General features: G+C 43.4%; 1 protein-coding gene across 2 annotated transcripts; it reads right to left on the reverse strand.

Annotated features, from left to right (window-relative positions):
* Window positions 1-5,633: 5,633 nt before the first annotated feature.
* Window positions 5,634-48,354, reverse strand: EMCN (endomucin). Of its 2 annotated transcripts, none has more exons than XM_035113351.2 (13): window positions 48,049-48,354; window positions 32,774-32,815; window positions 32,084-32,113; window positions 30,614-30,661; window positions 25,944-26,042; window positions 21,490-21,555; window positions 20,521-20,613; window positions 16,501-16,551; window positions 15,519-15,614; window positions 13,929-13,953; window positions 10,943-11,004; window positions 7,520-7,596; window positions 5,634-6,340 (listed from the first exon to the last, which is right to left on the reverse strand). In XM_035113351.2, the coding sequence occupies exons 1-13, from the start codon at window positions 48,140-48,142 to the stop codon at window positions 6,335-6,337; spliced, it is 789 nt and encodes a 262-aa protein (XP_034969242.2). In that variant the 5' UTR covers window positions 48,143-48,354; the 3' UTR covers window positions 5,634-6,334. The 2 variants fall into 2 exon arrangements, with proteins under 2 accessions (XP_034969242.2, XP_034969243.2); XM_035113352.2 differs by having other exon boundaries at window positions 48,055-48,352.
* Window positions 48,355-72,089: the final 23,735 nt, after the last annotated feature.

A 72,089-nucleotide genomic window follows, 5' to 3' on the forward strand; every position in this document is an offset into this window, starting at 1 on the left:
ATTGGAACATTAACTGACATGAACATAAGGCTGTCACCAGTATTCACTTGGAAACAGAAGATTTCCCTGTGTCTTTCTGAATGTTATCAATGCAGAAGGCAAGAGAGGAAACGGCACACCAGAAAATACGTTCAAGGCCATTATAAGCCGTTTCACTTCACAATGAAATGAACACACACACACACACACACACACACACAGACTCCTTAACCCATCTGTTAATGAGACTGTCAATAAGCTTTTAGTATTGTTATATGGCAGGGTTGAGGAGGAGGTACTAATGAGATTGATGGCTATGCTTTGGCCTGTTAAGAAAGAGAATGAAGGAGGGAGCATGAACAATACACATTCTGTAATCCATTTTGGGTCCTGCATCAAAAGATTGCAACGGCTGCTACTTTTACCTGCTAGGAAAAAAGTATGTGCAGGACCAAGTAAAGGCTTGGCAAGCTCTGGAGCTGTCGACTGCTTCCCAGGAATGACTCTGCTTCAGCCCTGTGCACGGTAAGGTTACCTCCTCCTGCCTGGCTAATCCCACCAGCAACGCCTCCCCGAGCTGGATTGGACAGGTAACTGTGTGGGTGGAGTCCACCAGTATCCAGCCCGGGAAGGCAGCGCCGGCCTCCGAACTTCCAGGGCTGCCTCAGGGATCCCAGGGGGCTGCGCGCGACCGTGCAAAATGCGCCTCTCCTTTTATGTGGGGAACAGTCATTCTGTAATCCATTTTGGGTCCTGCATCAAAAGATTGCAATGGCTGCTACTTTTACCTGCTAGGAAAAAAGTATGTGCAGGACCTTGGCAAGCAATTGCACAGAGAGCAATGAATTTCACTGTCATGGTTGCTCTTTAAAAAAAATACTGCCCTGTCTTTTTTATATATCTGGCATGACACAAACATTTAGCATGCAGGTTTTGCATATCTGCGAAATGCCTGGCACCTTGGGATGAAAATGGTATGCAAATGTGCAGCAAAGTGAGTTTGTCTGAGCAAACTTTTAATAAGACTTCATAATTTCCCATTTCCATTTTCCTACCCCAACAGCAATAATGTGGATTTTATTGACTTAATTTAGATGTCTGTATCTTGGCTCAACAGCTAAGGATTTGCAAACCTTATAGGATGTCTGGTGTAGGGAAGGCTGCTGTGGAGGAGATATTCATATTGGGGTGGTTCACCTTTGTGAACTGAAGGACATGTATGCAGAATTGGAAAGTAAAGCCTTTACTTTTTCCTTCTAGAATTACTCTAGGACATGGGTAGGCAAACTAAGGCCCGGGGGCCGGATCCGGCCGGATCGCCCTCTAAATCTGGTCCACAGACAGTCTGGGAATCAGGGAGTTTTTACATGAGTAGAATGTGTCCTTTTATTTAAAATGCATCTCTGGGTTATTTGTGGGGCATAGGAATTCGTTCATTTCCCCCCAAAAATATAGTCCAGCCCCCCACAAGGTCTGAGGCAGGGCCGGTGCGTCCATTTAGGTGAACTAGGCAGCTGCCTAGAGCACGTAAATGGAGTGGGCGCTGGGCAGCCTGCCCCGCAAAACCCCTGCGCCACCGCTTCAGCTACAGGCGCTGCCACCGCTTGCTCGCTGCAGCTGCTGAGGAGCTCACAGCGTCCCCTCCATAGGCGGGAGGGTGCTGAGCTCTTCTTTTGGCTTGCGCTCCTCCCGCCTATGGAGGGGACGAGGGGCGTCAGCAATGCGTCATGACGCATGTGCCGGGGACGCCAAAAGGTGTTTTGCCTAGGGCGCAAAAAGCCCTAGCACCGGCCCTGGTCTGAGGGACGGTGGACTGGCCCCCTGCTGAAAAAGTTTGCCGACCTCTGCTCTAAGAATTATGATCACCTTAGGTCATTGTCATACACAGATACAGCCAGGGATTAATTTGAACTGAGGGCCTTATCCCGGTGCCTCTTTATATGACACTCAGCCCTGGAAAAATGAATTAACAACATAAACTTTGCCTCTGCACATGTACAGAAACATTTTCTGGGATGTTTGGGGTTGTTTTTTTTTGGGGGGGGTGACTGGGTAGAAAAAGTGAGCATGGGGTGTTTGTGCAAATTCTCCAAATGGCAGAAATTCCTTTGAAGGAATAGGAGTCCCTTATCAATGTTCAGTTCCCTTAACAAACTACAGTTCCCATAATTCTTTGGGGGAAGCCATGCCTGTTTAATACAGTATAATGATGCTTTAAATGTGTAGTGCAAATGGGCCCAAAATCTTCTTCTGATCCTTTAAAGTGCTGGTTTTGCCTAGTGTACTGAATTGCCGTAACCCAATAATATTATTTGTTATAGTACCTTCCTGGATTTGTGATGTGATGTCTTCATAACTGCATGTGTAATGCTAAGGTAAAAATAACATTGCAGGGTTCGGCATAATGGGAGACGATAGGCTGGTTTGAAAGGATTCCAGTACAGAGTAAAAAAAAGATACCATAATAGCAGAGAATGGTATTGCTACAACATGAACCTATTGAAAAACTTTGAGATGCTTTCAAGGAAAGTGCTGTGGATTGGATTAAGTATACCAGAATTTTTGTAGCAATATTTAGATACAACAGAAAACTCCAATATCCTACCTGAACACAATGGTTGCTGGCTTTCTGGAGCAGCTCTATTAAAAAACATCTAATATTTATTTATCCTTCTTCAAGTGTAATCCCTTAAATAAGGTTTGGCTTCTGTTGAGATAATCTGTTCAGTTCTGAGTGAGAAATCTTTCCGATTTTGTATCCTTGTTTGCATAATGCTTGCAGTAGACAACAAAGTTAGCTGAAAGTGTAGATAAAACTATAGGGATTACCTTCAAGCATTTGCAAATTGCCACATCCGTGCCCTTTATGTGAGATTTGTAAGAAGCTCAGTGACAACTAAGCTGAAAAGCAACAGAGGATAAGGAATTTCCAGCACAATAAATCATCCTCACTTCTCAATTTCGAAAGCACTGAGGCAGGTTTGGGCGATTATAAAACCAGGAGGCTTAACCTTTCCCATAATGACAAGAGAGTTGAAGTCTTAACCAGTTCTGCCTCCCATACAGCACTCATTATCAAATATTTACCTGCATTGCAGAAGTTGGATACAGGTCTAAAATTCCACAAGTGGAAAGGTCTGAAGAAGATTATCAGGGTGGTGCTGTGGAAAGCTGCCCTCAAAAATTGCCGTTGTTATTATTTAAATTTGTATACCACCCTATACCCTCATGTCTCAGGGTGGTTTTCAACAATATAAAACAATATAAAACTAAAAATAATTCCTCCGCAAATAAGCTTTTCCTGTTTCTCAGGGCACTGACAAAAACCTCCTCACCCACCACAAATGTAAAATAAGCACAACAAAAGCTATGTACCTCGCCCATGAGATTTGCTTCAGGATTTTCTCTCCCCCCTGCTAATGTTCAAATGCAATTTCTTTTTTCCTCATGAATTGATAGAGAATGGTAAGGGGGGAGATGCAGAAGAAACTTTCCACACACACCAGTCGTCCAAAGTGCCCCGTCTTTTGTTTAAGTAGATGGACACATGAAGAACTCAGCCTTCATCTAATGCTAGCCACCTCTTGTACCTGCAAACAGAACAAACCTGGGCTGAGCTCGGGCTCCCAGCTGCTGTATTTGGGGTTGCAGCCCATTTGTTTTGGTGTTTTTGAGTGAGTTGATCAGTTGCTTTCCTTCTGCTCCCCTTTCCATGCCCTCTACTACATATGCCCGGTCCATATTTAATTGGCATAACAGAACCAACAAAATCAGCAACCAAAGTTGCTCCTCGTGAACAAATTCAAATATGAACTACTCTGGTCTAATTCATATGGGGAAAATGTGGTATAAACAGCTAAATAATGCTCTTAATTTAGCATAGCTGCCAAGTACCCCCGTTTTCCCCGGGAAACCCCCGTTTTTACTTACCTTTTCCCGGTGGTCCCCCGTATCACTTTGTCTCCCGTTTTTCTCCTTTATTTTCTCCTGCCGGCGGCCATTTTTTTCTTTCCGATTTGCCCTTCTATGGGCACCAAAAATGGCCACCGCCGGCTTCAAAAGTCGCATCTACGCATGTCCGGAAGTGCATAGACGCGACTTCCGGTGTCGGCGGCGGACATTTTTGGTGCCCATAGATGGGCGGAGCGACACCGGAAGTTGTGTTGACACACTTTCTGACATGCGTACAAGCGACTTTCGAAGCCGCCGGCGGCCATTTTTGGTGCCCATAGAAGGGCAAAGCGACACCGGATGTTATGTCGATGCAACTTCCGGTGTCACACAGCTGCCGGTCCCGGATTCTGCAGTCCGGGACTTGGAAGGTAAGAATTTATGAAAGCTCCAAGTGGAACCCAAGCTAAGGAGCATCCTCACCACCACTCACCACTTTCTCCAATACTCTATTTTTAATGCATTTCTATCCCATCTCATGGCTTTCTCGCAGAATTTGCACGTGTGATTTATTTCATTCAGTTGCTCACATGGATCTCTGTACACCTTTTTTTGTTCCTGCCCTATATAAGTAAATAAAACTAATGTATTACCCTCAGGCTTGCAGAAATTTTGTAATTTTAAAGAATGACAAGTGTGGTAACACCAGGAACTGTGCACCTCCTCTGGGTGGACCAGACACAGCAGACGACAGCTTTAGAATCCAGCGTGCCTTGGTCTATTAGTTCAAAAGGTCATGTTCCCACCTTTGCCCTTGGAAAACGAAGCACAGCATCGCTGAGATCCAAAGACTGTCCTGTGGCATTTCCAGTCGATCAAATAGCAAGGCTGGTGTCAATCTCTCATCAGCCACTAGGGACAGATAGGTTTTAATGATCTCGAGCTTTGAAAAGCTTTATCGAAGGAACTGGAACCGTTTGTGATATTGGCCCAGCTGACAAATCATGTAATACTTGGACTGAGGTATCTGTAACCCTCAAGTTGTTGTTGGGCTCCAACTGCCATCAACCTCAGCCACTGCAGCCACCATGGCCAACAGTGAAGGATGATGGGAGTTGTGGTCCAGCAACATATTGATGGCCACATCCTGTATTGTGCCAGTTTAAAATACTGTAAACAATGGTTTCATGTGACAGGGCAGCATGCTCTTTCCCTGTGGAAGTTCTTCCCTACTCCTGCTGCTGCCACGATAAACCAAGCCATAGTCTGGCTTGTCGTGTTATCAAAACTCGAGCTCCAAACAAACTATGAGTGGTAAGCCATGAATGAACCTTGGTTACCACTCATGGTTTGTTTGAGGGGAAACTAACCATGAGTACAGGTATGGATGACATGATAAGGCAGAATTTGGCCTGTTTCATCCACAGCATAGCAGCAGTGGGAGAGGAGTGCTGTGGAAACTTTTGAGTAGCGTGCACCCGGCATGTTGCTAGTTCACAATAAACCATGGCTTGTTTTTAAACTCCGGTTTATGTGATATGTGAAGCAGATCATTATCTGAAGAATTAGATATGTGCTTGAAGAACAGTTCTAGTAAAGACACAATTTTCGATGTCGCTTTGCCCATCTATGGGCACCAAAAATGGCCGCCGCCAACACCGGAAGTCCCGTCTGCGCATGTCCGGACATGAGTAGACGCGACTTTCGACGCTGGCGGTGGCCATTTTGGGTGCCCATAGATGGGCAAAGCAGGGGGGGGGGAAATGGCCAATGGCAGGAGAATTTTAGGGAGAAAAACGGGAGACAGAGAGATATGGGGGACCGCCGGGAAACGGTACGTAAAAACGGGGGTTTCCCGGGGAAAACGGGATACTTGGCAGCTATGTACTCTGCCCCAGATCACACATCTTTCTCAAGAGTCCCCCAACCACTGGGAGCAGAGCATTTTGGGGACATGGGGGAGTGGTTGGAAAGCTCCATTCCACAAGCTCCTTCCTTTTATGAATGGAAAGGTAGGACACCAGTGTGCAGTTCTGCCTACACAAAACCCTCCATGTGGTCCAGTGTTTGTGGTATGACTATTTTTTAAAAAACGAAGTACAAGAAAATATATTAACTCCCCCCCCCCCTTTACAGGCAGAATATGTTTTATATATACAGAATTTCTCACCAACAGTCAAATATCGATTTGACATTAGTATTATAACATGTGAACATTTCAGTGCTTTTACACATGGGGAAATCAATAAATATGTACTATACACCAGTTAACAGAGCAACTATAAAAATATAAAAACAGCAGGCATATAAGGGGGGAAAGTGGCAATGTGTAAATAAAACTATTATGAAGTAAGTGTGCACATTCTGTCTGTCAATGTGGAGACGCCATGAATCCACACTGTTCCATTGGAATGTCTGCTCTGGAGTAGCTTCTTCCAGGAGGAATTCATGGAACAGGATGTCTTCACACCTGAAACACGGCAATGTTACACAGGTTTATTTATTCCAGAAAGATTATTCTGGGTCCATAAAAGGAAAGTCAGCTAGGCTGCTTTTAGGGTGCTAAAACAAAACGAGCCCTGTTTTATCAAGTTGCAGTTATAAAGCTCAAATTCTTAGATGGAGTTGGTTCATTTGCAGACATGGGCAGTACTTTGGAGAGATGTAAATTCCCACCACTCTATCTTATCTTAACATCTAGGAGAAGTGAATGTCGAAGCCAAGTCCTTCCTAACCACAACCTAAGAACCAGTTGAGACATTACCTACACCAGGCACGTCCAACTCCCAAGAGACTGCGATCTACTCCCAGTTTAAAAATACTGGAAGTGATCTACCCATGGAGGGGGGGAGAGGCCAAAGTTGTTGACCTTTTTTTTTAGGGGGGGGGAGCCAAAGTTAAACCACAACGCAGCAGCAGTAACGACTACTTCTGTATGCAAACTCGTCGGCAACAGACGATTGAAGACTGCCCATTTGACGCAACGGAGGAACAGAGCGCAGGGGGCAGGACTTTCAATCCATTGTTGTTCTCTTCCACCAATTGATAGGGATCCTGTGATCGACCAAGATCGACCGTGATCATCCGGGGATCGAACTGTCGATCGTGGTCGACCAGTTGGACACCCTTGACCTACACCATGACAAACTGTATTCTGGTGGCAAGTTTTCTATCTCCTAGTTGTACAGTACTGCAAAAAAAAAATTCATTGCATAAGTTGGGTGGGTCATCACACTTTGAATTCCTCCACCTGTGATTCACACCCATGCCATTGCCAGTGGGAGTGAAGGAACTCATTGTTTGATGGTCTCAGCTGATGAAGTATTCTGCTTCATGATACAGCTGGGAGGTGCCATGTTACCTTTACGCAGTGTCTTATGAGGCCCAAGTTCAATTCTGCCCAGCTTCTACCTAAAACTTCCACAAACAACCTTCCATTTTCTCTCTCCAGGGCTTGTAAACCCCATTGCTCCAAAGCTCCAAACAGCACCATATCCACTTTGCCATTTTAGTTCAGAATTTGCTCCAAACCCTTTGAAGATTTATCTAATAAAGGGATCTCTGCCCTTCCCAGTGAAAAACATTTGATTAGCACTGAAAATAAGAAATATCAAAGCCATGTTTAGCAAATGGAAGGTCTTGAACATACCTGTTTGTTGCCAAGGCGTGAAGAAGACAAATCATTCTGCTGCCGAGTTCTATTCTTCCCTTGAGAAGCCTGATCGCCTAAGAAATAGGAAGTGCATGTCAATTAATTGGGCAAAAAAGGCGTAATCACACCAGAGTTTGCTGTATTAGCCGCAGTCAGTGGAGGAGAGCCACAGAAATGAGAGCTATCCAGAGAAATGTGGCCCACATATTAATCTAGTATATCTGCATTGCATATAGATGCATAATTAGAAATGAGTTCAGCTACTCATTTGTAGTTCTAAAAAAGGGACAAAGTTTAATCTTTCCCCAAGTATAGGTATATTCCACCATAGCTCACAGGTATGTTTTGGACTACAACTCCCATCATCCTTTATAGTTTGTGATGCTAGCTGGGGCTGATGGGAGTTGTAGTCCACTGCATCTGGACGTCTCACCACCTTGGGTTCCCCAGATGTAGCTCTACACACATATATTCCACCACCACGATAAGTGTCTTCTGGAAGTAACTTAAGCCCAACCTTCATGGCATCAGTTTAGACCAAATATCTAAGCACACAGTCAAATGCATGTACCTTGCCTGAAATCTTGTAACCAATGGGAGTACTCACATTGGTTTGAAGGGCTCCAAAGGTAATGACATGCCATTGCCTAAAGGCAAGGCATATGAGGAAAGAATCAAGAAACTGGACATTCCTGGCCCAGAAGGAAAATAAATGTTAATGGGGAGTAGATATATATCGGAGATGTAAAGCATAATATGAAATCTTACTAAACTATATTAGGTGAAAACCAAATCTGCTTAGCACCATCAGATCACGAGCAGGAAAGTGTTATTGTGCTAACATTCTGCTTGTAGACCCATCTGGTTGGCCATAGTGAAAACAGAATGCTGGCCTAGATAGGCCTTTGGCCTGATCCAGTGGGGTGCTTATTATGCTTACAAAGGCATTGTGCTGTCTCTTGAATCACAGTTAAGGAATTCAGGCCCCCAACAGATATTGGTAACATATCTGGTGTATTAATAAGGTTTTATGGAGCTTTCTGGCAGGGCTCTTAACGCAGACCCGCAAGAGTTCTCCCCATCCCCCAGATCAAGGAAAAAAGAGAGAGGATGGGTTGTGCTTTGGTTCAGGGGACGGTGCAGAGTTAATTTCACTGTCTTGAATATAAAACAGGTACTAGATGTGCCACCACTCAAAGATGACTGACGGGGCCAACAGCCTATGTTATCTTATGCTAAGAACAGGGATGGCTGAATCTGTAATTTTTCTCTTCATTTCTAATACTTCTAATCTGATGTTCAGTTCTCCACATTTCTATGTCAGTTACTGTTTTTTTTTAAGTCGTCACGAAAATTCACCATTTTAACGCTAATTTCTCCTAATATGCAATTTTGCCTAATATATTTTGCAAAGCAATAACACATTTGTGTGTTCTATTTTCACAAATACATGCATGTTGTTGTGCTTATTTACCCTAGTATATTACTTGGTGGGAGAATAGCACTGCCAGACTCAGAGAAGTGCGAATTTAAAAGCATGGTTGTGTTTTGGTTCATGCTTTGCTTTGGAAAAGGTGGATGTAAAGATCACCTTTGCATGAGAACTGAATCGAATTCCATTCGCATCCCGAGTCAAGCAGCAACTATGCGAAACAGAGCAGAGATTACTCATAACCATGGTTAAGTTTTCTTAAACCGTGGTTATGTGTTATATCTACACTTCGACACAGAACTGAGCTGTACCTTTTGGGTGGTTGCCCATCTTTCTGTGCATGTCCTGCTATTATTGAACTGCTTTGACCTGGGTTGTGTACAGTTCTCAAGAAATTAGCCTCACTCCTTCAGAAGACACAGATAAAGGTGAATGTGATTACACATATGAAAAAGGAACATCCAAGGAAGATTTAGAGGGAGAAGAACCTTTACTTTCAAGCCCTTTCCCTAAAAACAACAACCCCTGAACCTTCCACAGGACCTGAAAGGCAAGAGTGGATTTTATACTTATGGAAATGTGTGTGAGCTGAAAAGGTATTAAACTTCTGAAAATTCAGCTGCAAAGTGTATTAAATATGAATCAAATTAGCTGGAGTGTGAGAGGGAAGCGGGGAAAAATAATGTTTCTCAAGTGGTTATGACTCAGTTCTCTTCCAAATATAGTATGCATACAACATTGTTCAGTAACGAGTTTATCAAGATTTTGCTCTGCAAAAAGAGGACTCAAAGCCAAGGTGGAAGATTCAGAAGCTCCCAGAGGCATTAGAAGCTCATTCCCAATTTCCTATAAAAAATAAAGAATCTGTCAGTGTGATTCTCCTGGTGCTGGAAGTTAGACATCACCAAGGCTAAGAGGAATACTTTGATAACTCTATAGTAGTTTTTTAAAAACTGAATTCCACTGAGCCCTAGAATTTTGGGGAGGCTTTATTAGGGATTTTTCAGTGGGATAATCAATTTTAGGGACTGGTCTGAAGAAACCATCTTGCTGAAGCTCAGGTGTGGGTCTGGTCAGTGCAGGGATGAGTGAGTCCCTGGGAACCACAGGTATACTGTCTTGGACTGGTTGGACACAGAGGAATGGTAGGAGGAACCAGCTGGGGAACCCCCCAGCAGGGCCGGCTCTACATAGACCCCCGGTGGCACAGTGCACCACGATGGGGGGCTGGCAAGCTGGGCGCCGCGCAGAAACCAATTGCGCCCTGCGAGGGCGGGACGGGCGGCGGAGCAATCTCCGCCCCTCAGCACCAGGGCACGCGATCTGCTCAAGACGGCCCTGCCCCCCAGGGAAGAAGGCTCAGAGCCTGGGGGAGTGCTGGTGGGACAACAAAGAGGTGAGAAGACTCGGAGCAGGTGTTGAAAGCTGAGGAGACAACAGGCCTTAGTGAGCTGGGAAAGTCTGTGGCAGAAAGAAATCTAGAATCAGAGGCAGACGCTGAATCAGGAGCAGGGCCGTCTTAAGCATGCCTGGCGCCCTGGCGCAGTTGTGCGATGGATCCCTCCGGCGCCCCCCGCCCCGTATGACTGCTCTTCCCCTGTAATGGGGAGCCTTAGAGGTGTACTGGGCATGTTGAGGATGTGCTGTGGGCATTGTTAGAGGGGCTGAGCTTCAGGGTTTTTGAGATGGGCTCTAAACCTCTTGCCCCATTCTGTAGCTTTTGAGAAACTTACTGGGTGAGACTCTATTCACCCAGTGGAGGCACCAAACACATAATTTAGAATATGCAAATTTAATGCAAACTTGTGTCACATGGGTCTCTGCGCCAAGTCACAGGGGTACACTCTTTTCATGCCCAGGCCAACTATGAAGTCTAATAGGAATGGTAAAAGAAAAAAAAATGTTTCCTTTAAACTTAACCAATTTTAAAGAAACCCACCCTTCTTGCTAGTTCCCAATACAGGCAGCGATGAGCAATCATGACTTACCATTTTCTGGAGAAGTTGCCTTCACAGAAATAAGTTTCACATTCTCTTTATCCGATGGGGCTCTGTTGGGAGATGTTGAAGATGTTTGGAGACATTTAAATCATGAGGGGAAAAAGAGTACATTTCTAGAAGAGGATTGAATTTAGCCAATCCAAGCAGCACATAAATAATGTATTTAAATAAATAAGTCAGTGGATGGCTGTGGTCAAGTTATTCCAATGCAGGAATGGCCAGGACTGTCTTACCAACTTAAACTGGTAAAAGAAACTCCTGGCCACCGAGGACGCCTGCACCTTCTGGGAGAGAGCTGGATGTTGCATCGAACAATAGTTACACCACACTTTTCAGTGTATTTTTCCTTATCAGAAAAAAAAATCCATTTTGGAGGGGGAGGGATAGATTTGTTGCTCAAGAGCACAGAATCAACTTTAATTGTGCAACCTTATTCTGCCAATCTATGGTTGAATCCTGCCTTCAAATAGCAAGAGTCTGGAAGCACCCCTTGTGAAGGAAACAGGTTCTGAATCAATGCATTTTCAAGGTGAATACTCTCTACGTTACTGTAAGCAGCAACTGCATTCTCTGAACCAGATAGGGAAAGTGGAGTTTTGGAAAAATCAACTCTGTCTGAAAGAATAGCCAGACAGACTAAATTCATAATACTATGTGGAAAATACTGTTTGAAAGAAATGTCCTTTGGGACTGCTACTGCACTGAAGTTCTTCCAGAGGTAACAGTGAGCTGGAAAAAGATGTCAAGAATTTTATTGTTGTCAGAGAGTATAGTTTGGTATTTGGGTCAGCAGCAGAGGAATATGGCAAACCTCTCCAGGAAGTCCACCCGAATCAGCAAATAAAGGACTTAATAAAGGAAAAGGTAACTTCTTCCTGCACATAATTGATTTTTTTAAAAAAAGAATATAAACAAGGATGGACACGGTATGGGCCATTTGAGAACTGGGAACAGCCACTGCTGTTACAGAATTTAGGTGCGTATTGATGATAGTAAGCTACCTGGGACTCTGTTTGTCAAACACATTAACAACACGAGAGCCATTCCAATTATAAGAAAGGGGATTTTGTATTAACGCGAGGAAGGGATTCCTGGCAGAATGAACAGCAAAGGCATGTCTGTTGGGGCAAATGGGACACTGTCCCAATAACTTCAATATGCCCTTCTGCCTGCCCTCTTTCTTACTCCCATTCCAAGGAGTGGTCCTGAGGCTGCTGTTGCAGACTGTGAGAGTGGCGCTCACATGACCTCCTGGCAGCAGGGAGTAAGGGAGGGTGGGAAGTGTGAGGTGGTGGGGAGGTCCGGGCTGTCAACTTCCTCCTCCTTAGCCTTCTAGAACTCAGTAGGGAGGACAGATCAACAGGGGTCAGTGTGAGAATTAGCTGGCACTATCTGTTGTTGGAAGTGAGAGCTGGACCATAAAGAAGGCTGATCACCAAAGAATGGATGCTTTTGAATTATGGTTCTGGAGGAGACTCTTGAGAGTCCCATGGACTGCAAGAAGACCAAACCTATCCACTGTGAAGGAAATCAGCCCTGAGTGCTCACTGGAAGGACAGATCCTGGAGCTGAGGCTCCAATACTTTGGCCACCTCATGAGAAGAGAAGACTCCCTGGAAAAGACCCTGATGTTGGGAAAGATTGAGGGTGCAAGGAGAAGGGGACGACAGGATGAGATGGTTGGACAGTGTTCTCGAAGCTACAAACATGAGTTTGACCAAACTGCAGGAGGAAGTGGAAGACAGGAGTGCCTGGTGTGCTCTGGTCCACGGGGACACGAAGAGTCAGACATGACTAAACAACTAAACAACAACAACAAATCAAGATCTCTTTCAACTCCATGATTCCATGAAGCAGTTATGGAAGGAAGATGTTGCCTTGCTCTGTGTTGCCATGGGAGTGATAGAAATCAATCTTCTCAGCTGCCCTCATTCTGAAGTTTTATCTCCCAAACAAGCCCACACTGGTTATTACTGAGGCCAATAGCTACTGAGTATAGGAGACATGCTGATAGAGCTGGAAGAATCAGGTGTGTTTCTTTCTCACACAGTGACAAATATGAAGAGGCAATGCACACAGATCAAGAAGGACCACGTCAGAGTGTCTATTTTTGTGAACGGACTTCTGCAAATCTCTCATCTCTCTCTCATTTATGGGAATGACCCTGACCATGTACTGTAGAGATGTCAAGATCTTCTTGATAAGACCAAATTTGTATCTCAAAAGAAACTGTCAGAAAGCCAGTGCCACAGTGGGGTTCTTCTGAATCTGAAGAACATGTGCGGCTGGGTTGCAGGGACAGGAATTGCAAGATAGCTGAACTGCTTCTAGTGGCAGAATGGCCTGGTTATTTTTAAAACCTGGACCATTATAGCAGAGGTAGCCAACGTGAGGCTACAACTCTCATCATACTGGCTGGGACTGACGGGTGTGGGGACCCCTACAGCAGTACGTTTCCAAGCACAATTCAAAGTGTTGGTGCTGACCTTTAAAGCCCTAAATGGCCTCAGTCCAGTATACCTGAAGGAGCGTCTCCACCCCCATCCTTCTGCCCAGACACTGAGGTCCAGTGCCGAGGGTTCCCTTACTGCGAGAAGCAAATCTACAAGGAACCAGGCAGAGGACCTTCTTGGTAGTGGCACCCGCCCTGTGGAACACCCTCCCATCAGAGGTCAGAGAGATGAACAACGTCTACCTGACTTTTAGAAAATACCTAAAGGCAGCCCTGTTTAGGGAAGTTTTTAATCTGTGTATTTGATGTATTTCAATGTTTGCTGGAAGCCACCCAGAGTGGCAGGGGAAGCCCAGCCAGATGGGCGGGGTATAAATAAATAAATTATTATTATTATTATTATTATTATTATTATTATTATTATCTGGAGGGTACAATCCTGGCCCTCACTGCCTACAAGGGACTGCTTCCATAAGGCACTTTTATATTAGCATAGGATGGGAGGAAAGGAAAACAACTTACTGTTCAGTTCCGTTTTCTTGTCTCTCTGAAAGCAGAAGGAAATTCACATGATACAGATATCCCAGTGCTAATTGTCAGGGAGTAAGATTCCTACCTAGTCTTCTCCATCACCTACAACTCTTTCACATGCCAGGATTTTCTCCTTCTTGCATATCAGAATAATCGTGCAATGTGAGCATTCATTGAATTCGGCAATAAGGAATGATTTACTTGCCAGGGTTATATAGTTGTAAGCGATTTCTAGAGCAATAAGAATGGGAGCCTAACGACCGCCTCTTTTCTTAGTAGGGATGGGCAAATATGGGAATTACAGTTTTTCACAATCCCTCAGGTTTCAAATCTTCAGTTCTCTACCTTTCCATATTAGTTTACAATTGTGATTTGTAAAAGCCCTCATGAAAACATATAAACATTTTTGTGAAAATTTCTTCTTCTTCTTCTTCTTCTTCTTCTTCTTCTTCTTCTTCTTCTTCTTCTTCTTCTTCTTCTTCTTCTTCTTCTTCTTGAATTATTACCTGCCTTCAGCAGCAAGCCCCAGAGTGGATTAAAACAAATCAAAATTCAGAATAAAAGTAGTCACACCCTTATTTTTTGGTATGTACTTTTGCCTAATATACATATTTGATGCAAAGTTTATTTCCCCTAATATAATTTCTCTAATACAGTGGTACCTCAGTTTATGAACACAATTGGTTCCGGAAGTCTGTTCATAAACTGAAGCGTTCATAAACTGAAGCGAACTTTCCCATTGAAAGTAATGGAAAATGAATTAATCCGTTCCAGATGGGCCCGCGGTGTTCATAAACTGAAAATTCATAAACCGAGGTGTTCATAAACCGAGGTTCCACTGTATAGTGCATTTTTGTATGTTATTTTCACTAATCTATGCATGTTGTCACACGCTTTACCCTAACATATGTATTGTTGTACACATTACTTGGCAGGAGAACTGCATTGCAAAATTCTGAGAAGTGTAAATTTTGAAGGCTGGCTGTGTTTTGGTTTGCATATTGTTTCAGAAAGTGTGAATTAGGCAGATACGCTTTTAAATGTGAACTGAATTGAATCCCCCCCTTCCATAGCTGCCAAGTTTTCCCTTTTCTCGCGAGGAAGCCTATTCAGCATAAGGGAAAATCCCTTATGCTATGCCCCCTTCCCCCTTGCAACTTAATTTTGCAGTGAATAGAGCCGATGTTTGGGATTCTAGCTACTCTCTGCAGTACAGCTACCCTCTGCAAACAGTCATTACTCCGCAAAGACTGAGCATACTCAGTCTTCATTGGACTGGTTTCCTGTTCTTCTGCAAACTGTGGGGTGTCCAAAAGCCTGCTGACAGCTCCCTCTTGTGGCAAGGAGGCTGGTTGATGATGCTTAGGCTGGATAAGCAACAACTCAATGCAACATATTGAACATCACGATTGCAAATAAAGCAAGGCATCGCACAAATCCCAGTCAGTTCAAAAACATTCTAACAAATATGCTCCAGCTGAAATTACAACGGGGGATCTAATTCAAATCCATTTTAAATATTTTGTTAATTTCTTTTGGGGGGGGTGGGGGGTGGGGGTGGGTTAAAAGTTGAATAGATACCTGGAGTTGTCTTCAAGCACATTCTGTACAAAATCACCAGAAGGAATACGGAAAGTGATATTACTATCAAGGCAATGATGACCGGCAAAATAATGGCTGCAAGCAATGGAGAAAACTGTTTTAATTCAAACGTGTCAACATCTTAGATTCGTTTTTAAAAGACCCCCCCCCCCCGCAAAACAAGTTCCGCACTGACCACTTTCTAATCTACACAGTGCCTGCAGTGGAAATTCTTACTTAATTTCCCAGCTTTCCTATTTTCCAGTGCAATCACTAGGTGGCAGGCTTACAGCCATTATGAAAGACTATAACCTGACTTCCTCCCAAGTTCAATCCTTCCAAAGGCCTCTGCAGTAAACAGCAGTATCCTTGCTGCGCGGCCTGCGTCCATATATACTCTTGCTTGACAGGCCTAAAGGTGTATAACACTTTTCCTAGGGGGAATTAAGGATGAGATTACAAAAAAGTGTTAGCAGCGACTGCAGTAAAATTCCAATTTGCATTGTGTGTGCATATTATGTTATGTTGTTATGCTATGTTATGTTGTTACGTTGTGTTTGTGTGTGTGCGGGTTTCTTTGTCCAGGACTGAACTGCTGCCTTTGATAGGAGGCAAATGCCACACATTGTTTTAGTGATGATTTGTTAATTATTCTTTATGATTTATGTTTTTTTTGTGATGTTATTGGGTAGACATATCCCTCCTGTTCATGCTCTCTGTAAGAATGACCTGATCCAGGGTTATCACTTTGCATGATATTGCGGCTTTCACCTGCATCCTCAAGAATAATTTCAGGGCTCAAAGGGTGAAAGGCAATGTCAGTTCTGCTCTCATTAGATCTTGCCTCTCTTGCAGATAGCTCTTATGCAGGCAGGTAGACAGCTTTCCGTAATTAGGTTCACTGTCCACCAAGGACTGACGTTAAGTTGCTGACAAATTTATTTTGGCAGCTGCCGTAAAACCACCACGCTCGTGTACTTACTGGTATAAGAGGGGTGGTCCTGTTTTTCAGAGTGTGCATTTACAGTGTTGCCTACGAGAAAGAAAAACAGTGATTAAAGTAAAACATTCACTTGCATGGTTTCTGCTTTTTTTTTTTTTTAAAAAAAAATTCAGCTAGCAGTTGAACACAACGGCAGCTTTCTTATCTCCCCACATCCCACTGCTGTCCTGTTCCAAGTCATCAGTAGACTGAAGAGCAATTATTATGATACTAAATTAAAAAATTCCTTCCAGTAGTACCTGAGAGACCAACTAAGTTTGTAATTGGTATGAGCTTTTGTGTGCATGCACACTTCTTCAGATGCATGCACACAGAAGCTCATACCAATGACAAACTTGTCCACTTGAGATGTGCCGGAACTGCGTTCCAGTGAGTTCTGGCTGGGGGAAAAAGCCCTGTTTTTGCCTCCTAATGTACACATTTTTGCAAATCTGTTTTCCCATTTTTGCATGTTATTTTCACTAATATATGGGTCTGCATATAAAAGTATACAGTACATATACTGCTTGAGCAATGAACTTCCTTGCAAAATTTGGAGGATGACTGTGCTTCAGTTCATGTGTTGTTTTAAAAAGAGCAAATCAGGTAGATATGGCTTTAAATATGAACTGAATCAAACTTCTTTTCCATCCCCAGCTAGGAACGATCCATAACTCAAATATTAGCCCAGTCCACTTGGATATAACCCAGTTTCACTCCCCTGATTCCATTTTGATTGCTTAGAATTTAAGCCAACTAAGTATAATTTGCTTTCAAGAGATTTAGACTGAATTAAATCCAAGTACCTCAGCTTCACAGATCTCTTCCCCCATACACACCCCCCCACACCCAACAATAGCATATGGTTTATTTAATGCTTTTCAGGGATTTTGTTATAGCCCTTTTTTTGACATTGCTGGTCTCATTAAAACTAGATTACATTTTTTGCTGATCCAGGTTCAACCTTATTGAATTAACCATAATCTTATGCTGGTCAGCAGTTTTCTGCCTGTCTACAATGTGATACTATTTATTTGAAAAATAATCTGGCATCCATTATTATGTTTTCTTGAATTTTCATATACACTTAAGAAACCTACATTCTAGGTGATGTTATTGTCTTAAAAATGCATCTGTTTTACTTTCTTTCTTGAGTGATAGCATTTCTCAGCCCACACTAACCTTATTATCTGAATCCCAGGGGATTTTTTTTAAAAATAAAAAGCCTCCTCAAGTTTTTGAGATGCTTTAAATCCTATATTTTTGTCAGTATTTACCAAAAATAGGGCATATCAAAGGATTGCAACCTTACTATGGCCTCGGTCCAGTATACCTGAAGGAGCGTCTCCACCCCCATCGTTCTGCCTGGACACTGAGGTCCAGTACTGAGGGCCTTCTGGCGGTTCCCTCGTTGCGAGAAGCCAAGTTGCAGGGAACCAGGCAGAGGGCCTTCTCGGTGGTGGCGCCTGTCCTGTGGAACGCCCTCCCATCAGATGTCAAAGAGAAAAACAGCTACCAGATTTTTAGAAGACATCTGAAGGCAGCCCTGTTTAGGGAGGCTTTTAATGTTTAATTGTTTTATTTCATTTTTCTGTTGTAAGCCGCCCAGAGTGGCTGGGGAAACCCAGCCAGATGGGCGGGGTATAAATAATATATTATTATTATTATTATTATTATTATTATTATTATTATTATTATTATACTATAAATTCTGTTGTGAATCGGGATCATTATATTTATTCCCAGGGTTTCCTCCCCCCCCCCATTTGTGAAAAGCAAGTTTGCCATAAGGCAGAGAATTGAATGCCCTATAGCATGGTAGCAGAACATAAACTTTGTCTGCAAAGGCCTGTAAACCAAGGGTATGGAATCACTAACCTTCAGGGCTTACACAGCTCCTGCTGCCACCCTTCCCCCCACAGCCAACAGAGTCTCATCTGCCCCTCCCTGATGCAACAAGGCTTGAAAACAACCTTCTGTTGTAACCAATGGAAGGCTTTTCCCATGCCTAACTGCAGTGTGATGGAGGCATTTTCAGGGTACTCACAGCTTCAGAGGAAAGGGGGGTCTTCCTGGAAAAAGCAGCAGAGGGAATGGGTAACCATCCTGCAGCAACAAGGCTTGGAAAAAGCTAAAATGCTCACATTGGCCACATAGACTGTTGTCTTGGCCACTGCCATGTTCCCTTGTTTCCTGCTTGGCAGGGGGTCGGACTGGATGGCCCTTGTGGTCTCTTCCAACTCTATGATTCTATGATTCTAAGGGGGAGTCCAATCCTTGGGCTGCAAAAACTCTCCCCACCCTTGCTATAAAGCCCTTGCTGGTATCTCCCGAGGTCACATAGAGCAGGTGAAGGGGACATTTGGCCCTCCAGATGTTGCTGAATTACAACTCCCATCATCCCCCGTCATTGGCCATGCTTGCTGGGGCTGAGGTTGGTTGTAGTTGAGCAACATCTGGAAGTCCAAAGGTTCCCTAAAGGATCTCCTGTAGCCACCGGACTGTTGCCATCAGTCAGAATAAGCACTACTGTGCTTATCTAGATGGACAAGGAATCTCAAGCTGCTGTTTATATCCTTGTGCTGTTAGGCATATCTGGTCAACAGTATCATGGTTTTCAGTTACCCTTTAACGAGCAATTTGCGCCGCATCAGCCGTCGCTATAGAAAGCCCAAGAAATTGACAGTGACTGGCAGACTTATTTAACTTGTTCTATGCCTCTTCCATGTCAACCTCACACTCCTTTGGGGGCTGTGAGTTTAGAGGGGCAGCTGCCCTATAAAAAGAATCTGGGAAGACTTCCAGACTCACTACTGAAAAATGAGGAGGGCAATATTGTCCGGAATAAGTTGTTGTTGGGCAATGAGCGGGGAGGGAGAAAGCCTTCTATTTGGCCCCTTATTTTTTGCATTGCTGCCTTGCCTCATTCTAGTAGGTGGTTAACAGACCAGCAGATGGCATGGGAGATGGAGACCCCAAACCTCCCTCCCTCCACTGTGTTCTCAGATGGCCCTTTGACTAAACAACTGCAGTCTCCTTCCGTTTGTTTCTCCCCCCTCTTCCTTTTTGGAAGGCAACCAAATGAAGCTAAGCTCAAGTACACTCCTGACTGATTGCTCAAAGGGGATGCTAAAATACACAAAGTCTGTTTTTGTAATTTGGAGGTGGAGGAGGTCAAACAAGATCTACACCTTTTCATTTTTAAAAAATGACACATACGTATGTTGTTCTAAACTTCCCAATTCTCCAAATTATAGAAATAAAACCTGCCAAAAGTGGTTACAAATGAACCCACTCTGGGGAGGGTCCTTTATCCTGGACACTCTAGAGACCTGGAGATTTCAGAAGGCATTTGAAAACATTCTTGTTTAACCCAGCATTTGGTGGCAACCCTAAGACTGTTGGATGGAAGAATATTTTTTAACTGTAACTACTTTTAGATGTTTTAAACTGTAACAGCTTTTAAATTGTTTTTACAGTGTTAAAATGTTTTTGCTTTGCTTTTGTTTTTGTGTGTATCTGTTGTTTTCTGCCCTGGGCTCCTGGGGGAGGAAGGGTGGGATAGAAATTCAATAATTAAAAAAAAAAGCACAAAAGTAGAAGATCTCAAGAACTTAAAAAGCACAAACTGGCTGCTCCGTATGTAACTCATTTATGAGTCCTGATTATCAACTCAGATTTGTAGGGCAAATTGAAACCACAGTTTGCTGCTTTGTATATATAACATCAAACTATGGTTTTCCACAAAGCAAGAAGGGAAGGGGTGGTGGAATCACAGTGAGAATGGGAGAATGGTGTTCCTGTTAATCATTTATTAATTCCACACATTTTAATGCATTAACCCCACAACTTTCCCAACATGCAAAACTGTGGGTTTTTTAAATTGAATTTGATGCACCAGGGGGATAAAGCACTTTAACCAATGTCAATTGCTAAATTTTACATATTCACTGGAATCCCTCCCACAAAATGCTGGCAGTCTGGAGGTAAAATAGGAGACAAGTATTTGTCTTTGCTTACTTTCAGTTGGAACTTCAGTTACTTTTTGAAGCGTGTCTTGTACGCTTCTCTGAGTGGCATTCTTGTTGGGAGATGTTGTCTTGTTACGTTGAGCTGTAAGGAAGGAAATCTCATGTTAAACACAAACACCATCCTAAGGTTTAGACTCTTGTGCAGGTAGGAAGCACTGCTTGCAGTCAGAAACAAAGGAAGTTTCTCTCCCTCTCCCTTTCCGAGACCTTTTATAAAACATTTATAAAACGTTGAGCGGTCTGGTGAGATAGTGTGGAAGTGAATCTGGAGAGGGTAGAAGTGAATCTCCTCCACCTTCCTAAAACAACTTCCCCACCAGCTCCCATCTGCAGAACATTTTCCTCTCCTTTATTATCTGGCTGGTGGGAGTAGCCATGGCACATTGGGAGAGAGAAGAAGATCAGAAAATGCATTGCCCATAAAAAAGCACAGGCTTTCAGAAATTGTGCATATGCTGCTTTATATGTATGGATGCAAAGTTAGAAATAGTCCCCTTTTTAATGCAATACATCTCATCACAGCAGGGAGGATAGTGACCTGGGTGCCTATTTAGTCCCCTGTCCTGATGACAACTGCTGATGAGCAATTTAAACCAGGCTTGGGACTGGATAGCTTTTCAAGCAGAGCACTCATCTCTGCAAAAGAAGCCACATGGATGCCCTAAAACCAACCAGAGGGACATCATCCCCTGAAAGCTTATTCTGTTTGTTCCCTGGAGCACGCTGGGAGATGCTTTTCCTTGGACCCATCCCCTGCAAGCCTTTCATCAAGTTTACCCGACAACCAGAAGTTACAGGGCAAAATCAACTGCGAAAAACCTCTGCCTGCATCTACTGCAAGGAAACTGAACATCGCAGCACCGAAGCAAAACCGCTGCTATAATACAGTCATATAATTGTTTAATGGGCCAGTTGTCAACAGTTGATTATGAATTAGATTATAAAGGGGATGTCTTACCAGGAGTTGTTAGAGCCGAGTGAGATGAAGTCACAGTGCTCAGTGCTGGTGATTCAGCTGTCCCTGCTGATATTTTGATAAGATAAATGACAGTGTGTTAACTGCTGTTCTCAAAACATATTTGTCAAAGGAATAATCAGTATGCACGTGTGGGGAAAACCAGAGTAATTCTGCAGAGCTGTTGTCTCAACATCCTCAGGTCCCTGCATCTTTTTCTTTAAAACGGTGCCTATTAATAATAGTTATTTATTTCATTTATGAATCACTTCCCAAGAGGCTTCTTGAGGCGATTTACAATACAATAAAAACATTCATGAAACAATTACACATATAAAAGCAATTTAGAAAAAAATCAATTTAAACAACAATTTGAAAGTCAATTAAATAAACAATGAATGATTTGGGAAAAAATCATGTTAAAAGAGGAAGATTTTCAACAAGTTCCCAAACAGACAATAGGGATGGAGGTTATCTGATGGTGTGAGTGTCAGAGAGTAGGCGTCGTCACAATAAAGGCCTGATTCTGGCACTTGAGAATGGACCTCCCAATGAAATGCTAGTTGCATGAGGCCCTGTTCTGCAGAATACAGAGATCAGCTGGGTGTGCAGAGGGTGGGATTATCTTTGGGGTGTTTTGTTCTAAGCACTGCAATGTCTGAATAATGTCATTCCAAACGGGAGACTTGGCAGCTATGTTTAAAGGTCAGCACCAACACTTTGCATTGTGGTCGGAAACGTACTGGGAGTAGTCAGCAGTTGCCCAACACTTGCACAATGCTGACTGAGGCTGCATATACACCGTACATGTAAAACACCTGGCTTCCCCCAGAGAATCCTGAGAGCTGTCTTTTTTTATGGTTGCTGGAAAGTGTAGTTCTGTGAGCAAGAGCTTTTAATGCCTCTCCTAATCCAAATGCTAGGACGCGGGTGGCACTGTGGTCTAAACCACTGAGCGTAGGGCTTGCAGATCAGAAGGTCGGCAGTTCGAATGCCTGCAATGGGGTGAGCTCCCGTTGCTCGGTACCAGCTCCTGCCAACCTAGCAGTTCGAAAGCAAGTGCAAGTAGATAAATAGGTACCGCTCCGGTGGGAAGGTAAACAGCATTTCCGTGCGCTGCTCTGGTTTCACCAGAAGCAGCTTAGTCATGCTGGCCACATAACCTGGAAAAACTGACTGCAGACAAATGTCGGCTCCCTCGGCCAGTAAAGTGAGATGAGCGTCGCAACCCCAGAGTCGTTCGCGACTGGACTTAACTGTCAGGGGTCCTTTACCTTTTTTAATCCAAATGCTGCAGCACTCCCCGGTCTTTTCTACAGCTGTTTTCCGCAATGTTAGGGCAAAATAAATGTGAAGAACCCTGGAAAAGGTCTGCTGGATTAGACCAAATTCCTATCTAGCATCCTTTTTCTACAGTGGCCAACCAGATGCTAATGCCATTGTCCTCTTCTCGGAACCCCTTGAGGAAGTCACTTGGAATGGGTGGAGAAGCTCCGCTTTGAAGCTGATCGTAAAAACCATCATCAATGGTATTGTTCTAGGTTGGTCTACTATGGACAAGGAAGTAGTCAACTTCCAGTATTAATTCAGGGCACTACCATGAACTAAGCTGTAGAGACAGGCCTGCCTTTGCTTATTAGCTTTTCCCTACTTGCCACAAGCTTTAGCTTTCAGTACAGGTTAATTATAGGTGGTTGTGTTCTATGGATACCCTCAAGTGAGGAACTTCTCCATGACCTAAAAGAAAAGGAGTCACATTTGTGGGCTTTTTGTTTTGTTCTGTTTCTATCCATTAGGACTTCTGCTATAAAGTGGAACGACAAAAGCAAAACAAAAGCAAACGCTTCTTCATAGCCTACAGCACCAGTTCTACATCAGCAAATCTTCATTTGGTGCAGTAACAGCAGAGACAGACAGTTCAGTGTTTTAGTGCTGTAGGTAAGTATAAAATAAAAGATGTGCATCCAAAGACTATGGTAAATTGAGATGCCTTTGTGTGCAATTATGTATGGGTATGTAATTTTTTTTTTAAAAAAAATGTCTGCAGCATTCCATAATAATGGACACATTCACATACTAAAGGAAGGATGGGGGACCTGTGGTCTTCCAGATTTGGTTGGGCTACATCTCCCACCAAGACATTTTGGCACCTGAGACAATCCTTAAAATGGCACCCCCTCCCCACCAGGGTAGAAGGGGTGAGGGAATATCTACATCAGGAACAAGAGGGGAAGAAAAATCAACGTCAGGACTTGCTGTACTGGTGGATGCTGCCGCCTGAGGCAGTCGCCTCACCTTACCTCATGAGTGGGCCAGCCTTGCTCTCTGTCAGGAGTATGGGCAGGAGTGAGGCTCTGGGGCTTGTAGTGCTTTGCAGGACTGGGGCCTGCCTCAGCTTGTGCTGGAGAAGCAAGGAGTGGTCACTCAGGTGAGGCCACTTGATACCTCACTGCACCTGGTGGCAGGAGCTGGGAGGGATAAAAGCTCAGCATTTCCCTTCAGCTCTTCGCCACAGCAACACTATGCCTGCCTGGTTGCATCTGGCCTCTCACTCCTTGGACCCTTGCCTTGCCGACGCCTTGATCCTCAACCCTTGGACCCTTGCCTTGCCGACGCCTTGATCCTCGACCCTTGGACCTTTGCCTTGCTGATGCCTTGCTCATTGACTCCCAGACCTTTGCCTCTGCCTTGCTCCTTGACCCTGCAACTGCCTGCTGCTGGACCCTCAGCCCTGTACCTGTTCCTGCTTCTACATCACCATCTTGCCTCTGGTCCTGACTTCCTCAGTCAGGGCTTCAACCACCCGCTGACCGGACCGTGACACTCTCTTCAGCCCTGAACATGGGCTATATTGACTGGGGCTGATGGAAGTTGGAGTCCAGCAAAATCTGGAGAGTCACAGTTTCCCCCTAAGACACCCTTATGCAGAAGGCTGACGGTAGCCATGCTTGAGTTAAGTGAGAGTCAACTGGAATGACCTTCTGCAAAGAACCAAAGGGTTAGACTTTCCCCTTCATTGGGGGCCTTTCATATTCAGAGAGGCTTAGGTGTTGAAAGTTGAGCTGTGGACCCAGTGCCGGATTTAGGTATAAGCTAAACAAGCTATAGCTTAGGGCCCCACTCTCTTGAGCCCCCCCCCCAAAAAAAATTAAAGGGGAAAAAACCCCTGGATGTAAATTTCCAGTTGTATTTCAGTTCAACAATTACTTTGATAAAATACATATTTTGTTATGTGCAAATGGCTCTAGATACCTATTAGGTCCATAAATTACCATATATTCAACACAAAAAACAGCGACAATTTGTTGTTGACAAAGGACAGCTGGACATATAAAGGGCCCCATAACCTTCAGTAGCTTAGGGCCTCATCAAACCTAAATCCGGCTCTGTGTGGACCCAAAAGAATTGCTGCTCAGAAGCCAAATAAAATGTCTTCATCTAGCCTAATGCACCCTGTGCAAGAAAATTGGGTTTTTATTATCACTTGATCCCAAAGACGGAGGGCCAAACCAAAAGAGACAGTGGAGATCCCTTGCCATTTTACATTTCTCCAAAATCTATGGGGCAGAGGGGTTCCCCAACCTTGCTTCATATGAATTATGCCACTAACTGCTCTACTAAAGTAATATCCAGTCCAGTATGAGTTCTCTATTTATTTTGAAAGGCACAAAGAACTTAACATTGTAGATTTTGGATATACTGTATATATATTTTAACTAGGGAAGCATCAATAGATTGTAAAATTACATATGCAGGTCTATGACCTTATTCCTCAAAATGCGTTCAGTGGAGACATTGCAGAGAGCAGTTTGTGAGCAGATATAACACTGGCTCTCTGTCATCATCATTTTTCTGCCTACCATGAAAAAGAGTCTTGCAGTGTGTTAAGGATCTAACAGATTTATTGCTAATGTGCCACAGACCTCTTTGTTGTTCCTGCTGCAGCAGATTACCATAGCTACCCCTCTGGAAATATTGTAGAATGATAGCATCATCAATTAATATGCTGGTTTACTACAGGGATGGGCAGACTTTAAGCTGGTGTGGATCTACAGATTCCAGACCCTGCATGTACATCGCCTTTATTTCAGCTGTGGCTGCATGAAGACTAGCCAATAGTCTTATGCCAGTAGTACTCTTCACTCCCATGTTCACCAACACAGGGGTAAGAAGTGGGGTCACACATCGAAAACTGCCTTGTACCAAGTTAGATCATTGGTTAATCTAGCTCAGTATGGTCTATTGGTAGCAGATTCCCAAGGTTTCACATAGGAGTCTCTTGCAGATTCTGGGGATCGAACATGGGAGTTTTTAACGTGCAATGTATGTGCTCCATCAGTGAGTCAAGACCTTCGCCACCAACCAATGCCCTGCTTCACAGCCATGGTGGCCCTTTCTCACCCTCAGGTATGGCTTACAATGAATTCACCAGTGAGCCAGCGAAACACAATACCTACTGCTTGCTGTGTTGTTCGATGTTGATAGTGCAGAGGTCTGTGTTGGTTGGGCTGTTGCTGAAGAATTCGCTGAAGAATTCGCAATAGTAGTTGTATTATCTGAAACAAGGAACACACAATTGTTTTCTGTTACTCTTCCTCTGCCAAATAAACATAGGCGATCTGTGAAACCCTTATGGTTCATTGCTAAAATTGCTTATGAAAAGACAACAGAATTCCCAGCATTCCATGCTTTTTTAATGTTGGTGTTCCTGGTGCAGCTCCAAGACATTGTCTGCATGTGTAAATGACACTCCTGTTGATGCAGAGGTGTGATTATTCACTTCCTGTGGCTATACCTGAGACTATATATAAATCCTTGTCACAGACAGAAATATTGTCCAAAGAGAAAGAACAAGAAATCCAGGTCTAATTTTTAGAAGGCCAAGGGCTTGGTTTCGGATGGCATCATTACCTAATGAGGGAAAAAATTGAAAGAAAGAATGTTTTTATGTTAAATATAATTAGAAGATCTCTATATTCAATATGGATAAAGTACAGAAATTTTTTTGAACCCAAGACACCTTGGTGGATTTCACCTCTTGAAATTGTAGCAGTGCGTAGGACGAACATGGGAAATAATTGGCCGACATACAAATTACTATTAGAAGAAAAAGATGGAAATTTAAAATTAAAAGAATATAATGAAATAAAATCCCATTTAAATACTTGGTTACAACATTTCCAAATTAACCAAAGATTGCAAATAGATAAAAAAATTGGCTTTGAAAGAGAAGTATCTAAATTGGAGGAAATATTATTGGAAAGAAAGGATAAGTATATGAAAAATCTTTACCAAATAATATTAAAATGGAACACAGAAGAAGAATTAACTAAAGACTCCATGATCAAATGGAGTCAAGATCTAGGAAAAGCAATTACAATGCAAAAGTGGGAAAAGCTATGGAAGACTGATGCAAATTACACACCAAATTATGATTTAAAAGAAAATTTATTAAAAATGCAAAATAGATGGCATTTAACACCTGCCAGATTGGCTAAAATATATCCGGGCACTAGTAATATATGCTGGAAATGTAATATGGAAATCGGTACCCACATACATATGTGGTGGACTTGTAACAAAATCAAGGTGTTTTGGGAAATGATCTATAGAGAACTAAAGAAAGTTTTGAAATATTCATTCAAGAAATCGCAGGAATTGTTTTTGTTGGGAATGATGCCAGATGACATCAGGGTACAAGACAGATGCTGTATAAGCTATGCCACAGCAGCCGCAAGAATATTAATCGCGAAAAATTGGAAGTCAGCAATGGTCCCAGAAATAGAGGAATGGCAACAAAAGTTATATAATTATTATAAGATGGCATCAAAGTATGAACAAATTAAAGGGATTAAACCAGAAGATTCAAATAACAATTGGAAACTCTTTTTAAATTATATAAAAGGTAAAATCGAAAAACCAACTCTCATTTCAGATATTTAATAGCTCTACAATCAATTAAAGATCTGGACAAATTATAGTTTTATTATATGCAATGGATGAAAACAATAGAAAGTTATGGTATACATAATTGTTAATGTTGGTAATTTGGAAAAACGGTATGTATAGAAAATGTAGGGAACAACATAGGAAAAAACTCATTCACGGCTGAGAAGTCGTTGGGGAAGGGAGGGAGGGTTTAGGGTGGGGACGGGGAGGAGGGGGGGAAGGGTTGTATATATAAAATTAAAAATCACAAAAAAAAGAAAAGAAATCCAGGTCTAATTTTTGTTGCCCTGTAGGGATGTCAGAAAATTCACATGAAAATGAAACTGGGAGTGAAAATTGACGATGTCCACAAATTCATGTTCATTCATTTCAATAGGTCTTCTCTGAGTAAAACTTAGCTGAATGCCACCCAATGTAAATCACATAAGTTATGTAATTTTGCCACAGTGGACTGACTTCACCCACTCCTTGTTGATGTCGTGCTTTATTTCTGTTTCAGGGTGCTTCTTGGGGACTTCTTCCCATAAGTTGACATGAATAGCATAGTTTTGGGCCAGAAGATGGAATTGCTGCAGAATGGGAGCAGCGTAATTACAGAATGGAATGGAAAACGCTGCTTTCCTAAATCTCCATTTCTATTAAAGCTTTGCAGTCAGGTGCTCTAGAATTTCAACTCCACGTGATGAAATCACTGCTTACATGTTCTAGAAAGCAATAGGGGATTTTAATTTGAGGGGGGAAACATGGAAGTGTAGTAAACGGTGCCTATGTTATATGGGTGTTCATTGATTCATAGCGTCCCCCCCCCCCCATGTTAAAAAAATGTTGTTTTAAATACTCACATAAACAGTAGAGCAGCTTTGAAGTCAGAGCTATTGAGAAGCTACCTCCATCTACAGCTTCCATTTTTGCCCTCCTTTTCTGTCCCTGACTCTTGCAATAGCTCTGGGCTTCTCTATAAAGCAGGAATGATGATATTATTACCCACTTACGTTGCAGGGGAGTTGCAAAAAATGAATTAGCAAATGCCGCTAAAGCGTTTTTGAAAATGAAAAAAAGTGTTCACCTTCATCAGAGTGCAGCTCTTCAAGGGGGAAAATACAGCCTCGCTCGTAGACAGTGGCACAGAATTAATCACTTCAAGAAGAGTAAATGGCACTCTGAGGAAATCATTCCAAACATGATTTGCTTTTTTTACTGCCACACTGTTCTGGATGCCAGTGCATGCTTTCCCTTTAAACTGGGGTCTCTCTCTGTGTGTGTATAAGCAGCTCCATTCCCTTCTTATGCTAGCAACGTTAAGTGTCTAAGACTCAGAACGGAAGAAGATACAGGAAAAGTCAACTAAAATGATAGGGTTGAGCCAAATATTCTCATCAAAGGTATGAAGATCATCTAAAAAGAAGAGTTACAGGATGCCCTCCCCCAAGGGCTTCACCTGGTACCAACCCCACTGTCATTTAGATATTAAACTAAAACATTTTAATAGATTTTACTGATTTACAGTGCATGGGATTTCAGCCTTAACTGTGCAAGTTTTAGCTGGTTTGCTGTTGTTTCGTTTAAATACACATCTCATTTATATCCTACCTTTCAACCATAATGCATTGGGTTTTCTCAGGTAGGTTTCCCAGATGGCCCCAGATCTGCTTAGCTCAGGAAGCAAGCTTATTCCAAGTCAGACCACAGGCCTCTCAAGCAGAGACCATGCTGAGGAGTACAGCTCTGATGAGGAATGGTGGGAGCCTCCCCCCCTGTCAGCTCCTGACCAAGATCCTGAAGCTGCCCAGGAGCAGCGGAGCAGTACAGATTTGGAACAGTGGTTTGCAGAGGGGCATAGTTCTGAAGACAAAAGTTGGGACGAACTGGGGGGGGGGGTGAACAGCTAAGTGAAGAAGAACTGGAAGAGAGAGAGAGAGCTAACAGACTCTCTCTCACTGGAAAGTGTCCAGCCTATCAGTCCAAGGTCAAGGAGAGCAGATAAGGTGGCTACACAAAAAGCACAGTGGTTGTGAGATCAGGTTGCAAGAAGCGGACGTGACAATGGGGGAAGTGAAACATCTTCATTCCAAGAATGGCTGTGTTGTTCTTTTGCTGTGATCGTTAAAGACTCTTTAAATGGTAAAAGACTCTTTTTGCTTTGTCCTGCTTATCTACAGCTGGGGGGGGGGGAGCCGAGTCCCCAAAGCCTGACAACTGTCCAAGCTTGGGTCCCTCCCCAGATGCTGTTGAACTACAACCCAGATCAGCCCTGACCATTGTAACCTACTTTTGAAGCAGTATTATACTACTTTCAACAGTCACGATTTTCCCCAAAGGATCCTGGGAGCTGCTGTTTGCTAAAGATGATGAGAATTGTTAGGAAATCCTATTCTCTTCATAGATGTACAGCTTCCAGAGTGGTTTAACAATCAATCCCGCTTCCCAGGCAACTTACCTTCCAAGTCCCGGACTGCAGAATCCAGGACCGGCAGCCGTGTGACACCGGAAGTTGCGTCGACGTAACTTCCGGTGTCGCTTTGCCCTTCTATGGGCACAAAAATGGCCACCGCCGGCTTCAATAGTAGCTTCTACGCATGACTGGAAGTGCATCGACACAACTTCCGGTGTCAGCCGCCCATCTATGGGCACAAAAATGGCCGCCACCGACACTGGAAGTCACATCTACGCACTTCCAGTCATGCGTAGATGCGACTTTTGAAGCCGGTGGCGGCCATTTTTTGTGCCCATAGAAGGGCAAATCAGAAAAAAATGGCCACTGGCAGGAGAAAATAACAGAGAAAAACGGGAGACGAAGTGATACGGGGGACCACCGGGAAAAGGTAAGTAAAAACGGGGGTTTCCCGGGGAAAACGGGGTACTTGGCAGCTATGCCAGGCAACTGGAAATGGTACCTCCAGTAGGGCAGGTAGGGGGTCTTAGCACCCTTAACGAACTACAGCTCCCATAATTATTTTGGAATTGGAACAGTTAAAGTGGTATAGCAGTGCTTTACAGATGTGGCCAAGATATAGAATGTGTTCTTCAAACTTTACTGTAACTCACTTTCACAGTCAAACAGGGTTTTATGTGCAGCAACCCATGCGGAAAGCAACTGATGTGGATTAATCAAAGAGCAGAAGCTAGAAGAAAAATAAAACTCACATGCAAAAAATAATTCAAATGTTGAAGAAATTACCTGCAGTTGCAGCTTTGCTTGTGTTCCTTGAAGAGGTTTCTTGGCTTGCTATGAGAAGGGCAAGGTAAAGCAAAATGAGTTTTATTATTAAAAACAACCTAGTCTGCTTGAGGGAAAGGAGAAGGTTGAGATATGTTGACCGATGGTCTTTTGGAACATAGTAATATCTCATGGCAATATATGCCGCATTTCAAATAAAAGTTACCTGAAAGCATATTTCAAATATACCATTCTGAATGTTCCGTCTCGCAGCATTACCTGTCCCTTTTGTGCTTGTATTAGGAGATGAAGAGAGCGGCTTTGGTATATGAAACCGCTGTGTCTTTACTGTTTTAATATACCTTTTAAAAAATAAAATAAAATCTATTCTCTTCCTGAGCTCAGCCAGGCATTTGACGATTTTTATTGGCCTCTGAAGTTACAATACCCTTCCGTTTCACTGTACTATATTTGAGAAGTAAAGGTCTTCATACCATGATACTTGAGGGACAAGCTACTCCTGCACACAAAGCACGATTTAAGTAGAGGATCTGGTTTGTTTGTTTTTTAATTTGGAAAAGTAGCCCCAGGAAGAAGACTGGGCAGATCTATTTGAGAGATGGTGTCCCCTAAGATATCCCAGTTAACTGCAAATTGGTATCAGCTTTAATATGAAAATATGAATGGTGGGTGTGAGTACATGCTTCAAAAGTCACTTCTGGGTTCTTGATCATTATCTAAAGCAGGGTTGGGTGAACTGCCAACCTATAAGATCAGCTTCCCACCCCCAAACCCAAATACCAGCTGTATCAAAATGTAAGAAGGGCATATATATACTTCGAATGAAAGAACAAAGCATCTCTCGGCCCAGGACTTTGTCTTCAGTACCAGAAATGAGGTCATAGTCCTTTCACACAAAAACCCTAGTCCCCCCAACCCACAAATTAGAAGCCTAATTTGGGAAGAAAGGCTGGTGCTTTTTTTTGAACCACTGGGAGTCAGATGTTACTGGTGATTTAACTACAAATAACCCAGAGATCTACAAATAGTACCTTCTGCCTGGACCTTATCTGGAGGTAAGGACTGGTTGCAAGTCAGAAGGCAGACAAGTGGGCTTTGTGGAATCAAGGTTAGTAGGGCAGGGCCCATTTGCCCTAATGGAGCAGATTCCATTGCCCTATCGTGCTTCACTTTGGAATATTATATCTCCTCTTTCATTGGATCCCTCTCACCACCACAATAAGGAGCCTCCCTTTTACATGTACTATAACACTAATCTCCATATATCAATCTGAAATGGAAACCTTGAACCAAAGTCGTTGCAAATGAATGCAATGGAAACTAAATGCAAAGGCGTTTAACCCAATCGGTTGGACCCTTCAATGGACACTGAAGTAAGCTAAAAACGATTGTTTACATGAATTAGTATAAATGATATGCACTTATGCAGTGACTTTAAAATCCCAGACAATTATATACCTGTGAGCTTACCTTTAGTTGTTGAGATAGTTGTGGTTGATCCTGTACAAATAACATTAAGCATTCATTGTGGTGGTTTATCTTGCAGTTGAGATTAATGTTACACTAAACAGCCATCTTAATAATTGTTGAGAAGGGATATGCTAAAGGAAGGTTGTGGGAGTGTAAAAAAAGAATACCTGGAGAAATAAAACAAACTAACGGACAGGATCAGTGATGGTAAGAGCACCCCAGATTGCAAGAACAAGGGGTTCTGAAAGTTAGAGACCCCCTGGAGTTCTGACAATCCTTGAGAATGACAGAGGAGGCAAGGCCTTACATATTTGCTATTACTATTACTCCTACTATTTACATTACATCCTGCTTCAGGTGATGTATATATGGTTCTCTCCTAACTCTTTTATCCTCACAACAATCCTGTGAAGTAGGTTGGGAAGAGATAGTGAATACTCACCCTGGGCATGAGAAGGGATTTAAACCAGATCTTCCTGGTCCTAGCCTGACACTGTAACCACTAAGTTGACTGCACTGGCTCTCATGCACCATCATAGCTAAGCCCAGAATCAGCACGGACCCATCATGGGCTTTGCTGATAAACAGCAACAGGGAAGAAGTTGCTTTTTCTCGAACAAAGCCACTCTAATGTATGGGCTTGTTCTCAAGAGATGGTTAAAAGTAAGGCAATAAAGGGTTGTTGCTTACCAGGACTTGTTGGGCCCTTGCTGGGTGTTGTATTTATGTCTTCTGAAGATTAAAAACAAACAAAAGTATGAGTGTTAATCATTGTTCTCAACAATCTCTGTCAAATGAAGAATTAGCACTCAGAGGCGATGCCATGGAAGCAGAAGTCATTCTGCCGAGCAGCTGTTTGAACAGTTGGTAATGCTTTCCTTTGATGGTTTATTGATTAACCTTTTCTGTTATAGCTCATCACTTATTTAATGGTATAAGGCAATACCATTCCAATCACCATTTGGGTGCATTTCCTTACCAGTACAGTACTGGAATATGTTCACGGCGGCTTCTTCATTTTGGGGGGGAATTTTTACAACTTTGATCTTTTCCATCCTCCTTTCGTTAAAATGTGGGCAGTTTCTAGTTGTGTTTTGCTGATATTCCTTACCAAAACTATGATCATTTCACAGCTACAGTAGGAGATACCAGGTTTGTAATTTTAGGAAAAGACCAGTTTTCAGAAAGAGCAATAGTTTGCTTCCTCTTTATGAAAATTGTACTCTCCCTCTTTTTCTTCTCCAAAGCAGGAACAGGATTGGGCAGTGCCTTTAAGTGGAGGCTTTTTCCTGGACTATAAGAAGAAGTAGTTGGCATGGCTGCATAGCCCAAAGAAGCTAGGCTAAATATATAGAGAGCTGGGCTTCGTATAATTTCTTTCCAGTAGATAGACTTAAGTGCCCCTGTTCTCAACACATTGACTTTGCTGTGCAAGGGGTCAATCCACTATGAAAAGCTTAATTATATGGCAGTTATTACAGTGTGAAAAGCAAATTAGAGTAGCAAACCCAGACACAGAAAAAAGCCATTGCCAGTGATGACAGGTCTGAATTTTTCGGTGCAAATGTGCAATGTAAATTGCAATCCTTATTGCAGAAAATATATAGCAGCACAGGAGGAGATGTTTGGGGAAATCACATAGGCAGAGAAAATTATGTGACATTCGAACCATCTTATTACTTCATGAATGGATGAAAAGGCTGGTTTGCATCTATAGAAGAAGCTGAAGTTTATAGGATTTTAAGCAACTTTAGTTGTGAGCCTCTCCCTTCAAGAGCGTGTCATTTCAGAGATTTTGTTTATTGTCAAGGCCCCTGATTTGTTGGGGGGGGGCAATTTTTAAGTTCACATTTTAACAGCTTATTCACTCTTAAATGATGTGTAGAGCAATTCTATGTATGTTTACTCTGAATAAAGTCACACTCAGTAAGATGGGGGTTGCTCCCTGGTAAATGTAGACAGGATTGCAGCCCAGAGGCAGAGACGTAAGAAGGCAGCAATTTCTGTTCCAACCTGTATTCATCACAACCAGTGCTGTTTCTGGTCTGCTGCAGTTCAGTTTCTTCCAATATTGCATTATTCATCTCACTGTCCACTATGTAACGTAAATTACATAAATTATTTATGTAACTTCTATAACTTACATTAATTTCAATGTAAAGGGAACATAAATGTAGAAAAAACCCCATAGTTAATTATGTATGGACTTAAAACAATTATGTCAATGAATATCAATCATAGCCACTTGACTGAGTTCCATTTCTAACTACAAATGTAAACTGCAGATGTGAACACACAGACTACAGCAATGTCTTATTCTTTTTCATAATTGTCTGTTATCTCTACCTGAAGCTTTCTGCCCTGTTTCCCTATCTTATCATTCTTACTATTTATGTCAGTAGCACTTTCCTATAGGTAGTAAAGAAATGGGCAGGTCTTTCAAAAACATGGTCCCCACTTCAGCCAGGACACATCCTGTGCCCCGAGATCTGCAGATGAAGGACGGTATAATAATAGTAGTAAGAAAGTGAAAGATAGCCATTTACTCTCCCAGTGGTACCAGTTGGACTAGGTGCCTCAGAGTGGACCAGATGGAGAACTTTACTCCTCTGGTCCACTCAAGAGCTCCAAATAAAGCTCTTCGTCCATGATGAAGAGCAAGGGTGATGAGGAGCAAGCTGATGACAAAGAGCAAGGATGAGGGAAGGGGGCTTCCAATGGGGGCTTCATATCGTAAATGGGTGGTTGGCAACACACACACATGTTTTCCCTGGAAAGGGTAGATCTGGAATGGTCTGGGGAGGAATTTTGATGTCAGCAGTATTGTGTGGATGCTGCAAAAAACCCCAACAACAATTGCACACATGAGCAGCAGAGTCAAGAATGAATGTCTGTCTAGGAGTATCCACAGAGTGGTTACCAACAAGTCAGCTATTTTGCTTAGGGATGGGACTAATCCTTTAATCCAGGTGAGAGGAACCTGTGGCCTTCCAGATGTTGCTGAGCTGCAACTCCCATCAGCCACAGCAAGCATGGCCAATGACCAGGGATGACCAGGGCTCCTCAAGCCTGCTTTAAGTCAAGGGTGGTTCCCCCAGATGTTGCTGGGCTGTATGTATGTATGTATGTATGTATGTATGTATGTATGTATGTATATCTAGAAGGCTCATGTTGGGGAAGGCTGTCGTAGGAATATAGGAAGTTGTCTTATACTGAGTCAGACCATTGGTCCTCTAGCTCAGTATTGTCTGCACAGACTGGATGCAGCTATTCAGGGTTTTAGATAGGGGTCTCCCCAGCCCTACCTGGAGATGCCGGGGATTGAACTTGGGACCTTCCACTTGCAAGGCAGATGCTCTATCCACTGAGCTATGGCCCTTCCCCTCATTTGTTCCCGGTATTTGTCACAGTGATAGAAAGATTGTCCGTCCTCTCATGGCCTCCTCTATTTAGCAGTCACCTGCTTATTCCTCCCCCAGCCTGTGCTTTTCTGATATCCCTTTAGAGTCCCTTTGGCTGCAACAGCTTCATCTTTTCAAGCATGGAGAGGAAAGCGCTGGATTCGGCAGGGATTTGCCATCCCTGGTAGAAGTGACTAGCAACATTCCCACGGAAAGCTACGTGTGGGAGTCCGGCTCTGTTCCCTGATCCCAATGCAGTCACTTCCAGGAATGTGTCAGGGGGAGAAGTGGGGTGAGGGTGTGGCTTCAGGGAGTGCGCGAAAGATAACAGGATATGCTAAAAATATGACCATTACAGTCGCAGCTGCAAGGTCAAGCCAGCAACACACCGAGATACGACGGAATAATGCAAAAAGAACACCGCCCATCATTTGCTACACAACAGAAGAGCTGTTCCCCCACCCCATCCGTTTTCTTCTCTTACATGTGCAGGAGGCCAAATCTGTCCATTTTGGTTCTTCTTAGTTTCTCCCACCACCCGAGCCTTTAGCTAGGTTCTGCACATTTGTACATCAGTTTGTGGCATTTACCACCATCCCCTCCAAAAAAAGATCCTCATGAAATTCCATCCGCATTTTAGTGCAAACACCTCCTATTTTACATGTTTTTAATGCACTTTTGCCTCATGTTATTTAGCAAAGTAAATATAATGTATTTTTGCATGTTGTTTGCACTAATAGATGCATTTCTGTGCACACGTTGCCCTATTGCATGCATTTTTTGCACAAAATTTGGAGAAGTGAGAATTTCAAAGGATGGCTATGTTTTGATTGGCAAATGGTTTCAGAACGTGTCAATTAGGTAAAGGCAACCCTATCATTTCTACTAACAGCTCCTCTGCTGAATTCCTCCACACCATCACACAGACATGTTCGTGGATACAGCAACCTTTCTCTATATGAGGCACAGTTAGAGTGAGCTGAGGTAGCATGTCAGGAGCTATTAATGTGGTTGCAACTGCATTTCCCCCACTCCTCCCCGAGATGGCTGCTGTGACAAATTGAAGCACTTTTAAAATGTTTATTTCTGCCCGGCTGGCAAAGAGTTAACCCACCTCCAGCCTGACTGGCATAGAACTCTGATGGGGGCGGGACTGTGCCCGGTTTGAAAGGAGGGAGTGTCGGTTTTGGTCAGTGAGGAGGGAGAGGGAGGAAGGTGTGGTGTGATGTTATGTGGTGGCTTATATGAAGACAGTTAAGAGGCTAGGAAAACTTAAAGTTAAATGTTTGACTGAGTTTATTTTGTACAACTGGAACAAAGCTAATTAATTAATGACACGTTAAAGAATCACTTATGTTTTTAACACAATAAAACTTCATCTCTGTTTTTGCCAACAAGAGGTCCGTTTGTATTTTTCCAGCGAGGTACCAGGACTCACAGCCGTGGTGACTCAAGAGAGGGCCAAACTCACCTCAGGCAGGGAGGTGGTGGTTTGTGTCCTGAAGTTACACGGAGGAGGCTTAGAAGGGTAACCTGAGGTGCCAAGAAGTTGCCAGAGTGCCTAGGGCAAACTTCTACAGTGGGGGAATCCAACTGAGGGAGACCCTTTACAGGAGGCAAGAGGTTATTCCTGGGGGACAGCCTAGAGTTTCTTAAGGTACCAGGCCACGTAGGCTGGAAGGCTCTCCTTACTTAGAAACCCATTAGGAAAAGGGGTTTATTTTTGAGGCGGCAGGAGAAGAGGGTGGGTGTTTTCCCCTCGGGATTCCTGTGTTGCAGTGATAGTAAGGCAGAGTGGGACACGGGTCGTCACATTTTTGGTGGCAGCGTCGTGATCGAAATTAAAAGCTCACGCGCCTAGTTTGGTTTGAGTCTGTCAGGATTTTCCTGTGAGGAAAATGACTCACGTAAGAAAACCCAGAGAGGCAAAAGGAGATGAAAGAACGGAAGGGGCTGAGGGAAGCCCAGATTCTCAGGTAGAACTTATGAAACTACGAATTGAGATGGCCAGAATTGAAAGTGAAAGGGAGAGGGAAAAAGCTAGAATTGAGAGTGAGAGAGAAAAAGCTAGGATTGAAGCTGAAAATGAGAGGGAAAAAGCCAGAATTGAAGCTGAGAGGGAAAAGTTAGCATCTGAAAGTGAGAGGGAAAAAGCTAGAATTGAAGCTGAGGAGAGAATGCAGTCAGAGAGGATAAGGGCACAATTAGAACAGGACAGAATGAAGCTTGAAGAGATACGTTTGCGATCAGAATTAACTCGGAGTCCAGTTAATAATGATAGTACCGCAATTAATTTAAAAAGATTCCCCAAATTTGGAAAAGACGATAATGTCGAATCGTTTCTATTTACCTTCGAACGCGTTTGTGTGGAATTTCAAATACCTGAGGAGAACTGGATGCTTTATTTAAGACCTCAAATTTGTGGGATACTAAGTGAAATTTATGCTGACCTGAGGGAAGAAGAGCTGTCAAGTTACCAAGTATTTAAGCAAAGGGTCAGGGTTCGATGTGGACTCACGGCTGAACAAAGCAGAAAGGCTTTTCGTGAGGCAAAAAAGGAGCATAAAGAGACTTATGCCCAACTAGCTAGCCGCTTAGATAAATTACTTGACAGATGGATTCAAGGGAGTGGAGTGAAGGACTTTGATGAGTTAAAACAATTAATTTGTTTAGAACAATTTTTTAAGCAAATCCCTAGCAATTTACGTTGGTTCTTGAGGGATAAAAAACTGAAAACTGTGGCACGGGTTGCCGAGGTCTTAGACGAACTACAAGGTGATTTCAATGAAATAGCATTCCCAAAACACTCACAGAAGGGTAATCCATGGAGAAACAGAGAAAATAAAGACAGGCAAGAAAATTTTCCTGTCAGGGAATCAGTTTCTGACAAGACAGGGTCTAAGAAAATCACTTGTTTTTTCTGTAATCGTGAGGGCCATGTACGTGCCAGGTGCCCCCTGCTGGTTAAGTCGCAAACTACACCTTCTGCAGCTAAACAAGTAAAACTGGTAATGCAGTCTCAGGAAAATAGCTCGCCTCAGACAGAAGGCTCAGAGAAAGCGGACAGTCCAGTTGAGACTACTTCTAAGGTATTACAGGTCTGGAGGGCTGAGCAGGAATGCAACCAAGATTACATGGAGCCAATTGAATTAAATGGTCAGTCTTGTTTAGGTTTGAGGGACACTGGAGCAGAAGTCTCACTGGTCAAATCACAATTTGTTCCAAAGGAGCAGTACCTCAAGGGTCAGTCCTATAGTTTAAAAGGCATATGGGGCCCACATTTTGAAGTACCATTAGCTGAAGTTGTTATTACCTACAAAGGATTTTGTGGCAAGTGGAGAGTAGGAATCCTAAATGAATTGGAGGTACCCTTTTTAATAGGGAATGACCTAGCTAGTCAGAAGCACCGTATTCAAGTGATAACTAGGTCACAGTCTCAAGTCACTGAGAGTAATCCTCCTGCAGTTATAGAGACACCCATAGAGCCTGGTGAGGGTGAAGGGCTGATTAGCGTGCCAGTGGTCCAGGAGCACGGTGCCCAATTCTTGAGTGATCAAAAAGAGGATGAAACTATAAAAGAGCTGTGGGGTAAAGCACAAAGTCCTAATGCCGAAGTAACTGTGGAGAACCCCTGCTTATTTACCACCATTGAGGGAAGACTGTATAGAATTTCTAGGAGGAGGAAAACTGCTGCGGTTTGGGAAAGGAAGAAACAGTTAGTGTTGCCAAGAGCTTACCGGTTGCAAGTGCTACAAATGGCACACGACGCACCCTCAGCAGCGCATCTAGGCATTAGAAAGACTAGTGATAGAATCCAAGCAAGATTTTACTGGCCTGGGATGGGCAAGGACATCAAAGAGTATTGCAAGTCCTGTGTGATCTGCCAAAAAGCAGGCAAAAGAGCGGACAAAACGCGAGGCTTGTTACAGTCTATTCCTGTAATTACTGAGCCCTTTTCCAGAGTAGGAGTGGACATCCTCGGGCCTATCTCCAGAGTTACAAAAAGGGGGAATAAGTTTATTTTATGCCTAGTGGATTATGCTACGCGCTATCCAGAAGCAATACCTCTAAAGGACATTGACTCAAAGACTGTAGCAAAAGCCCTCATGTCGGTGTTCTTAAGGCTGGGATTCCCCAAAGAAATTATAACAGATTTAGGGACATCCTTCACGTCCAAGACCATGGAAGAGCTTTTAACTCTTTGTGGAATTAAGCATGTTAAAACTACGGCTTATCATCCACAGTCGAATGGCTTGACGGAGAAATTTAATTCGACCCTGAGCCGGATGCTGAAAACCTATTCCATCAATCATCCTAACGACTGGGATGAGAGGCTGCAATACTTCCTATTCGGTTATCGCGAAGTGCCGCAGGAGAGCACAGGGTTCAGTCCTTTTGAACTCCTATTTGGACGACAGCCACGAGGACCCCTAGACTTGATGAAAGCAGCGTGGTCAGGGGAGGAGCAGATCGACAGCCCTGATGTTGTGACGTATCTACAGGAGCTGCAGAGCGACCTTCAAGAGCTACGGGAGCAAGCTGCTCACAACTTGCAGCAGGCACAGCGTCGACAGAAGCAGTGGTATGATGCACACGCAAGAGACAGAACTTTCCAGCCTGGTGACAGTGTGCTCGTGTTAAGAACAAGACGTCGAAAGAAGTTGGAGATGTCGTGGGACGGTCCCTTCAAAGTGGTCGAGAGGATATCGGCGGTGAACTATTTGGTAGAGTTAGATGGGGAAGGGAACCGATGTAAAAACTTTCATGTAAATTTACTTAAGCCTTATTTTGACAGAAATAAGTTGGTGTTACAAGTAAAGGGGAAGATGACACAAGGAATTCATTTAACTGGGTGGGGAGAGCTGAGTAAGGGCACAACTCTAGCAGAGGTGTCATTCGATGAAAGTCTGACCCCAGAGCAAAAGGAGCAGTTAAAAATAGTCCTTGCTCAGTTTGCTCAAATCTTCTCAAACATCCCAGGGAGGACCAACCTAGCAACTCATGTAATAGACACAGGGTAAGCACATAAGTGGGAAGGAAAACATCATAGCGGACGCCTTATCCAGGTATTTTTGAGAGGTATAGGATGGTGCAAATTATTATATGAAACGGTGATAACCCTAGCAGAACATTTGTGCTTAGGCGTTATAATCTGACACATGCCAAACATGGTTTATCTGTGTACAAGTTTATGAGATGTTAATTTAGTTGACTTTGTAATATGAATGTTATAGAATGCATTGAAGTATTTTGGACCCCAAGCCCATTGCTTTGGCATTGCTCTAGTTAATTAAGAGCAAGCCGACGCAATGTCTTTGTGGTGGGGGAGATATGTGACAAATTGAAGCACTTTTAAAATGTTTATTTCTGCCCGGCTGGCAAAGAGTTAACCCACCTCCAGCCTGACTGGCATAGAACTCTGATGGGGGCGGGACTGTGCCCGGTTTGAAAGGAGGGAGTGTCGGTTTTGGTCAGTGAGGAGGGAGAGGGAGGAAGGTGTGGTGTGATGTTATGTGGTGGCTTATATGAAGACAGTTAAGAGGCTAGGAAAACTTAAAGTTAAATGTTTGACTGAGTTTATTTTGTACAACTGGAACAAAGCTAATTAATTAATGACACGTTAAAGAATCACTTATGTTTTTAACACAATAAAACTTCATCTCTGTTTTTGCCAACAAGAGGTCCGTTTGTATTTTTCCAGCGAGGTACCAGGACTCACAGCCGTGGTGACTCAAGAGAGGGCCAAACTCACCTCAGGCAGGGAGGTGGTGGTTTGTGTCCTGAAGTTACACGGAGGAGGCTTAGAAGGGTAACCTGAGGTGCCAAGAAGTTGCCAGAGTGCCTAGGGCAAACTTCTACAGTGGGGGAATCCAACTGAGGGAGACCCTTTACAGGAGGCAAGAGGTTATTCCTGGGGGACAGCCTAGAGTTTCTTAAGGTACCAGGCCACGTAGGCTGGAAGGCTCTCCTTACTTAGAAACCCATTAGGAAAAGGGGTTTATTTTTGAGGCGGCAGGAGAAGAGGGTGGGTGTTTTCCCCTCGGGATTCCTGTGTTGCAGTGATAGTAAGGCAGAGTGGGACACGGGTCGTCACAGCTGCCCACTCCTGTTTACAGACTTATTTATCCTCAGTTTTCTCCAGAAAGTGAAAACTTGTCTAAAGTTTAGTGGCTGGTTGGACAAAGAGGTGATCTCTGGGCTCAAGCGTACTGGCTTGCCCCCATGATTGGGAGGGCGGGGGCGGGGCCATGTGACATGCTGATGTCACTCGTGTAAGCCATGCGACGTGCTGATGTGTTGCCCACATGCCGCATGGCTTGCGTGAGTGACACATGTGGTGTGTGTGAGTGATGTGAGCATGTTGCATGTTGAGCATGCCTAGTATGTGCATAGTCATCATGGAATATTGAGGGGGCTCGGCCCTCTCCTTGAATTTTTTTGGGGGGCCCTCAACCTCTTGGCTCCCCAGATGGCACCCTTGTCTGGGCTCATCCTGTGACTGCCATTAAAATGAGTCTTTGAACAACGTATGTACTATACTGGGCAAGAGACTTTGGGCATAATATACAACTTACAGCATGGGAGAAGTTATGGAATTGGGATTTAAAATTCATAGCATGTTACATGTTGATTTTTTTTTTTATGAAAATGAATATAACGGGATCAAATGTATGCTGGAAATATAAGGAAAAAGAAGGTACCTTTTATCATAGGTGGTGGAAATGTAAAGCGGTAAAAGAATTTTGGGAAATGATATATAATGAGTTGAAAAAAATGTTGAAAATAACCTTTTCTAAAAAAACCCCAAACCCCCAAAGCCTTCCTTTTAGGAATTCTAGGTGCCGAAATCCCAAGGGAGCAGATAAGACTATTTATGTATGTGACCACGGCTGCACGGATGTTATTGGCCCAGAGATGGAAAGAAGACAAAGCTCCCACCAGAGAAGAATGGCAGATGAAGTTGATGGATTATGCCAAAATGGCCAAAAGGACCAGAAGAATCAGAAAACAGGAAGACCAAAATTTTAATAAGGAATGGGGGGGAATTATAATTTATCTTAGAAACCATTGTAAACAGTTAAAATTGTTAGTAGGATTGGAATATCACTTGTAGTTAAAGGCGAGTTTTGGACACAACGGAGAGGTAAAAGATTTTGGATTATCATAAATGATGCAGGAGGAAATGGACCCACAAAGGGGAGGAGGGAAATCCAGGAGATTCCTTGGAATCTTGTTTTTATGTTGTAAGTTGGACTGTAAAATTTTAATTTGAAAAACTAAATAAATATTTTTTTTTTTTAAAAAAAGAACAACGTATTTACAAAGTGTGTATGAACAGCTGCATCACACGTCAAAATATCCTAGATCAGGGGAAGGGAATGTTACCATCAGGCTTGTACACTTTTATGAAATACATAGCTGCCGGTTATATCAAAGGTTCTGGCTGCTCATCTGCAATGGGAAACCTCAGCACTCCTGCAGGGACCCACAGGGAAGACAGCGACAAGGCAGGTGCAATACCATGGTCCTTCCATTGTAAACAAAGGAACGTAGGAACCTGCTTTACAAGAATCCGTCTAGCGGTCTATCTAGTTCTGTCTGGGACCTTCTGAATGCAAAGCCAGATGTGTTGCCACTGAGCCATGACCCAGGTTAGTCTGGGTCCTGTTCCCCAAAGCTATGTACACAAATGTGGAATATGGCACATTACAGGACACTGGAAATACACACACGTCTGCACCTAGAACAGGCATAGGCAAACCCGGCCCTCCAGATGTTTTGAGACTACAATTCCCATCATCCCTGACCACTGGTCCTGTTAGATACGGATGATGGGAGTTGTAGTCCCAAAACATCTGGAGGGGTGAGTTTGCCTATGCCTGACCTAGTACTTTGAATAATCCAGATGATGGTTACATGCGAACAGCCTTTGGTAGCAGATAGCTAAATGAAGAAACAAAGTAATGTCTGGTGAAAGTCAATGAGGTAGGAAGGACCACTGGTTGGTGACAGAGCATATGCTTTGCAAACCAAAGGTGCAATGTTCAGTCTCTGAAAAATACCAAGTAGCAAAGAAGGGAAAGATGTATGCTGGAGAGCTGATGCCAGTCAGAGTAGACTGTATTGAGCTGGGTGAACAAAGAGTATGAGGCAGCTCCTGACATTGCTTAGCATTGCCTTCCTGAAAGAAAAAGGGTTCCATTGCATTATGAATCCAAACTCTTGACATTATCACTCTCTCCTCCACACCCCCATTGAAATCCAATGGCTTATACTGAAGTTTATTTTGATGGATGGTCAGGGCTCTCTCTCTTATTAATTAAACTTGCAGAAAGATAAGCCGCCTGAAATTCTTGGGCAGCAGGGATGAGCAGCCTTGTTGAAGGAGCGGAAGGGGAACTTCCATCACGGTCTCTTGCGCTGAACAGCATTTTCTGTGTGCAACTACGGTAGTCCCCTCAGCAAAGAATCACTTGTAGTTTCTGTATAAAAGATCTGCTTGTTCAGGTGAGCACACTTTGGCCAGTCCAAAGGATTATGGTAAAGCCATTTCAAAAGCTGTGGAGTGCTCTTTTTTGTGATATCTGGAGAGCCAGATGTAGGCTGAGGGGAGGAAAACCGAAAACTCAAACTCACCAGATGCCCTAACCTGGGATTTAGCCTCATTCTTGTGCAATGGATTTGTGTGTTTTCAGGACGCAGCCTATTCTTGTGACAGTAAACCATTTTAACTGTTTTTAATTCTGAATTTTAGATTATTATGGCCATTCTGGACGCTGTGCTCTTGTGTGATTTCAGGATGCAATCTCATCCCCGAAAAGTACTTTTTCCCAGGGCCACGATCTCGTCCAGGTCACATGACTTGCAAGGGAATGTGGCCCCAGAAGAAGGCATCCTGGTTTTTCCCTGCGTCGCGTTGGAAGGTGTGGACTTGGTATCTGGCAGCTTCCTACATTTTCCAAGAGGCTACTTCGAATAAAATGGCAGAGATAACAGTCTGCTGCATGCAGAGCTTTGTAAAGGAAGCCCATGCTTGTAAAAAACATCCAGTACAGGCATCCCCAAACTGCGGCCCTCCAGATGTTTTGGCCTACAACTCCCATGGTCCCTAGCTAACAGGACCAGTGGTCGGGGAAGATGGGGATTGTAGTCCAAAACATCTCGAGGGCCGAAGTTTGGGGATGCCTGATCTAGTAGAATGTTACACATGGCTATTACTGATTATCAAAAGCAATGACTTGTGGGGATGCAGTTCTTAGCAGGGTGTGCCCCTTCTCAATATGACTGGGATGAGAAGTCCAGCTAAGGATGACAATTTATTTTTAAAAAACCCACAGAGCATCAGAAAGCCCAAAACCAAAGTAGGATGGAAACTAGATAAAGGGAAATGGCATGGCCATTACTCAGAGCAATGGGGTGGGTTTTTAATTTTTGTTAAACAGTCATAGCATTCATTTAAATGGAATATCACCCAAAATAACCATGTGGTGAGGCCCATTACATCAGCCTGCAATGGAAAGAAAGAGAGAGAGAGAGAGAGAGAGAGAGAGAGAGAGAGAGAGAGAGTAGCTTAATCCCTTGGTATTCAAGACATATAAATTGAAAACCTTGATTGGACAAAGCTGTGGAAAATATATTCAAAGGAGGAATGTGTGTGTATGTGTGTATTTTTATATATATATACTGCCTTTCAAAGAGCTGGATAATATGCTTAAGTAGGTCAGGCCATTTTAATCTCTAATTAATGAAAAATGTGGAAGATGCTACTAGGTCAACATAAATAGGATTAGGGTAATTGTGTGAATGGTTTTGCTTATTAGCAGCATGTCTTAAGGACTAGATTATTCCTAAAGTAGTTTTAATATTGCTCTAATTGATGCCAACAAGGAAGAGAAGAACTGAGGACAATGGTTACTAATTGCTAGGGGCATTGCCCACACAATTTAGATATCTTTATGTACAATTAGGGATGGGGTATGTATTTGCAAAGGGGTAGGGGCTTGAAAATGCAAGCCCCCCCCATTCAAATAATAGCACAGGGGTGGGGAACTGGTTGCCCTACTGATGCCTGTTGGACTACAACTCCCATCAGACCCAGTCAGCATGGTTAAAGGTCAGGGATGGTGGACGTTGTAGTCCATCAACAACTGGAGAGTTCCAAGTTCTCCATCCTTGGCGTAGGCTGTTCGTTTTGGGTGTGGGGTGTCATGAAACTTAGAATTAGGCAGTTTTGTTTAAGTCACTATCCAAAGTTGTCATTTGGCTACCCTTCCACTCAATTGAGGAAGAAGCTCTAATGGAGAAGGCCTCCCCAGGCTGAAATATGCCTCCCCAACCCATAGCTGCCAAGTTCTCCCTTTTTTTAAGGGAAATTTAATTATGCTGAATAGGCTTCCTCATGAAAAAAGGGGAAACTTGGCAGCTATGCCCCAACCTGTAGTAATTACTCACCAGTTTGGGGAGGGGGGGGGAAGGTGCAGCCATTGATTTGGAAGGAAGAGAGATACTTAGAAAATGAAGCATGGCCACAGCAGGGGAGAAACAGGGGGCACTTTCTGGGTTGCAATGGGGGATGGTGGGGGAATTAGGTTTTATTTGTATTTAAAGGTAAACCTATCTTTGCACTTGCACTTTCTGAAACAATACATGAACCAACGCAAGTCAACTTTCAAAAGCCACACTTCTGTGAATTTTGCAATGCAGTTCTGCAGCCAAGTAACATGTACAAAAGTGCATGTAATGGGGGGAATTGCTCAGCAAAAATGGTAGATTAGGCAAACCTGCATACAAACACATGTATATTAGCATAAATTTGCACTGAAATGCTTTTGATTTTTTCTTTTTGATTTTTTAAAAAACAAAGTAATAATGATAAATATAAATAAAAATGTGCACCCCACCCCCAAGACCATTCCACTGTAACTATCCAACCTCCCAAAAGTTCAACACCTCTTGCGATGCTTTGACTTTTGATTTTCTTGAGGATTTTTTTTTTTAAAAAAAGAGCTTGCAAACTGATGAGGAAATGTGGAAAGCTGAAGACTGGAAGAATTGAAATCGACCAATTTCCCCACCCTTACTTTCTCTTAACCAAGACACTGAGCTGTGCCTGCTGATATTGACCCCTTTCCATCTTGAATTGCAGAAGTCATACAACCCCTTCAAAGTTTAATCATGACACCAGTGCCCCTTCTTCTAAATGCTGAAGGACACCAATGGGGCTCCAATGAGGATTTTCAGAGTGTATGCTGACATGACATGGGTTTGAAAGCAGATCTTTCAGGGATGGTACCATTGGTGCCGCCACCTTGTCAGGATTCTGAACAGCAACGAGCCTGCCCAGCAACATGGGTTATGCCACACCAAGCTTCTGTTTATTTCCATTCTAATGAGTAAGCCGAGGAAAAGACTTTGATCCAATACTTGTGATTACTTAGCAGCAGGCATTCGGCTACTTGGTTAGTAACCATTCAATCAACTGGTCTATTTATAATATATCTGTGAAAGGGTATAGGCTTTGCATCTTTTTAAAGGAGACAACTACACAATACAGCACCTTCTACAAAAACAACATTTCCTAGCGTCAAATGGAATTGCTATATTTTCAAATAACAGCTCCAGTTGTTCTCTGGTTATCATCCTTTGGTTTGGTTTAAAACTGAATACTGTGGACTGTAAAAAAAACACACAACAATTCTGTACTACAGACTGCAAAAACTGATTGAATGATATACAATGACTAGAACCCAAAGTTAAAATAAGAAAGAATCCCGTCCCAATGACATCTCTGTGTTACTCTGTATCTTTATTTCTTATTCTCCATGTCTCTTTTCCTTCAAAATTAAATTTTTAAAAAAACAAAATTAGAAAATGACACTGCACTAATGCAACACTTCCCTCTCAGTTTTATTCCTCTACCTGTTTCAATCTCCTTTGAACAATACTTACCGCTCTTAACAGTACAAATATCTGCAGGTGTATTCAGAAGCAATTTCTACTACCTTCAAAGGGGCTTACTTCCTAGCAAGTGTGCTTAGGAATGCAGCTTTATTCTTTGCTTGTAATAAAAGGTCTGATTGGATTAATCTCCAGGAGGTATGATGTGTTCAAGGAGCTACCAGTCGTGGTGAATTAGGCTAAGTGACCATGCCTAAGGGCCCCATGCAATAGGTACATAAATCAGATTTTTCTGCCCACTCTCAAATACTAGAGCTCCAGAAGAGCTGACCAGCAAGAGATATTATTCTCTGAATACACTGAGATCCATAAGAAATAATCTTCTTCCTTCCTTCTCTACATAGCTGCCAAGTTATCCCTTTTTTTAAGGGATTTTCCCTTATGCTGAATAGGCTTCCTCGCGAGAAAAGGGAAAACTTGGCAGCTATGCTTCTCTAGTCATGCAGTCAGCCAGTCCATGCATATGTGGCAATGAAGCACTCTCTAGTATAGCCCAAGAGAAAACAGTATAGCAGGCAAACCTTTTCCTAACCAGGAACCTCTACTTGTCCCCAGCTGCTCTGAGCGAACAAGCAAGCCAGAAAAGAGTAGCAAAGACGAATGTACCATTACCGCCAACACAGCAGAGGGTCAACATAGCCGCAGAGAGGAGGACTCTTCCCAACAGCTCCATAGTGCTTCTTCTCTGTGCTGCAGGCATTCCTTTTCCAACGGCAGCGAAGCACAAAACTCTCTCCCCATATGAATGGCCACTGCCCAGCCCTGCTTATTTTTGGGAGCTTGATAAAGAACAGGAGGAAACACGACAGACTCCCTCTGGGAATTCAGATTTATTGTTTCAGCCCTTTAGCAGGAACTCCTTTTCCTTGGCAGGCAATCGTGTTTTTGTTACTACTTTAGTTTGTTCTTCTTCAGCCTCAGAGGTCAGGAAGGTTCCAAAGAGAGCAGATCTTGCTTGAGAAGAGGACCAGATTCACAGTTTTTATATATCTATCCAGGGCCGTCTTAAGCGCCCCTGGCGCCGTGGAGCGACGGATCCCTCCGGCGCCCCCCCCACCCCATTTCCCCTCCGGCGCCCCCCGCCCCGTTTCCCAGCACGGTGGGCGGGCGGGCACAGCGCGGCTGCCACAGGCACTGCTGTGCGGCGGGTGGGCAGGCACAGCGCAGTTGCTGTGGGCGCAGCTGCCCGGCGGACCGGGCGGCCAGCGGGCGGGCACAGCTCGCGGTGCCCTCCTGGAGGGCCGGCTCCATGGTGCCCTGCGCCACCCAGCCTGGCCGTAGGGCTGGCCCTGTCTCTATCTCTATCTCTATCTCTATCTCTATCATCTCTATCTCTATCTCTGCTTAAAGACCTCCATAGAAGGAGACTCCACCACACTCCTTGATAGCAAATTCCACTGCTGAACAGCTCTTACTGTCAGGAAGTTCTTCCTAATGTTTAGGTGGAATCTTCTTTCTTGTAGTTTGAATCCATTGCTCCGTGTCCGCTTCCCTGGAGCAGCAGGAAACAACCTTTCTCCCTCCTCTATATGACATCCTTTTATATATTTGAACATGGCTATCATGTTCAAATGTATCTTCACTCTCATGACTGAGTCCTTCCCCACCTTGCTGAATCCCCTCAGCCCTTCCACATAATCCTCAATGCAGCCCAGTCCCGATCCTTCTTCTTGGTAATAATTTACATCATGGGCAAGAACTGCTCAAAGCTCAGCTGTCTTCCCTTGTCAGATACAAATTTAGTAGCAGGGAAGTATCAGTTGCAACATGGATTGATTACATTTCAAGTAGTATTAATTGAATCTTGGCTTGTTTTCACGGCTCTTTTTGTGGAAATGAGTGCTTGATGTCTGCTTGACACTCGGCCAAACTCGGCCCTCCAGATGTTTTGGGACTACAACTCCCATCATCTCTAGCTAACAGGACGAGTGGTCAGGGATGATGGGGGTTGTAGTCCCAAAACAGCTGGAGGGCCGAGTTTGGGGATGCCTGCTCTAGAGGACTGTAGGAGGACTGTAGCACGGTGGTATTCAGCGCTAACCCTACTCAGAGTAGACCCACTGAAGTTAATCGTCATGACCAGGCTTCCTCAACCTCGGCCCTCCAGATGTTTTTGGCCTACAACTCCCATGATCCCTAGCTAGCAGGACCAGTGGTCAGGGATGATGGGAATTGTAGTCTCAAAACATCTGGAGGGCCGAGGCTGAGGAAGCCTGGTCATGACTAACTTGGATTTATCAATTTCAATGTTCCTACTGTGAGATGTATTTTCTTGACTACAACCAACAATAATTTTCAGATTACATAATGTATATTTTAACTATAAATGTTGACGGTTTCTCCTGTAGTTGTTTTTCCCCCCAATCCTCATACACTGGCAAATGGAAGAGATACCAGACTCCTAACAGTTCAGCAGCTTGTGCCTCCATTTCTAATTAAAGCTAGAAATAAATCCTGTGAGGGGGAAAGACAGAGTATAAACAAACAAACAAACAAACATTTTAAATTTTTTAAAAAGTAAATTCAATGTTTAATTACTGACTGGATTAATTGTATTTTTAAAATACCAAACATGATAATTTAATGACAAGACAAGTTATACATAGCACTTTGTTACTAAAGTAACAAAATGCCTTTCAATCTCTAAGGGTGCTGGAAAAAATAACAATTGCATATTTTTCAATTTCAATATTTTCATTTCTCCCTGCTTTCCCTAAAGGATTCTGGGAACTGTAATTTGGTAAGTGTTATGGAAGTTGTAGCTCTGTGAGGGGTAAACTTATAGTTTCCATGATTCTTTAGTGGGAGCTATGTACTCTAAATGTGCTTTAAATGTATGGTGTAGAACTGGCTTGTTCTGTTTTAAGCTGTGCTGTTATTCATTCATTCTGCTTTGCTCATATTGTTGAATTTATAGTTAGTTAATTAGTTTGTTGTTTTTCACTGCGGGAGGCAGTGGAAGACAGGTGTGCTTGGCGTGTTCTGGTCCATGGGGTCATGAAGAGTCAGACACGACTAAATGACTAAACAACAACAACAACAACAACAAGTAAGTATGTATGTAAGTAAGTAAGTAAGTAAGTAAGTAATACATTGTTGAAAATAGACTTTTAGTTGAGTGCCAGCCCATATCCATCTTTCGATAAAGCAAAGAGCAATATTCTTGGCATTGCAATGTGTAAGCTTTGGAGGAGAATTTAGTTTAGTCCATATTTTAATGCTCACCTACCTAATTTGCAGTCCCTAGACTTATCTGCAAATCGGAATGCATTTCTTAATCAGCTTTGTGCACTGCTCCAAAGTTTGCGATATAATTTTGGTTAAGAAAATAATCTCATCCTACTCTCCTCCCAGAAAATGCATTCAAAGGTACTTATTTTTAGGAAGGGAAATGCATTTGAAATGTATATATTTTAAGGGAAAGTGCATAAATCAGGGAAAACTCCATGCAATTAAAACACACATTTTAAATGTTATGTCTTTTAAAAAGAAAAAGGTGCTAGAGCAGACTTGCGACTGAAAGCACGCAGAGCTGACATGGGAATAGGTTGATCTGTTCATCTTTAGCAGCTCATCAGAAGCAAAACCTGATACACCGTTAAAGAAAAGGTTATTGGTTGGCTGCAGCCAGACAAAACATCATGCTTAGGAGATTGGATGTCTGAGACAAGGCAAAGCAAAACTGAGGCCCACGGACTCTGTGAATAATTGTGTCATATAAAGTCCCCCTTCCCAATATATGTTTATGAGCCCCACATCCTGATCCCAGCTAATTAAATCGGAAACAATGAGTCAGTCTCCTTGGCATCTTTTGTTATTCGAAATGCATGCTCTGATTATACTCTTGGCTGTCTCACACGAAGCAAAACAGAAGCTGTGTGTCGGGGCCAGGCCTTAATTTTCCAAAAGACTGTGCAAGCTCAACCGCTATCTATCTACGTACAAATCACATCCTAATGCAAATGAAATGCTACGTGAAAACAGGAATGGAAATGGGGAGGAGAGGATGGGCTGGTTGGGTGAAAAAATATTTAAGCTAAATGAACATGGGCAATGATAACTCAATTAAGGAGTGCCTGGCGTGCTATGGTCCATGGGGTCACGAAGAGTCGGACACGACTAAATGACTAAACAACAACAAATCTTGTAAACATTTCAGCCCTTGTGGTTGTGGAATAAAATCACAAAATCATGACGGTGCTGTGGCTTTTGGGAAATAAGAGATAGTTGATGTCATTTTTATGTAAGCCCCTAAGCAGTTGATTGATTATTAATTGCCTTCTGACTCACAAGAACAACCTCTCTCTCTCTCCTCCCCCCGGCAACCTGGCGATATACAATAATCAAAAACAACAACACAGATACTTTTTAAAAAACACCACTTAAACAGGACAAAACCTTTATTGAAACAGAGCTGGAGGGCAGGTTGTTTTGAATCAAAGGCCAGGCAAAAGAAAAAAAGTTTTTACAGCCTGCTGAAAGTTTTGCAAGTCCATGCCAACTCGAACTTCCTAGAGAGGAAGTTCCACAGTGTGGAGGGGTGCTGCAACCAAAAAGGCCCTGTCCCAGGTACCAATGAGCCTAGCTTCTTCTAATTGTGAGACATACAACAGGGCTCTGATGAAGATTCTACATTTAAGGCATGCTAGCAAGAGACGGAGGTGATCTTTCTTGGTCCCAATCCATTTAAGGCCTTATAGGCAAGAATGAGCAACCTGGAAGCCAGTGCAGTGGATAAAAGATTATTCTTCAATAGTTCATAAAGCACACATCAGGCTGCATTTTACAACTCCTCAAGTTTCCAAACAGTCTTCCAGGGTAGCTCCACCATGAGAGTGCATTGCACAAATCGAAATGAGAAGCATGTATCAACGTGGCCAGATCTTTATTCTCCAGGAAAGGGGCACAGTTGGGGCATCCTAGCCAAAGCCGGGCAAAAGCACTCCTGGCCACAACACCTTTTACACACCCCAAACCCAAGCCTGCCACCCCAAGGGTGACTTGCTTTAACCCCTCTAAATATTTCTGAGGTAGGGCTTTTACGGAGTTTATATGTAGTCCCTGAGCTATCTGGGGCTTCCTGTGAGTCGAGATACTCTAGCACTGGTTTAGCAACCTTGGTCTTCATCCAGCTCAGCAGACCAGACACCAGGAACAACTGAGGATTTATTCAGTCTGCCTTTTAAAGCAAGACAACCTGATGATAGTTTGTGCACTCCATTGCTGCAATGACTTCTATGCAATTGGTGTGTGTGTGTGTGTGTCTGTGTGTGTGTGGTGTGTGCCCACACTCCTGTTTGTTTGTTTCAATTCACTGGGTGTAGCTTTCCACTTCAAAATACAGCAATTCTGTGAGTCAGGAAATGATGCCAACAGCTTCCCCGGGCCAAAACCCGTCAAAGCCAAGTTTATGTCATAGAGCAAAAGCCATATCAGCGCCTTAGCAATGTAGATAAAGAGGTACAACTTCCTTCAGTTTCACATTGTCAGCTGTCTCTCCTTTATTTTGCTGCACAAACCAGGCTTACATTGATAGTGGCTTAAATTGTTTTTCCACAGCTGCAGGTCACTGCATCATTGGATCGCTTGCAAATGCTTCTTTCACACAACAACAACAACAACACCCCTCTTGAATCTCACACTCTCACAGAGTTCAATCAGTAGGCATGACTTGATGTTTCATTTATACCCCATCTTTTTCCCCAAGGCGCTCAAGGTACAGGGTTCTACCTCTCGTCATTTTAGCCTTACAGCAACCCTGCCAAGTAGGTTAGGCAGAGAGACAGTGACAGCCCAAAGTCACCCAGTGAGGTGATCATGGCTGAATGGGATCTAGAATCCTAGTCTCCCAGGTTTTAGTCCAACACTCTAAGCACCACATCACACCACACCACAATGGCTCTCCACAGGTGTCCCATCACCATATGGGTTAGTTAGCAGTTCCTGAATCCAGTGCACACTGTTCAGGGATGGCTAGAGGCATCAGCCAGCTGGCCTGCCAACCATCTGGGATGGAGCTCTGGACTGCGGCTTCCCAGCTGTTTTGCCTCCCCCTTGAAGGAGGAATCTAGTTATCCTGGCACCTCAAAAACCAAGCCATGGTGCGGCAGTGAGCAAAACATTAATTTGGATTTGGGATACCTAGATTCCATTTCCTATTTCTCAGCCTAAAGAACCTCGCAAAGTTGTTGAAAAAAATGAAATTCTGTTATGTAAGGAAAATCTCGTGTATCTTGGGTTCCTTGGAGGAAGTGTCGGAAATGGTTATGATAGAGATATATACTGTATTCCAATGCCCAACATTAGACGCTAGGCTTCCCCTCTCTAAACATACACATATACAGGATGCTTTGGGATTTTCAGACTCCTGGTCTACCTATTGAAAAAGCTTGGGTGTTTTATGTATTTTTACTGTTTTGTTGGAAGCTGCCCAGAGAGGCTGAGGAAACCCAGCCAGATGGGCGGGGTATAAATAAATAAATACATAAATAAATAATAATAATTTTATTATTATTATTATTATTATTATTATTATTATTATTATTATTATTTAATTATTTTGGATGCCAGGTCTACTCATTAAGTACTTATATCATTAGTCCACCTTGGTAGCATTATGGGAGGGAGGGAAGCAAGCAAGCAGGCAAGCAAGCAAGCAAGCAAGAAATAGCTTATTTTTTGAAATTGCTGTTCTATCTCTTTAAATTTTATCAACGTGCATTTCAATTCAAATGGAATTCACATTTAAAAAATGTGTGTGGCAATTATTAGGGCTGCAACAGTTTGTGTGTGGGGCACTGAAGCCTTTCTATTCCCTGCTAAAATCATGAGGAAACTCCCTCCTCTGAAGTGTTAGCCTTGGGAGCAAGTGCCCCATTAGTGCCGGGTGGGCTGTGCAGATTTCTTCCCAGTGCAAAGTTTCAGAGGAGGGATTTTTCTTAGGACTCCAGCAGGGAAGAGAAAAGGTTATATTCCCCCATATGCCTGCTGCAATCCTCATCATTATCCTACACACCCTTCAGCTGATGTTATTTGCATTTTTTTAAAGGCATATAAATGCAAATATGCACTTGTCATGTCTCGTTTGGCCCTCAGATTGGAAGAATGTGTATACGTGTGTGAGATGAATATTTTAATTTACCATGCATAGTAATAATAATAATAATAATAATTCAGCAGGTCCCACAAATTTCTAGCACTGGTGGCTGCGGAAATCAGCCCAGAAAACCTAACAGCAATAGGCAGACGTTCTGTCGGTGTTCAAAAAATACACCCCAGATACTTCAGCTGCTTGGTGATCAGCTTTGCATCTGCTTCCTTCCAGCTATCACACCTCCCCTCCCCCACCCCACCTCCCCCCACCCTCGCTGCCTGTGTTTCCACTTTCCAATTTATATAAGACATATAAAAGCAGGATGAAATATTTTCCATGCCATGGAAAGCCATCAATTGTGCCAGTAAAGTAACCAGCCGAAAATCAAAAGTGTTCAGGGCAACTTCCTGAAAGCCAATATTTCAAATTACCCATAGAAAGGTTGAAAGTAGAGACAATTTTTCACACATGCACACTTATAGTAATTTATTACACTGCTGGGCTTTTCATCGTAACAGTATATTCTAGCATGCACTCATCTGTTGCTGTGGCATTTCTAACTAGCCAGGGTTGGAAGAGAACCTTTAAACTAAGCTAGTAGGTAAAAGAATCAAGCAAGCAAGGAAGGATGGTTTTGCCCAGTATCTTCTCTGTGTGATCGGCTCATGGGAAAAACCTGTCCCATGAACCCTTGCTGAAGAGGGGGAGGGAAAACGTATATAAGGCTGCTTTCCCTGGAGCTTGGAGAGCTTCCCACCTGCCCACCCTCAGGTTAGATAGAGCAATTTTGGGTCGTTGGTTGACAGGGCTGGAAAGGAATGTTCTCTCTCTCAACCTTATTGGCAATTGGTTGGGTTGTTTTCTTTCCGCCCTTCCCTCAGTGAAATTATGGCTTTCCTCTGTTAGGCAGAAGAATGTTGTTTGTATGAGGGAATAAATGGCATTGGGCAGGATCAACATAGTATAGCCCCCCCCCCCAAAGGGGCCTGAGGGGAGGATTGACTACGGCAAACCCAAGTGTGGGTTCAGTATCTGCCTGCTTGGAATCTGCACCCTGGTCCCCCTGTGAGACCCTGCTTGCTTGGCTTGCACCATGGCAAGGTTCAACCAGGGCCGGCTCTAGGTAGAGTCCCGGTGGCATGGTGCGCCAGGGCGCTGGGCTGGTAGGCGTGGCGCTGCACGGCGAAGCCATGCGGAAACCATGCTGCGCCCTGCGAGGGTGGGGGCACCTGAGCGATCTCCGCCCCTCAGCGCCAGGGCGCCCGACCTGCTCGAGACTGCCCTGGGTTCATCACTGGCTGACTCCCATCGTACAGGTTTGGAGCACTCCAAACCCAGCGGATCCATTCCATCAACATGGGGCTTTTGGAATGGCGAACTGATCCTGGGACCCAATGCCACGCCAACCCTGGCCCTGCCTGCTGCTGTCAATAGAGATTTGGCCTGATTTTTTTCCCATCCCCGTTGTACAGTCTGGTTATTTTGCTGCTCTCATAATGCGCCTGCCTGGGCAAACAAGTATCAGAGGGCAAGTTATTTCATTCAGGAATGTTTTGTGGAAATGGAAACTAATTCTAGATAACCTATGGATCCGCCACATTTACCTGGGATTAAATCCCATTTAACTCAATGGGACTCTCTTTTTTATAGTCCTGTTGAAGGGCCTGCACTGTAAATCCTTTACATCCTTATATTACTCAGAGATTTTATGCGTATCCATGAATGGAGCGCATTGACGGACTTTCTTTATGTCCCAGTGCACTAGTATGGCCAATATAAGTTGTGGAGTGGTTTATCAACACTCAGATGAATCTTATTGAGCAAAGAAAATCCCTGCAGGCCTTTTTGCAAAAAGCTGTAAAAGCGATTCACTAATTTGATCAAAGAGAAAGCTTTCGGAAGCTGTTGTTTTCGTCGTACTTTGTCCTGGTAGCTTAACTGGTCATGCTGCATGCCTGTGTTTCAGACATTTTTCTTCTATCTGTACTGTAAGCTATGACCTATGGCTTCAATTGTAACTGCACATTCACCGTACCAAATTCGGAAATCAAAACAAAAAAATCGAGATTTTAATGAGACTATATGAAGAGCACTGCTGGACCACATTGACCAATGATTTAGATGCCTCTGGAAAGTCTATAAGCAGGTCATAAGGGCAAAAGTCCTCTCCCGCTTTTGTTCCTCAGGGACTGGTGTTCAGAGGCACATTACCTGAAGGGAATGCAGAGCATTTTGAAGGAGGAAACCCCCCCCCATCTCTGTCCAACTTCTTCACACCATGCCTCACAAGATAGGCACAGATCTGCAAAATCTGGGAATGAATACACATCTGCATGAGCAGTGGTTAGAAATCTTGTGTTTATGAAGGTGTAATTTTGAGGAAAACAAGCTTTTTAATCACATCAAAACATTGGGATCATAATTGCTCTGAATTCAGTTCACATTGTTTTAGCAAAAAAATTGAACATTCTCCTCTGCAATCTGCAATCATTCTTCTTGCTGGGCTTTTAGAAACTGGGTGTCTTGTGCTCTGAAAGACGGATAATTTAATCCATTCAGGTAAGTGTGATAACAGTACATTACAGACCCGAGCCTATCATGTGTCATTACAAGAGCTGGGGAAGCTTCCATAATAGCTTCATCCATCGAGCATGTCAAGCTTATGAGCTAACAAAGGAGGGGTGGATGGATGCCCCAAAGAGAGGTTTAATGCAGTGGAAAAGCCAAGCTAGCAATGATTTCTCTGTTAAATGAATTAACTGAGTCACACCTCTGCTGTTTCTCCTGCCACAATAAGCAGTTAAAAGAATTGAACAAACCGCAAGGTCAACGCCCTTGTTCTCTTATTGAAATGTATCCACAAATGTAGTTAGCATCATGATTTTAAACGCTTGAACCAAAACTTTAGTTGTGTTGCTGAGCTGGTATTAATAATATTACAGGCACCTGGCTAGTGCCTGCATCCCCCCACCTCTCCAGAAGGTAAAGGTAAAAAGGTAAAGGACCCCTGGATGGATAAGTCCAGTCAAAGGTGACTATGGGGTGCAGAGCACATCTTGCTTTCAGGCCGAGGGAGCTGGCATTTGTATGCAGACAGCTTTCCAGGTCATGTGACCACCATGACTAAACCGCTTCTGGCGCAACGGAACACTGTGACGGAAAGCAGAGCGCACAGAAATACTGTTTACCTTCTTGCCACAGTGGTACCTATTTACCTACTTGCACTGGCGTGCTTTTGAACTGCTAGGTTGGCAGGAGCTGGGACATAGAGCAACGGGGATTCGAACCGCTGACCTTCTGATCAGCAAGCCCAAGAGGCTCAGTGGTTTAGACCACAGCGCCACCCGCATTTGCCCACCCCTCCAGAAGGGATGAAAGCTGTCTCATTGGTTTATGTAGGAAATTAAATCAGGGAAATAGGGTGTGTGTGTCCAGTGGACAAATAAGGGGTAGGGCAATCCAGCAAGTAAAGTGGCCCAAAACTGTTAATGGATTTGTACACTACAGTCAGATCTTGGGTTGTGATTGCTGCAGGTTGCGTGTTTTCGGGTTACGTATGTGCCAAACCCAGAAGTCCTGGAATGGGTTACTTCCAGGTTTCGGCGCTCGCACATGCGCAAAAGTGCTAAATCGCACTTTGCGCATGCGCAGAAAAGCACCAAATTGCATCATGTGTGTGCGCAGGTGTGGTGCTGCAGGTTGCGAACGTTCCTCCCGCACGGATCACATTTGCAGCCCGAGGTTCCACTGTAATAGTAACACCTTGACCTTGGCATGGAAGCAAATGGGCAATCAGAGGAGATCTCAGAGAAGACCTGAAAGTTCACTAAATCAACCCAGTTCCAGTAGGCAAACCGGGCACTAGACCTCAACGTAGTAGATCTAATTCTAGCAACAGCCTAGGAAGGGAGAGGGGGGGTGCGGGGGGAGGGGAGAAGAAGCTTCTCACTGTGACATCATTAGTGGATCAATAAGCAAGAGAGATTAAAGTGCAGGAAAGAGGATGAAATTTGATAATAGCTATATGAATCCATTTTCATGTTTGGCTGGAGTGAATTTCTTCGCTGTTTCTCCTAGCAAACACAGCAGAATTTTACCCCCAGGCAAAAACAGTTTATAATTATTTCCCAGGCTCAAGAAGACCTGTCATATTGCAACCATTTGGGGAGAAAAATAAAACTTTATCAAATATGTGTGTATTGCTTTTTTTTTTGTCCATAACATATGGCTGCCAGGAGTACATTAGTATGCAAATTAGTAAGGATCACTAGTGAAAACAGACAAAAATGGGAAGGAAAAGGTGACTCAACAAAATACTTCATTAAGCCTGCAAATAAAGCTGTTTTATAAGATGTATGTTTTTTGTTAGAACACTTCTAAGAAAACATCCTTGGCAAATGTGCAAGGGCTTGGTTTAAAGCTTTGTCCATTACAAGCAGCTTTTCATTAAGGTGTGAAAGCACTTGAGTCAAGAAATACAAAGGGCTCTTTGTCACTGTCCAAATTAGCCACTGTCCCCTGCCATGCGGTCCCCTGTGTGCCAATAAGTGTGTTTCTTTTTTTATATAAAAAAGATTTGGATGTTAAAGACAAGTGATCACATTATATACAACCACTCTTAATGAAAAATGCTATATTTTGTTCACTGAGATCCCCTCCCCAAGAATAAAACTTTTATTCTCACTTTCTTCATCTGTTCCAAAATACACTTGTTTGGAAGTATTTTATTTCTGATTTATCCATTGCATCAAATCCTTCATTCCTGGCTTCTCCCGGACACCTCTCCTGACTCTTGCTAGGTGGTTACCTATTGTCCAGCACCCCAGAGCAATTTGTCCTGGCATAGAGTTGCTGACATCTCATGATCACCTGAAGGACATCACCTGAAGGAGCGTCTCCACCTCCATCACTCTGCCTGGACACTGAGGTCCAGCACCGAGGGCCTTCTGGCGGTTCCCTCATTGCGAGAAGCCAAGTTGCAGGGAACTAGGCAGAGGGCCTTCTCGGTGGTGGCGCCTTCCCTGTGGAATGCCCTCCCAACAGATGTCAAAGAGGAAAACAACTACCAGACTTTTAGAAGACATCTGAAGGCAGCCCTGTTCAGGGAGGCTTTTAATGTTTAATAGATTACTGTGTTTTATTTTTCTGTTGGAAGCCGCCCAGAGTGGCTGGGGAAACCCAGCCAGATGGGCGGGGTATAAATAACAAATTGTTGTTGTTGTTGTTCCTGGGCACACAAACCACCTTAGTACCTTACTGGATGGATGGGTGATGGTTGCTAATATCTTCTGATACATTCAGACCCTACAGTAGGTTTGGAGTCTTGATACGGTGCTATATATCCTTATTCAAACAAATAGTTGCAGAATGTTATATATACATTAGGGGTGTGAAAGCCCTTCTCTATGCCACATGTGGGCAGGCATTATCCAGTCCTCCCAAGCAGCAGCTGTTCCGTGGGGAGCAGCTGGGAAAGAAATGGATTTTCCTGGTGTGAGAAATGTGCTGCTGCCGAGTCTTCCTCTGCAAGAAGGTTAAAGCAGAGAGAGAAATATCTGCAGATTTGGGGAAGATCTCACTCATGGTTTATGAAGTTAAGGAAGGGTCAAAGAATGATTTTCATAACGTAGATGAACACATTACATTTTGATTGTAATGTTAATGCAGGAACTCTATAATAGAGAGCACGATTTGCGGTGGGGGCTAGCAAACCACTCCTGAGTCAAAGGTGGGGGCATGAGTGGCCACCGTCCGATTGGACTTGGGCAAAATAGCATGTTGCAAGTGGTAAGTCCAACCTCTGGGGTATAAATGGCTAAATGCTTGGTTTCTCTTTCTCTTTGGCTGCGTTTCTGATCCCCACCCTCCTTCCGCTGTTTTTAGGCCTCTGTGTTGACATTGCTGTGCCTCTCAAGGGGTCGCCTGTATTCAGGGGCGTGGTGGGATTTTTTCCCCATTTGGCTGGTTGGCTGGTGCCATCTGGTTTTTTGCCTACTGCATAGCAAATACAGTGGTACCTCTACTTACGAATAACTCTACTTACGAATGTTTCTACTTACGAATGGAGCTCCGTCCGCCATCTTGGATGTGTTTTAGATAGGATTTTTTCTACTTACGAATTTTCAGATAGGGTTGCTTCTACTTACGAATTTTTTCTCCCAATGCATTCCTATGGGATTTGACTTACAATTTTTTTCGACTTACAAATGTGCGTTCGGAACACATTAAATTCGTAAGTAGAGGTACCACTGTAGTCACAACTTGTAAGGTTGGCGGTTAGGCATTGGTTATTTTGGTTGTATTAAAGGGTCTTATTGATTAGGTTGGCCCCAGGTTTATGCCTGTGTGGTTGGGGAAATCCCGGTCAGGAATACAGGGGCTCTATGCTGTGTCCGTAACCCCAAGGTTACCCCAAGCCAGGATGGCGTATTGAGGCCCCTGGGAGCTTGAAGGGAGAGGGGAGAGTTCATTGCACCCGGGTCCCTGTCTCTCCCTGTAGGATTTCCCCGTGTTGACAAGGCAAGTTATTATTATTTCTGTCCTTAGGTGACAGTTGAGAACCAATGCCTACACAACTACTCACATGTTTTGTATTAAATAAAAGTTGTGGCCAAAATTCATGCCAAAAACCATTAAACAAAAATTCTGTTTATGTGGTGAGTTATTTGAGGGGTGGTTTTGGGGACCTCCACACGCAATAATGCATTATTAAAATGTGGCACCAGAAGGCACTGCAGAGCAACCAGAAACCGGCAGTAGGGAAACTGTGTTTGGACAGACAAAACAAGGTAAGGAACATTTTTAATTTACCAGTATGCCCTGTGACGTTTTAGAACGATATATCTAACAGCGTTGTGATAACGTTAAAAAGGTCAGTGTAGATCCAGCCTTGCACTCCTTGCAAATCTGCAAAGTAGAGCCCATGTGTTTTGCAACTTCATGGACACTGTTTTTCAAAATGCAACTGTATTATTATTTTTTGGTAAAGAAATGCAACTGCATTTTGAAGTCATAAATAACTGTAAAACAGGGCTTGCAGTTCCGCAGTACATTGGCCTTGTTTGTGTTCTGCTGGGATACTTTAGTACTTTTGCAGAGCCAGGAGAGATGATGGTTGGTTCCCTCTCCCCAAACTGTTTAAAAAAAAGTCTATGAAGAAAATGAAAGTGAAACTTGAGTGGATTCATTAAGATCTGTATGCCTCTGTTTCCATGGAAAATAGGTGTGGTTTTATATTTGTGTGCATGTGAAAGGATTGTATGTTGGTCTGGATCTGCCCACAATGGGGGCTGGCCCCACTCACTACTGGAATGTGACCCCTGACAGCTTTCCACTGGTGTAATTTTATTCATTTGTTTGTTTCATAAAATGTATACACCGCTTGATTGTAAAAAAACAAACAAACCCTCAAAGCCATTTACAAAAGATAAAACAATAATGAGACTCTTGGCAAAAAAAAAAATGCCCCTCACCCCTTTTATAATATCGATAATTATTGGTACCTTGTCCAAAGATATACAAAAGTTCATACCCTACACAAAGTGTCATTTTATAATACACCGGAGTAAAATAAACACTTCTAAAATCTAATCTAAAGAGGCAGAAAGATGGGAAAAGGGAAAGAGAGGGAGGGGGAAATGAAAAGGGGAGGGGGGGGAGAAATGGGAAAAAAATCAGAAGTCCTCCGGTTCTTTGTCCTGCAGCTAAATGTAGTATTCATTCATAAACATACAACTATTCTATTTTCTATAAGACAATATTTTTTCAGTCTTCAAATCCAGACCTTGCAAGTTCATTTTCTCTTTCACCAAAAAGTCAAAAAGAAGTTTCCAATCCTTAATAAATGCTAGTAATGATTTTTCTCTAATTAAACATGTTAACTTTGCCATCACAGCTAAGTCCAATAATCTTATCAACCATTCCTCCCTAGTAGGTAGGGCTGTATCTTTCCATCTTTGTGCATAGAGCTATCTCACTGCTGTAATCATAGATTGTGCATCTCTCCATTTACACGGTGGCAGCTTATCCACAGAAAATGTCAACAACAACTCTTTGTTTTTTTAAAAAATAAATTCTGTGCAGAACATAGGTAGGTAGTTCGAGCAGCTGTTTGGGGATTGCAGCCATGAGCTATTCAAACCAGGAGATTACAGGAAAATCAATGGCTGTTTGCGCAGTGTTGTAGCCTGTATATTATCCACTCGACAAATTATATTTCTCCTGCTTTTAACTTTCCCTCCTCTCATCATGGATCTCAGGAATGATGGTGTCTATGAAGGGAAGTCTGCCATGCTCAAGAGTTATGCAGCTTGGAAATGAAATTGTTCCAGTGAGTCACCTTCCTGCTCCAATACAGGAAAAATAACAACATTCCTTCAAAGAAGCAGCTGGATGTTTGTGTGCCAGAATCCCAGCGATTATGTCCTCTGCGATCCATCTTGATCAATGCTTATGGGGATGGGTGCCTTCATAATATTAGTGGTTTATTCAAACCATCTTCTAAACTTTGTCTCCCTATTGTCTTACAAGACAGCAACAAGTCAGCACTAAATCTGGTTGTACTTTTAAGCACCAGGAAAAAAACTTTCCTCACTGAGTAAGTTCATTAGATAATCTTGGTTCCATCACTACCTCTCAGCCTAAGCTACCTAATAGGGTAATAGGGTTGTTGTGAAGATGCAGAGGCAGAATGAGAACTATGCACACCACTTTAAGATCCTTGGAAGAAATGTAGGAAATAAATGTAATAAAGAAACAAACAGAAAATAAACTAGGATTGCAGCTGGCTGGGTTGGCTCATTTTGGCTACCAAGGTCTTTGTTTTGGAAAGGTGCCATGCGCTCTTAAGTGATCACAAGTTTCTCATTCATAACAATTTCTCATGAGCAGATATGTGTGGATGGCTTTCAAATAGGAGCAAATGAAGACTCAGTGAGGTTTGGCAGAATATGACCCAAACCAGACAACAACATGAAGCGCCATTTGTTTTCAGTCACTGTGCATAGGATAAGTTTTAAAAATAGAGCTTCCACTCCATGGAAATGGCTAAGGGTCTTTCTGAAACTCTTGGCTCTGCAAATCAATTACGAAGCAGAGAAGTTGGTGAAACCTTTATGAAGACAGGCAGGCAAGCAGAGAGAGGCAAAGCTTCTCTGATTTACTGATTTGCTTCGTACACACCTGCTAAGATCACTCATAGAACCCTGCATTGCATACATATTTTCAGGATGGGACTCTAAATCAATTCCAGGTTTGCGTATTCATTTTGGACAGTATAAGTCAGGCATCCCCAAACCGCGGCCCTCCAGATGTTTTGGCCTACAACTCCCATGATCCCTAGTTAAGAGGACCAGTGGTCAGGGATGATGGGAATTGTAGTCCAAAACATCTGGAGGGCCGAAGTTTGGGGATGCCTGGTCTAAGTTGATCACAGTTTTCCAATATTTAAGAAGCTGCATTTTTAAAAGGATGGAGGGTAAGCAGGGCTGAGGCAAAGGACAAGGTGGCACCTTCTCCATTCCACATCCAGAAGGTATCTGGACTGTTGGTAATAATAATAATAATAATAATAATAATAATAATAATAATAATAATAATAATTATACCCCGCCCATCTGGCCAGGTTCCCCCAGCCACTCTGGTCGGCTTCCAACAGAATATTAAAATACAGAAATCCATCAAACATTAAAAGCTTCCCTAAACAGGGCTGCCTTGAGATGCCTTCTAAAGGTCTGGTAGTTGTTGTTCTCTTTGACCTCTGGTGGGAGGGCATTCCACAGGTTGGGTGCCACTACCGAGAAGGCCCTCTGCCTGGTTCCCTGTAACTTGGCTTCTCGTAGCGAGGGAACCGCCAGAAGGCCCTCGGCGCTGGACCTCAGTGTCCAGGCAGAACGATGGGGGAGGAGACGCTCCTTCAGGTATACTGGACCGAGGCCGTTTATTTAAGATGCTGCATTTTTAAAAGGATGGAGGGTAAGCAGGGCTGAGGCAAAGGACAAGGTGGCACCTTCTCCATTCCACACCCAGAAGGTATCTGGACTGTTGGTTGACTCTTACTGTGGTGTCCTTCTTGTTTTGTTTTCCTCCCAATGATAACAGCCGACCTCAAGCCCCCATTCCCAATCTTTCCTTCAGAGAGGCATGAGTGAGTTCTGGTATCTTAATATTACAACAAAACAACAACAACAACAACAACAACACAACAACAACAACAACAACAAACAACAAACAACAAACAACCATGATTGGTGAAGTTAATGCAGAGATGCTCAGAGTTCAATGAGAGTTTGATCCAGCATGTGGCTTTCTTGAGAGCAGAAAGAACAAGAACAACAAAAAGTATAATCTCTGTACTTTTAACCTCCAGCTTCCCAGCATTTTGGAAGCCGCAAGGCATTGTAACTAGGATGGGTGAATAGGTGGACCATAAACAATGATCTCTGTTTCCATATTTATTTAAGAGTGTTATACTTGGCAGCGCATGTTTCCACTGGCTGAGGGCTAATTTCCTGATAACACAACTGGGCGGCTAATACAGGCTCCTTGATGAACATCTAAGCACGGTGTGAGTGGCTTTGGCCAAGGTTCGGGCCCAGGACTGGGAGAGAGCAGAAGAAGACAGAGTTGGAGCCCAGAGCTGCTCTGGAAATTCTCTTAAACTGCCCTGGGTTTATTAAATTGTAGAATTCATTAAATTTATTTCCACTATTGCAAAGGCCTTGTTGTGAGTTTTGCGCAAGGTTGGGTGGTGCAATGTGCCAGGCCGCCGGGCCGTCAGGGGGCACCATGCTGCAGCCACGCTGCGCCCACCAGACAGCTGCGCTGGGAAACGGGGGGGGGGCACTGGAGGGATCTTCACACCACGGCACCATGGCGCCAGATATGCTTAAGACGGCCCTGGTTTTGCTGCTATTGTAGAACTATATAGCTTGGTCGTTAACTAATATGAGATGATTGATTTATCAGCTCAGTTCCAGTGCAACAGCATTAGCTATTAGTATGCAGGGCTCTAAAACAGGGAAACTTGTGGCCTTCCAGATATTATTGGACCCCAAAGTGACTGATTATTGACCTCAGCTCCCATCAGCCAGCATTCCAATTGTCAGGGATGGGGATAGTTCGAGTCCAACATCATCACAGGTTCTCCCTGCCTGCTTTGGAGGCTTATTCAGATTGGGTCCCGCTTGCCTTAGGCAACGCCTTCACCCCTAATATGCCTCTTTAGGATAACACTCTGATCCATGTTATACCCTTTTATGGCATGGGCAGTCCTCCTGAATGCTGTTGGACTCCAACTCCCATCAGCCTCTGTTGCGTGTTCAGACCTTTACATCTCCCCCTTAAATAAATTCACACAAGATTCACAATTTTGATTTGGTTTTTGGCAGAATTTAGGCCACAACTTTATTGATTACAATCAAGTGAGTGGTTGCATAGGCTCTGGTTCTACTAGCTCCCTGCCATGCAGGTAGCACTGACCCAGGGTTCCAGCATAGGTTAGCCAAGGGTGAACACCCGGATAGGCGGAAAGCCTGGGACATGCTATGTCCGCCACCCAGATGTCCCCCTGGACTCAGGCATGGCGACAACCCCTCACAGGGTTGACCAAACCATTGAGTCCCTGGATTCCTTTAACAGAATACCCTTCATATAGGGATGGTGAGAGTTTTCTCCCATCCCTATCACCTGAACCAGAGCCTATCCGTCATACGAGCACCACGCTCGCTGCCAACCACTCACACCTGTAACCAATCCCTTAACCCCGCAGAGACGGAGGTCAGCCATAAATCATTCCCAATCACAGACAGATGGACCCCATCAAGCCTGTAAAGGGCGCATCGCGGAAGGTAATGCCTGGGTGACAGATAACCGTCCCACCCAAGGCCAGAACCTTCTTGGCCACTGCACTCTGGACACGCCTCTCCATTCGTGTCGTGGCAGCAGTTGCGACCAGAATCATTTGAGTCCAGTAAGAGCTGCTTTCAACTCTTCCAAGTCCTCATGCAGGCATAAGCTGGGAGCTTCCGGCAGGTTGTTCTCGCCCAGCTCCACCACCATCGCCGCAGGCATGCCTTCCAGAGACACCTTTGCCCACACTGTTGGAAGAAGCTCCTTCCAACGCATTCCTCGTCTGGACACCCAGGAGACGCTCACGTAGTTGGGGAGCCTGAGCCTGCATCTGAATCCAGACTCCACCGCCCTCCTGCTGGCCCACTGGACAATGCTGTTCCCGACTATCCAGATGTGCAAGGAAGGCGGACCTAGGAATGACAAAATAACATTAGCAACTGCACCTCAGCACCGTTTCTTGAACATAACCCTTGTATGCTTCAGATCTCCAATGGCCCAGGTCCTTAATCCTGTCGATGGACAGGCCCCAATGTGCAGCAGTGACGTAGCTGCCCCAATACGAAATGAATGAGGTTCTGAATTGTGGACAACCCTGAAGCAGATTGTGGACCATGTTTATACAGCAAGCATGGCCAGGTAACTAGGCTAGAAGAGGCAAGGACCTTTACGAGAAAAGCTGTTTAAGTTATATGTGTGCCAATGCTTTCTTGGGAGAAGCCATGTTTTAATTTTGTTCTGAAGGAAGTTGTGTATTTATTTTTCCTTCCTGGCAGATCTGATAAAAAGGAGCATCTCACAATAATTTTGTTTGAAGTTCATGTCCTTCCCCATCTCAGGTTACAGAAACAGAAAGACACACACTGAGGGCATACCCTGCACCATCCAATCTGATGTACCTCGATAAGTTAAGAAAGAGTGTATGGAGAAAGAGATAGAGGCAGGTCCCCCCCTTCTCCACCATCTTTCCCTGCTCAGTAACCTTGAGTCTTCATGTTGGGTGTGATGGCTTTCTATTGCACTGCACATCAGGATGCCGTTTTTGAGTCTAGTGAAAGGTTGTTTTCTGCTGCTCCAGAGAAACGGACACTGAGCAATGGATTCAAACTACAAGAAAGAAGATTCCACCTGAACATTAGGAAGAACTTCCTGACAGTAAGGGCTGTTCAGCAGTGGAATTTGCTACCAAGGAGTGTGGTGGAGTCTCCTTCTTTGAAGGTCTTTAAGCAGAGGCTTGACAGGCACATGTCAAGAATACTTTGATGGTGTTTCCTGCTTGGCAGGGGGTTGGACTGGATGGCCCTTGTGGTCTCTTCCAACTCTATGATTCTATGACCCATGAGAGATTGAGTTCTTGTCTCAAGGCTTGTCTCAAGGAGGGAAGCCAGGATTTTCCTCCAGCTGAGATTTTAGTTTGGGGCTTTGGAAAAGCACCTGTTGAAAGCTTTCCTCTTCCAATAAGCCTTTTGATTAGAGATCTTTCCCACTGTGCATCTGAATTGCAATTGTTTTTAAAGATGTTATTGTTTGTTATTTAAAAGCACCTGTTGAAAGCTTTCCTCTTCCAATAAGCCTTTTGATTAGAGATCTTTCCCACTGTGCATCTGAATTGCAATTGTTTTTAAAGATGTTATTGTCTGTTATTTGCAGCCCTGGTTCCTTTTACGAGGAAACACAGGATATTCACTAAATAAATAGATAGATGGTCAGGGGCCCCTTTACCTTTACCTTAGATAGATAGATAGATAGATAGATGATAGATAGATAAAGTTGTTGTTGTTTTTCCCCCTGAGGCAGATTGTTAAGGACTCCTAAAAATTTTTTTTCAGAACCAGGCTAGGGAGAAAGCCACTAGCACATTTAGCTGAGGCATCAAAACCAGAAAAGGTTGTTGAAATTACTAGTTTAACTCTCAACACTTGCCAGGAGTTTGACAGGTTGTAGGTGGCTTTTAAAATTCTTATTAAATGGTGGTTTCCCTCCAACAAAAAGGTGTCAAGATATTTTTAAAATCTCTGAAGAGGACAGAAGGATGAGGTTTAAGGAGGAATCAAAGATCACCCATGCGAGAATAAGTAGGGGGAAAACAACACAACCTCACCATTGCAATACCCATTAACATCATTTTCTTTGAGCAGGTATTTACAGATTCCTATAATATCAAAGACATCAGTTTTTAGGTTGTGGTTTCTGTGGGGGCGAAAACGAGCAAAGGTTTATCAGAGCTACCTGAACATAAACAACTTTAAGAGTGTAAAAATGAAAAATGGGTAAGAGGAGGAGCTTGCCCTGTTGTCTCACACTCTCATGCAGTCATGGCTTCCCCCAAAGAATTCTGGAAACTCTAGTTTCTTTAAGGGTGCTGAGAGTTATTACGAGACCCCTTCTCCCCTCACAGAGCCACAATTTCCAGAATGCTAGAACAATTAACCCCTCTTCCCTGGGAACTCTGGGGCAGCCATGACTGTTTAAAGTGGCATTGTGGTATTTTAAATGTACAGTGGTACCTCGACTTATGAACGACTCGACAACCGAATTTTTCAACTTACGAATGGGGGTAATGGCCGCGCGCTTACGAATGTCTCAACATCCGGAAAAAAACCCGTGGCCATTTTAGATAGGGATTTTTCGACTTACGAATTTTTCCTATGGGGAATCGCATTTCCAATGGCATTTTTCGACTTGCGAAGGTGCCTTCGGAACGGATTAAATTTGTAAGTCGAGGCACCACTGTATGGTGTGAATGTGACCTTAATCCACTTCAGATGTGCTATTAATGTATCAGTTGCATGTTGCTGTACACATTGACAGTTAAACAACCACCTGCATGTGTCCTGGGTCTACATGCCCCACTTCCCCAAGTGGGAGAAGCTCCTGTAGGAAATGTGTGCATTTTAACTTTTAGCCTCTGCACATTCTTGTTGCCCTTTACAGTATGGATTTATTACATGCTCTGTTCTTTGTGTGATCAAACTGCCAGGACCAGTGTACACTTTAAAATTTTAGCCTCTATGCAAATGATCATATGCTTTGTTAGTTTTCATAGTGTTTGTTTGGTCTCATACTGCCAGGCATTGGTGGTGGTTATATTATTGCTGGCCTGCTGCAACATTGGGAAGCTTATTTTATTTGTTGTATGATGGACACTTTGGCTTTTATGATGACTTTAAAATATTATCACATTCATATAATCCAACTGAGTCATTTGTTGGATCTTTATGTTCTGTTTTGAAGTAATTTAGTATTGGGTTGTTATTGTAATGATGCATTGATTTGTTTCTTCTTTTTTGCTATTGTTCTGTTGCGAACCTTTGAGCATATTTATATGGCAAAGTGGCATACAAGTGTAAATAATTAGCCAATAATAATTAATTAAAGGAGCTTGTCTGTTTCACTAGCCTTAGACTCCTATGGCACTGGGGAGATGCTGCTGATTTCATTGGAATCCTCAGGACTCGAAGGTGGCAGAGTGAGTTCTCAGGTTGAAGAGAGGTTGGCAGAATGGGCTCCTCCTGTGCTGATACTGCCAGCACAGTGAGGATTGTTGGCTCTGCAAACAATACCCCCTCACTCTCTGGTGGTTCCTGCAAGCCCATGGCTTCATCCTCTGAAGTGGGGAAAGAATCTCTCTTACTATTGCCAGACCTCCAGGTCTGACCTGAAGTTTCCAGGTTTGCTTGGCTCCATCCAGGTGGCAGATCAAGAGCTTGACTCTCCAGGGGGGTGAGAGCAATGGTGCTTTTAATAATAATTTTGAAATTATAAAGGAGACTGTGCATGCAGTGTGTGAGCTTCAGCTTGGCAGGAGCTGGATGTAAATTATAGCATAAGCCCTGGGGGGGGTGAGGGTCTTCGCTGCTCCATTGCCTTCTACCAATTAACCTCCATCTCCAAGACCCACCCTTGTGACATCACCAGGGGGTCTCCTTGGTGTGGGCTCTGAAATCTCACGGTCTGAGATGCTCTTGGAGTGGCAACCCTAGTTTCGGTGTTTGCCATCTGGAGACGCCGATTTCCACCTGCCTTGCCCAACCATCTAGCCCTGAAAGCATGGCACCTGCTTTCAGTATAACTTTTAGGGAATTTGCTGGCCTTTGGGGCTGAGGCATAAAAGACTGGGTGGGGTCGAGTGTCTAGGCACGGCACGACATGACATTAATATGCTTCAGGGGTGCCAACTTGAATATAATATTGTGGGGGCACAGGTAAGCCCCATATAATTGATCACCTGACACGGTGCACACACACCATTTGAATGGCAATGCCCATCAACCTTGGTGTGTGTGTATGTGTGCGTGCGGCGGCCCCTAGGAGTTGGCTCCTACAATCGCTTTTAGGGCTGCTTTTGGATAGAAAGTTGTGTGATTTTTTTTTTGACCTGCTGTAAAAGATTTTTGGCAGGTGGGCAGGACAACCCATCTGTCATTCATCTGCTATCCTAATGATGTCATGTGACCGAAGGTGGGTTGGCCACCCACCTGTCGAAGTATTGGCCTGCAGGGCCAAATACAGTAGCTGCTTTGGACTATCCTGCTGCAGCCCAAAATTAAAAACCCTGTCAGGAAGACTGGGATATTCACAAAGCATGGCTCTTCAATAAAAAGACTGTAGGTCATAGATCTCGCCACCATATAGCCTGAAGCCAATAATCGGTGCATTGGTATAATTCAGTTTAAATGAATACAATTAAATAATTGAATGCAAATGATGTTTGCATTCAAGTCTCCATCAAACTTGGCAGGGGGGGGGAAGAGAGAAAGCATTGTGTTTAATACCAAGGTGGGTTCCCAGGGGAGGTGGGCTGGCTTATGTAACCTGGGCCTCAAACCATTTCAGTCATTGTTTTGCATTCAGAAATAGACAGGGATGGAGCCCGTTGCTAATAGCCCTGCTGCAGCTGTATTTTGAACTAATTGCACTTTCCCGACAATCTTCAAAGACAGGCCCTGCATATGAGACACTGAAGTAGCCCAGACCAGATCCTACCAGAGTGTGGCTATCTGTGGCCAACTCATCTCTGTTCCTACGTCCTGCCTTAATTGTCTTCACATTCAGTGAAACTTGCCAGGTTTCTCAGCCTTTCATTATATGATCTGTTTGTTGTTCTGTTCTTTGCATCTCTCCAAACCAAAGCTTTGCATGGGTAAGTCATTTTATGGCTAAAGGTTTAATATGATCCCAGGGAAGTACATAATGCAACTCCTTTTAACTTTAATGAAAATAGAATTTGGCCAGCACTAGTTAGCTGTTCCACCATCTGCATCGCAGCGTAGGGGGTATTATCACTGACAATTATAATTCTGACTGATGTCTTGCCAGTGCAGATGACTCATCTAGGATGATGCTGATCAAAGCGAAAAAAGCAAACAGGGAATACCTTCTTCACCCTTTCCCGCGCTGGAGAAAGTAAAGCTGATCTGGTTTATTTGCAAGCTTACACCAGGATTACAGGCAACAGGTTTAAAGTCAATAAAAACAAATAGCCTTTTAAATGCCTGGCCTAAATGGACACATGGAATTTGCGGCACTGGCTGACAACGTAGCACAGCTCAAAACTGGATAAGAAAAATGTATAGAGGATTAGAGGATAGATAACTACTTAAGAGTAATGATTAATCCAAGGGCATGAGAATATACATCTACATAGAAGGCAGGGTCAGTCCAAGACATTTTGCCACCTGAAGCAAACTAGAAAATGGTGTTACCT

The sequence above is a fragment of the Zootoca vivipara genome, chromosome 9 (assembly GCF_963506605.1).
Source record: "Zootoca vivipara chromosome 9, rZooViv1.1, whole genome shotgun sequence".
Lineage (NCBI taxonomy): Eukaryota > Metazoa > Chordata > Lepidosauria > Squamata > Lacertidae > Zootoca > Zootoca vivipara.

What these genes read in the sequence shown, in the direction of transcription:
- EMCN (XM_035113351.2), bottom strand. Translation starts at nt 48,142, where the DNA reads ATGCCTGCAGCACAGAGAAGAAGCACTATGGAGCTGTTGGGAAGAGTC. An exon ending in GTGCTTGAAGACAACTCCAG is followed by an intron (nt 13,954 to 15,518) that starts GTATCTATTCAA and finishes TTCTGCTTTCAG; the next exon opens with AGAGACAAGAAAACGGAACT. An exon ending in CAAGAAAACGGAACTGAACA is followed by an intron (nt 11,005 to 13,928) that starts GTAAGTTGTTTT and finishes ATCTCCCAACAG; the next exon opens with AGCCCCATCGGATAAAGAGA.